Here is a 72,089-nt window from a genome sequence, read left to right as displayed (position 1 = left end):
GCAAAACTAGTTGCATATCTGTCGGTGGAACCGGTCTCATGAACGCAGTCATGTAAGGTTTGTCCGGGCCGCTTCATCCAACAATACCGCCGAATCAAAATAAGACATTGGTGGTAAGCAGTATGACGATCACCGCCCACAACTCTTTGTGTTCTACTCGTGCATATCATCTACGCATAGACCTGGCTCGGATGCCATTGTTGGGAAATTTAGCATGCAATTTCAAAAAAATTCCTACGCTCACGCAAGATCTTTCTAGGAGATGCATACCAACGAGAGGGGGAGAGTGTGTCAACATACCCTCTTAGACCATAAGCGGAAGTATTAACTTAACGCGGTTGATGTAGTCGAACGTCTTCTCGAATCAACCGATCAAGTACTGAATGTACGACACCTCCGAGTTCTGCACACGTTCAGCTCGATGACATCCCTCGAACTCTTGATCAAGCAGAGTGTCGATGGAGTCGATGAGTTCTGTCAGCACTACGGCATGATGACAGTGTTGGTAATGTGATCCGCGTAGGGCTTCGCCTAAGCACTACGATGATACTATCGGAGGAGTAAACAGTGGAGGGGGGCACTGCACATGGCTAAGAATAACTGTTGTGCCTTTTGGGTGCCCCCCACCCCCATATATAAAGGAGGAGGGGAGGAGGCGGTCGGCCTAGAGGGGGCGCGCCATGGGGGGAGTCCTACGAGGACTCCCAGTCCTAGTAGGATTCCCCTTTCCTATTCCAGAGTGGCAAAGGGCGAAGGGAGAGGGAGTAGGAGACGGAAAGGGGGGCCGCGCCCCCACCCCTTGTCCAATTCGGATTGCCAGGGGGGTGAGGGAGCCCTGGATTAGGGGGTATCCGGACAGCCGGACTATATACTTTGGCCGGACTGTTGGACTATGAAGATACAAGATTGAAGACTTCATCCCGTGTCCGGATAGGACTCTCCTTTGCATGGAAGGAAAGCTTGGCAATTCGGATATGTAGATCTCCTTCTCTGTAAACCGACTCTGTGTAACCCTAGCCCCCTCTGGTGTCTATATAAACTGGAGGGTTTAGTCCGTAGGACAACAACAATCACAATCATAGGCTAGCTTCTAGGGTTTAGCCTCTACGATCTCGTGGTAGATCAACTCTTGTAATACTCATATCATCAAGATCAATCAAGCAGGAAGTAGGGTATTACCTCCATCGAGAGGGCCCGAACCTGGGTAAACATCATGTCCCCAGCCTCCTGTTACGATTAGCCTTAGACACACAGTTCGGGCCCCCCTACCCGAGATCCGCCGGTTTTGACACCGACATTGGTGCTTTCATCAAGAGTTCCACTGTGTCGTCGCAACAAGGCTTGATGGCTCCTTCAACCATCTTGAATGACGCTGTCCAAGGGGAGGTTTTTCCTCCCGGACAAATCTTTGTATTCGACGGCTTCACACTGCAGGCCAATTCGCTCGGCCACCTGGAGAAGATCGACAACTACGCCCATGGCCACCAGGTCAGGTTCGGGAACCTAAACTACACTACCGACATCCGGGGAGACTTGATCTTCAGCGGATTCGAGCCCACGTCAGGTGCGCCGGACAGTCCTGATGAGCATGCCCTAGATCTGCCATTGGACAGTAGTCGGGTTATCGCGCGTGCGGCTGCTCCGGGAAACAATCCGGAGCAGACTGTGCCATCCGAGGACGGGTGGATGGACCCCGCCACGGAGATAGCGCACTCATCGGCCTTGGAGCCGAACACTCCTCTCACCTCCTATGATGTCGATACCCTCGGACCCTCGGACTCGTCTCCGGCTACAGGATCCGAACCGCGTGCGCCCGTGCCTATCAAATCCGATTGGGCATCGGTCATGGAGTTCACCTCCGCGGATGTTTTTCAGCACTCACCCTTGGGTGACGTGCTAAACTCATTAAGGTCTCTCTCTTTGTCAGGAGACTCTTGGCCGAACTATTTCCAGCTCGAGTGGGAAGTGGACGACGAAGAAATTCGGCACCCACCCACCACCCACTTAATAGCCACTATCGATGACCTAACCGACGTGCTCGACTTCGACTCCGAAGACATCGACGGTATGGACGACGATGCAGGAGATGAACAGGAACCACCGCCTATCGGGCGCTGGACAACCACCTCATCATATGACATATATATGGTGGACACCCCCAAAGCAAGCGATGGCGATGAGGCGACAAAGGATAAACCCCCGGAGAAGCAATCTAGACACTGGCGCCATAGACGCTGCTCCAAGCCCCGCCATGGCAAAATAATGATACCGGCACAATAGATGACAATAGTTCGGATGGTGCCGAAGACCAAAACAATCCTGCCGAGCCAGGCTTCGAGCAGGCCGATGTCACGCCCAATATGCGATACTATCCTAAAGAGACTCGAAGGTCCCACCAAGGATAGAACCGCATATTGAAATGCTTTTGCAAGGTGGATATCATTACATCAACCTTACATAATAGATGGGGATACATATAAGAGGCATATAATGCCACACGAATACAACGATATATCATACATGAGAACAACATCCGACTATGGATGCACCACAAACATAAGCTCAAACGACATCCACCCTGCTAGCCCAGGCTGCCGACCTGGAACCTATCCCTGATCGAAGAAGAAGCAGAAGAAGAACTCCAAAACAAGTAACATCGCTCTCGCGTCATGATCATCGCAAAACCTGTACCTGCAACTGTTGTTGTAGTAATCTGTGAGCCACGAGGACTCAGCAATTCCATTACATGGGTATCAAGACTAGCAAAGCTTAATGGGTAAGGAAGGGGTAAAGTGGTGAGGTTGCAGCAGCGATTAAGCATATATGGTGGCTAACATACGCAAATAAGAGCGAGAAGAGAGCAAATGGAATGGTCGTGAAGCTAGCAATGATCAAGAAGTGATCCTGAACTCCTACTTACGTCAAACATAACCCAAAACCGTGTTCACTTCCCGGACTCCGCCGAAAAGAGACCATCACGGCTACACACACGGTTGATGCGTTTTAATTCGAATCTGGTGTCAGTTATCTACAACCGGACATTAACAAATTCCCATCTGCCACATAACCGTGAGCACGACTTTCGAAAGTGTAAACCCTGCAGGGGTGTCCCAACTTAGCCCATGATAAGCTCTCGCGATCAACGAAGGATATACCTTCTCCCAGGAAGACCCGATCAGACTCGGAATCCCGGTTTATAAGACATTTCGACAATGGTAAAACAAGACCAGCAAAGCCGCCCGATATGCCGACAAATCCCGATAGGAGTCGCACGTACCTCGTTCTCAGGGCACACCGGATAAGTCAAGTTACGAGTAAAACCAGCCCTCAAGTTGCCCCGAGGTGGCCCCGCAGGCTGCTCATTTCGGACCAACACTCAAAGGAGCACTGGCCCCGGGGGGGGGGGGGGGGGTTAAAATAAAGATGACCCTCGGGCTCCGGAAACCCAAGGGAAAAAGGGCTAGGTGAGGCAAATGGTAAAACCAAGGTTGGGCCTTGCTGGAGGAGTTTTATTCAAAGCGAACTGTCAAGGGGGTCCCATAAATCACCCAACCGCGGAAGGAACGCAAAATCCGGGAACATAACACCGGTATGACGGAAACTAGGGCGGCAAGAGTGGAACAAAACACCAGGCATAGGGCCGAGTCTTCCACCCTTTACCAAGTATATAGATACATTAATAAAATAAGAGATATTGTGATATCCCAACATAATCCTGTCCATCATGGAGCAATCTTCAACTTCACCTGCAACTAACAACGCTATAAGAGGGGCTGAGCAAAAGCGGTAACATAGCCAAGCAACGGTTTGCTAGGAAGGGCGAAAAAGGTTAGAGGCTGACATGGCAATTTGGGAGGCTTGATAAACAGGTGATAGGTAGCGCAGCATAGCGATAGAATGAAACAACTAGCATAGCAATGATAGTAGTGAGATCCAGGGTAGCTGAAATCCCGCTAGGAAAAAGAACGAGTCCATGAAGAAGACAAACGAACGTAGTCGAACAAATCCTCACAACTCCAGAACGAAACCGAAGCTAACGAGAGAAGCAAACCGGAAAGAAGCAAACAACATGGTAAAACAACCATCACATAAACATGGCATGATGCACAACCAAGTATGATGCATGTCCGGTTTAAAGAGGCATGACATGGCAGAGTGCAACAAACAATACTACAAGTTAAGTGGAGCTCAATATGCAACGAGTTGCATATTGGCGAAACACCACAAGCAATTATTTAGTTGATCTCGTTTAAGTACACAACAATATTAAATGTTGTTAAACATGGCAAGAGGTGGAACATAAGTAATCTAACTATTTAGGCAAGTTTAAATGAGGCCGGAAGTTACAAACAACAATTCCGAAAAATCCCCATATGCAAATTATGAATTTGGTACTGTTCTGTTCTAAACCATATTTTAGAGTCGTTAAACAGGAAAATAAAGTGCACCATGTTAAACTAGGCATTTTTCCACCCCATTTACATATGAAGTTCATTTAAAACCGAGCTACGGTTATTTAGTTATGAAATAAATCATTTTAACATGTCATTTAAGAAAATTTAATCAAACAGCATTTTAAACATTTTAAACATGGATGAAAGTGGGATATTATTAAAGTACATGTAATTCCAAGCATTTTACATATATAAATTATTTACATGTGATGCACGGTTCATGAGTTATTAAGTGCATGAAGTCTAGGGGTTTTTCTGTAAAACAGTAAATCACTGGATAAATGACAAAATCGCAGCAGCAGGAAAAAAAATACTATATGGGCCGAATCTGGAGCTACAGGAACTTTGGAGGCTCACCCTGGGCTGGGGCCCAGTCGGATGGAGAGATGAGGCCGGCAGGGGGGCTGCTGGGCCTGGCGACGCGGTCAACGCGAGCGCTGCTCGTGCGCTCGTTCTCCTCTTTGATGCAGCGAGCTGCGGGCGGCGCCTGGAGTAGAGCTCCGACGAGCGGGAGAAGGGGTGGCGAGGCGAGGGACTTGGAGCGTGGAGCGGCGACGGCAGGGCTGGAGCGGACGTGCGGATCCGGCCCTAGGGAGCCGATCTGACTAGAGGCGAGGCGCTGATCAGGGTGGCGCCCTCGGGCCCGTGAAGCAGAGGAAGAAGACGGCGACAATGGTGAACTTGGCGGGGCGACGAGGACCAAGCGGAGGCGGACTGATCCAAGGCGGGGGAGGCGCGGGGATGGCGGACCCGGCGACGGCGAAGATCTCTCCGGTGAGGCTGGGACTTGGCGCAGGCTCGACGTCCTCGCGTGTTCGCACGCCAGAAGCAGGGGACGGCGCCGGAGATGAGATCCAGGGCGGCCGACGGGAGTTGCAGGGACGGTCTCTGGCTGGTTCCCGCCGGACCCGGTGACGACGGGTGAGGGGATCTGCCAGGAACGGCGCAGGGCAGCGGGACCTGAGCAGCTTGCCGACGAGGGGGATCCATGGTGGCCAGGTTCACCTGAGAGAGAGAGGTGAGAAATTTGAGACGGGAGAGAGAAGAGTGACAACCAGAAGGAGAAGGAGCACGGGGAAAAGGAGGCGGGACGGCCTGGTTGCTGCTGCTGCTTGGCGGCGGCGGGGACGAGGCAGAGGAGGGAAGAGGAGGCACGGCCTCGGGCGCTGGTTGGAGGAAATGGATCTGGGAGGATCCCGAGGGGAAGAGGACTGGCGGCGGCGGCTGGGAGGATGGGACAAGGCTCCTAATATTTAGGGTTTGGTCTAAAAATGGATAAGGGAGTCTATATATATAAGGAAGAGGGGGGTTTGGATCATCTGATCGAAATCAGACGATCGAGATAAATAGGTTAGGTAGCCCAAATAAGAAAACGGAGATGTTTTATAGATGTTTGGGGATGATCCGGACCCATCGGTAACGACAGCCAGGGTCGGGTCCGGGAAAATTTCGGATACGACAAGAAGGGTCATGGTTGTGTAGAGAGACAAGGCGATCGTGTGCAAGAGTGTGGTTCGGCTCGGAATGGTCAGCGAAGATAATGGAGAGAAGCGGCAACTAAACATGGGTGCAAGTTTTTGAAAACAAATGCAGATGCAAAGCGCATGATGCGATGATGAATGCAACAAACAAAAATAAAACACATGGCAACAACAAGATAGCTGGAAGACTTCTGGAGCGTCGGTCTTGGGGCGTTACAACACTCCACCACTATGAGAGGATCTCATCCCGAGATCTAGCATGGCACCGAAGGGAAAAGGAAGAGGAAGATAAGAGGTAAACTAAGTCGCTTCTTCGACAAACGAGTGATACCATGAACCTTGAGATGTTGAGCAAAATGAAAGAAAGAAAACAACGAAGATGAGCAAAGTTGAAAACACTCCGTTAGAAAAGAGGAACAAGGGATACAACGAGAACCAAGAGGTTGCAAAGACATGAATCAAGAGTTTAATGTACAAGATAGAATTCGAAACCACTCTGGTTAACACAAGATGAGAGAGAAAGAATTCGGGCAGCACTTCGGTTGTAAAGAGATGCAAGACTTGATAAGATGAAAAGAACTTGAATGGAGGACACGACACGCCGGTTAAATGGATAAGCATGAAAAGAACATGACCTCACAATCCGAGATGATGAGTGAAGGGAGCAACATCACCATGCCTCTGGAAGAACGAAAAGAAGATAGATCATTGGGATAAAAGAACGGAGAAGAAAATGCCAACTTCTGCCACAAATGAGCTTGGAAAGCATCCTTGCAAAGAAGAATTGAACGGAGTTGTTGAAAAATCAACAACGAAAAGCACAAGCTTGTTGTGGGCTTATGGCAAACATATCAAAATGATGAGGTGACAACCTGCCACTAACAAAAAACAATTGCTTGTTTGAGATCAACGAAGGGATGAAAACTTCTTTTGCCGAGAGGATAGGAGAAAACTTGGATCATTGATAAGCACCACAATAGCAACATTCCTTAGGGAAGGATTTAGGTGAAATATAACCCAAGATAACTCCAAGGAAGAAAGTGATGGGTTTAAAATACCTGATTCGTAACAACATGTGAATCGAGAAACATGAATGGAAATTGTCAAGAGTGACATAACACCACCTCAAAAGATAAGGTAGAAAGAATTGCACTTTGGAATGCAAGATGAAGAAAACTTGAGCTCCTCAAAACAAAACATGTGTTGAGCACCGTGTTTATTTTAGAGTGTAGCTTGGCGTATCATAGCTTCGAGAGAAATCTTGAAGAACAATTGAAGAATGAAAAGAATCCTTGACGAACCACCATGTAGAGCCTCCATGAAGAACTCCGGTAATGAAAGGATGATAGAAAGAAAGAGAAGTTGAAAACACAAGGTGAAGCCTTGCGATGATTTAGATGGAGCTTTGCGACGATATAACCGAGAAAACTTGGAACTCCGGAAACGAAAAGATGAAACATCTCGAACCGGGAAATGTGACATGATGAACAACTCCAGAAAGAAGAAACTAAATTACTTGGATGAAACAATAATAAGAATTATGTTATGCCTAACCTTCACCAATTTAAATTGATGACAAGCAACGGATTTGGCATACTACTTATTCCCGTAGAAAGGATTAAGAGAGATATAGCGCAAACTTGAGAAGGTCTTGATGGAACCACCGGTGGGATAGAAACAACGAATAAATTAATATGAGAACAAAGGAAGAGGAATCTTGAACAAACCGCCGTAAGAATTGAAAATGAGGGTAGCAAAGGCACAATTCACCGGGAAGAATTGGAAAATGAATGAAGGTACTTGAGGGGATTTAGATACAAGAGAACGAAGAGGCCATGAACTGATTAGAGGTTATTTGAACGATGCACCAGTAAGATTTGGAGAATGATAGCTACACGCTGAGAACGAAGAATTATGACATGATGGCCTTCGAAGGAATGAAATGGAAACAACTCATGAAATGCTCCGGATGGGTGAAAAGAATTGTCACAATCAAAAACAATTATGAGAGGATGGCATCAAACTTAAACTACGCATCTTTGGAAGAATGGGTAAGGATTTAAGAGGAACTCTTCTTCGGTCTTCAAAATCTGAGAATGATGACGAGAAACACCACCATGAATTGTTGAGATACTCCGGAACAAAGAAGAATAGAAATGATGAACCAACGATGAAAATATTCTGAAAGTAATCTTGGAGAAGGAATATGACTGATGAAAAATCATTCTTACGTCAAACTTCGAAAGACCTTGGGAATGGCTCCAGGAAAATTAGAAGAGTCAGGTAAGATCCTGGAAAAAGAACTGTGGGTTAGGGCCCACTCAAAAGAAACACCGTTGAAGGATTGCTTGAAATAGAGATTGCACCGGTAGAATTAAATAGCTTGAAAGAGAGAAAAACCTCGAAATATCTTGAACGGATTGAGAATGGAAATAGAAGTCTTGTGAGATATCTTCAGCACTCCAGAACAAATGAATAGGAAGAAGTGAATGATAAAGAGGTGCATCGGCAAGAGAAGACATTTGAAACAAGGAAAGGATATGATCGACAAAGCTTGAATTGGATCCACCGGAGAAGAAACAACAATGCAGGATGATGAACTTGAAACCATTGAGCATCTTCATGGGAAATCACCGGATAAGAACATTGATTGAAAAGAGTGAAGTGACTTCACATGAATAAATGGATACTTGATTAAAACATATGAGTCCTTGAAGAAAAGGGTGGGAGGGTGGGTGAGGGAGTCCCGGACTAGGGGGTGTCCGGATAGCCGAACTACCATCATCGGCCGGACTCCAAGACTATGAAGATACAAGATTGAAGACTTCGTCCCGTGTCCGGATGGGACTTTCCTTGGCGTGGAAGGCAAGCTTGGCGATACGGATATGTAGATCTCCTACCATTGTAACCGACTCTGTGTAACCCTAGCCCTCTCCGGTGTCTATATAAACCGGATGGCTTTAGTCCATAGGACGAACAACAATCATACCATAGGCTAGCTTCTAGGGTTTAGCCTCCTTAATCTCGTGGTAGATCTACTCTTGTAACCCACATCATCAATATTAATCAAGCAGGACGTAGGGTTTTACCTCCATCAAGAGGGCCCGAACCTGGGTAAAAACATCGTGTCCCTCGTCTCCTGTTACCATCCGCCTAGACGCACAGTTCGGGACCCCCTACCCGAGGTCCGCCGGTTGTGACACCGACATTGGTGCTTTCATTGAGAGTTCCTCTGTGTCGTCACCGATAGGCTCGATGGCTTCTTCGATCATCAACGACGATGCAGTCCAGGGTGAGACCTTCCTCCCCGGACAGATCTTCGTATTCGGCGGCTTCACACTGCGGGCCAATTCGCTTGGCCAGCTGGAGCAGATCGAAGGCTACGCCCCTGGCCATCAGGTCAGATTTGGAAGTTTGAACTTCACGACTGACATCCGTGGGGACTTGATCCTCGACGAATTCGAGCCACAGCCAAGCGTGCCGTACTGTCATGATGGACATGATTTAGCTCTGCAGCCGGACAGTACCCTGGAGGCCGCACTCGAACCCGCTCCGATCTTCGACTCGGAGCCGGCTGCGCAGACCAAGGATGGATGGCTAGACACCACCTCGGGGGCTGCAACCTCTACGGCGATAGAGCCAAACACCGATCTTGTCCCCCATGAAGCTCGTGACTCCGAGGTGCCGGACTCCGGACCTCCCGCGCCCCCTCCAGTCGAATCCGATTGGGCGCCGATCATGGAGTTCACCGCGGCGGACATCTTTCAACACTCACCCTTTGGCGACATCTTGAGTTTGCTAAAGTACCTCTCGTTATCAGGAGAGGCCTGGCCGGACTGCGGCCAGGACGGTTGGGATGCAGATGACGAAGAAATTCAGAGCCCACCCACCACCCACTTGGTAGCCACTATCGACGACCTAACCGACATGCTAGATTACGACTCTGAGGACATCGACGGTATGGACGACGATGCCGGAGACGACCAAGAACCAGCGCCCACCGGGCACTGGAAAGCCACCTCTTCATACGACATATACATGGTGGATATCCCAAAGGATGGGAACGGCGAAGGAATAGCGGAGGATGACCCCTCCAAGAAACAACCCAAGAGCCGGCGTCAGCGGCGCCGCTCTAAATCCCGCCATAGCAAGAATGAGGATTCCAGCACCGGAGACAATAATACACCGGATAGCGCCGAAGACAACCCACTCCAGCAAGATCTAGCACAGGAGGAGGGGGACGCCAACCCTCATGAGAGAGCGACCGAAGAAGAGGTAGAGGACTATATGCCTCCCTCCGGAGACGAGGCAAGCCTCGATGACGACGAATTCGTCGTGCCTGAGGATCCCGTCGAACAGGAGCGTTTCAAACGCAGGCTTATGGCCACGACAAACAGCCTCAAGAAAAAGCAGCAGCAGCTTAGAGCTGATCAAGATCTGCTAGCCGACAGATGGACCGAAGTCCTCGCGGCCGAAGAGCATGAATTCGAACGCCCCTCCAAAAGCTACCCCAAACGTAAGCTGCTCCCCCGATCAGAGGTGGAGGCATATGATCCCGCTTCACCAGGAGACAATACGGCTGATCGACCACCCCGTGGTCGCGACAGAGAGGCCTCAAGGCCCTTCACTAGACCCGTACCTCGGCATCGCTCGAAAGGCACAAGGCCACAGGGGAACACTCCGGACCTGCGCGACATATTGGAGGATAAGGCAAGACAATTAAGATCGATCTATGGATCACGTGGGCGCCCCACGATACGTGACGATCACCGTCACCCCAGACACAGTAAGTCCGGCCGGGCCGAACACAACAGACAAAGCTCTTTTGAGCTCCGTCGCGATATCGCCCAGTACAGAGGCGCCGCACACCCACTGTGCTTCACAGATGAGGTAATGGATCATCAAATCCCAGAAGGGTTTAAACCCGTCAATATTGAATTTTATGATGGCACAACAGACCCCGCGGTCTGGATCGAGGACTATCTCCTCCACATCCACATGGCCCGCGGAGACGATCTCCACGCCATCAAATATCTCCCACTCAAACTTAAAGGACCAGCCCGACACTGGCTTAACAGCTTGCCAACAGAGTCAATCGGGTGTTGGGAGAACCTGGAAGCCACATTCCTCGATAACTTCCAAGGCACGTACATGCGACCACCAGATGCAGATGACCTAAGCCACATAATTCAGCAGCCAGACGAATCAGCCAGACAATTCTGGACACGGTTCTTAACCAAGAAAAACAAAATCGTCGACTGTCCGGATGCCGAGGCCCTCGCGGCCTTCAAGCATAACATCCGCGACGAGTGGCTTGCCCGGCACCTGGGACAGGAAAAGCCGAAATCCATGGCAGCCCTTACATCACTCATGACCCGCTTCTGTGCGGGTAAGGACAGCTAGCTAGCACGCAGCAACAACCTCACTAAAAATGCTGGCAGTCCGGATATCAAGGACCGTAGTGGCAGGTCGCATCGCAACAAAAACAAACGCCGCATTAACGACGATAACAGTGAGGATACGACAGTCAATGCCGGATTCAGAGGCTCTAAACCCAGTCAACGGAAAAAGCCATTCAAAAGAACAACTCAGGGTCCGTCCAATTTGGACCGAATTCTCGACCGCTTGTGCCAGATACATGGCACCCCTGAAAAGCCAGCTAACCACACCAATAGGGACTGTTGGGTGTTCAAGCAGGCAGGCAAGTTAATTGCCGAAAACAGCGACAAGGGGCTACATAGCGATGACGAGGAAGAGACCCGACCGCCGAACAATAGAGGACAGTTTCCCCCCACAGGTGCGGACGGTGAACATGATATATGCCACGCACATACCCAAAAGGGAGCGGAAGCGTGCACTCAGGGATGTATACGCGATGGAGCCAGTTGCCCCGAAGTTCAATCCATGGTCCTCTTGCCCGATCACCTTTGACCGAAGGGACCACCCCACCAGCATTCGCCATGGTGGGTTCTCCGCATTGGTTCTAGACCCAATCATCGATGGATTTCATCTCACCAGAGTCCTGATGGACGGCGGCAGCAGCCTAAACCTGCTTTATCAGGACACGGTGCGGAAAATGGGCATAGACCCTTAAACCTACCAAGACGACCTTTAAAGGCGTCATACCATGTGTAGAAGCCAATTGTACAGGCTCAGTTACACTGGAAGTGGTCTTCGGATCCCCGGATAACTTCCAAAGCGAGGAGTTAATCTTCGACATAGTCCCGTTCCACAGCGGCTATCATGCCTTGCTCGGACGTACCGCGTTCGCAAAGTTCAACGCGGTGCCGCACTACGCATACCTCAAGCTCAAGATGCCAGGCCCTAGAGGAGTCATCACGGTCAACGAAAACACTGAACGCTCCCTCCGAACGGAGGAACATACAGCGGCTCTCGCGGCAGAAGTACAAAGCAGCCTTTTATGGCAATTCTCGAGTCTGGCTGCCAAGCGGCCGGACACAGCTAAGCGTGCCCGGAGTAACCTACAACACGACCACCTGGCACGTCTCGAGCACGCGTAGCAGTGCGGCCCCAACCCCAGCCCCTGTAAAACATTAAGACAGACCCTTCGCGTACTCCATTACGCTCTGAAGATACCATGGGCATGGGGCAAGGGGTTAGACCATGATAAGCCTAGACTGCGGCTCAACCGCACCAGGGGCTCTTAAGTGTGTCGTTTCTTTTTCTTTTCCTTTTATTTTTTACCTACAGGACTCCGTTCGTCAGAGGCCCTGTCCGGCAGCAGACATGCCGAACCCACGATGCAACAGCCAGGGAAGGAGAAAGGCTACAACGAAAACCTAGGTGGTCTCCATCATGAGCATTAAATCTGTTTTATGCATTATTCCGTAGCCTACCCCTAGAGGGGGACATGTTAAACAGTCCCATCCCTTGCTTACTGCACCACTTGTATCATCCTACACTTACAGCAGTTTTTATTGAATAAAGCAATGCAACACATTTTTGCTTCTAATTGCATTTCTTTCTTACACATATGTTCATCTATGACATGTTGCATCCGTACGTTTTGGTACGGCTAAATACACCAGGGGCTTATGTTTCCCGCGTTATGGTGTGATAAGTCCGAACACTTTCACAAGTGCGGCACCCTGAACTTATAGCATTATATGCATCGGCTCCGAATCATGTTCTTGGGTCAATAGTTGGGTTTGCCCGGCTCCCATGTTTTGGTACCTTACGTTCCGTTTTATCGGCTAAGGTAGCACTGGGAGAACCACTGCGATTGCGCCCCAGTTGAGCTGGGTTAACGCCTCAGTGGAGAAAGCTAAAACTGACCGTCATGATGAGGCAAGAGCTGGTCGCTGTTCGAGAGGTTCTTTGTGAGTCCCTAAAGACTTATGCCGCTTCGAGCGAGGAGCCGGATTCTGTCCGGCCAAGGCGTGGATAGCGCCCCAAATTCTGCCTTCCGAAAACTAGGGGCTTCGCCGAAATTTAAAATTATAGAATTCTATGGCTAAGTGAGAGTGTTCAAGCATTATAGAAATATGAGAACACTGCTTAGGAAAAGTATTGAATCAACACTTGACATTGAAGCAACTCGAATACCACAACAAAACAAAACAAGGATTGGCTTGCAGAATAAGCCGGAACAAATACATATGATAGAGACTTACCTAATCCCATATCATGCATCTGTTGGAAAGATATTCTAGGAGCTACTGGAATTCTCACCTATAAACTCCCGAAACTTTCTGGTTATGCAATCTGGTGTTGGGGATACAGGGGAAGCAATATATCTCACCCAAACTAACAATCCCTACATCTAGCTGTATCCAGCCGTCAACACATAACCAAGAAAACTCCGGAAATCGTGTACCTCAACCTTTGAAAAGCATCCGTTATACGAGCTATGGAAATACTCCCGAACTCCCGCCCCAGTACTGGGTGGCGTCGAGGTTATCTCACCAACAACTGCATAAAAGAGATTTTCGATGTCGGCAAAACTCAGGTATTCCAGAACTGCAATGATAAAATTGTGACGATAACACCTCGGAGCTCAACTCCCCGGGTCACTGCCACATAAAAGACAGGAGGCACCAAGAACAATGTTCTCGTCACAAAACCATCGGAACGATTCGAAGATACCCGCGTGATCCTAATTTTTTTAGTGAAATTTGAGGAGAGGAAAGTCAAAACATCTACGTCAGGAGACCTCACCAGAGCGACGAAGGGACTGAGGAGTAAAAAGAATCCTACTCTCCGATATATATAATCCTAAGACTAAAAAATAGTTTTCTTCTAGACTCAACAACGGCCAACAATCAAGGGGGCTCCTATGGTCGGTCGAGGCTCTGATACCAACTTGTCACGCCCAATATTGTCACAGCCCCAGATCAGCCCTTGTTTGTTTTTGTTTTAGCATCTATGCAACATGTTTAAATTTTATGAAATTTGAAATGGGGATGACCAAGCCCTAGCACCAAAGCATTGCAAATAGGTTCAACTTCAAAATATTTTCACAGAACCCAAATTGGTTTGCAAAAATGTTCATGATTACTGGAAAAGGGTGAAAACCATATCCAGAGATGATGGATATTTTTCCAAGACATTTTTGGATTTTTGAATAAACCATATTGTATTTGACCTTGGGCATTTAAATACTATAAATAATTTAAATGTTCAAATAAATGTTGGAAATTGTTAAGGGTCACTGAAATAATTCAGAAAGCACCCATAATTATTTCCAGGATTTTATAAAATGATTTGATATTTTAAATCAAATCAAAAACAAATTGCAGAAATAGAAAAGAGAAACAGAACAGAAATAATAGAAAGAGAGAGAAGGACTACCTGGCGCCACTTACCTGGCCCAGCTGGCCAGCCCATCTGGCCGGCCCAGCCCACCTCCTCCCCCTTGTCATCTTCCTCCTCTGCCAGGAGGACGAACAGAGGCGAGGCGTGGCGCGCGCCCGAGAGGCCTCGGCCACCTCCTGCTTCCCCCTGGCCACCTCCTGCTTCCTCCTCGACGCCCCGGAGACGCCACGCGCCTCCTCGACCCCCCCTCTCACTTTCCTCTCCCTCCGGACCGCTCCCCCTCCTCTGGCTCTCTCTTTCCCTCTCTTCCCTGTGATCCCCGCGCGCAGCCGTCGCCGCCGTTCGCCATAGCCGCAGCCACCAGCCCTCCCTCGCCCCTCCGCCAGTTCCAGAAGCTCCGCCGCTGACCTCTACACCGTCCCCGCCAAGCCACATGAGCGGACGCGCCCTGCAGCTGCTTCCCCGACCTCTTCTTCAAGCTTCGGCCGCCGAGATCGCCGGCGACCGTGTGCCCTCCCTGACGCCTCCCTGAGCTCCCCGAGGCCACCGTCGCAACCCCCGTGAGCTCCTCTCTGTTTCCCCTCTGACCCCCTGCTCGTTCTCGTGCCGTAGCTGCCGTCCCCGCAAGCACCGAGCTCCGGCCATCGCCATGGCCGGCGAACCTCGCGCCCCGGAGCTCTTCCGCTCGCTCCAGTAGCTCCCGCGTGCTCTCCAGGTTCCCAGGGTCCCGACGCGCTCCTCTGCTCTCCGGCTAACGCGCTGCAGCCACCGCGTCGTGCTGGCCCGAGCTCCGGCCGCCGCCTCGCTCGCCGTAGTTGCTGCTACCGGCCACCCCAGCCGCGGCCACAGCCACCGCTGGATGCGCCGCGTCGCGGACGTTCCAATGAGCCAAACCGCGCGCCAAACCATCGCCCCTAGCTCAAATCCGAGCCGCGCCGCCGTGCGGAATGGTCGCCGCCGGTGATACTCCGGCGACTGCCGACGTGGCACGCTTAATTAGTGTTAATGACCCAACTATTTAAACCCACAGCCACTGACAGTGGGCCCCCACCCCTGGTCAAACCCCAGTCAGCGCTGGGTTTGACCGGGATTAGGTCCTGTGTCACTGACGTGTGGCCCCCACACGTCAGGTTTGACCCGAGCCAGCCCAGTTGACTCTGCTGACGTCATAGTGACGTGGTGCTGACGCCATAATTCATTTTTGGATTTATTATTATTCAGGAAATTCTAGAAAATGCCTAAAACTTCTAAAATTCATAGAAAATCAACCGTAACACCAAATTAAATAATTTATATATGAAAAATTATCAGAAAAATTCAAGGAATCCATCTGTACCATTTTCATGCATGTTATAAAAACTTATAGCTGCTGTTTAGCACAAATCAATTAAATGGCATTTGAATAATCACATATGGAGTTTGAATTTGAATCTTGTATTCAAACCAACTTCATTTAATCTGTTGCTAGTTGCATTAGCTCAAAACACATTCATATTGCCATGTAATGAGCATGCATCATATTGTGCATTGCATTGATTGTAGTTCTTCTTTGTTGCCGGTATCTGTTCCCTCCCGGTAGACGATGTTCCGACATTGTGATCGTTGACACTGATGAAGACTCAATGTTATCTTCAGAAGTGCCAGGCAAGCAAAACCCCCTTGTTCATTCCGATACAATCCTACTCTCTCGCTCCTGCTCTCTTTTACTGCATTAGGACAACAACGATTCATCTGTTACTTGCTGCGGTAGCTGAACCCCTTTATCCTTTGCATGACCTGTCATTGCCACAGTAAATAGATGAAACCCACTAGCATGAGTAGGAGTTGTTTGAGCCCTATTGTGCCTACTCATTCTTGCTTGTTTGTCATGCCTGCTACTGCTTAGAGTTGTGTCAGGTCTGATTTATCCGGGATGAATCAGAGGTGTGTGAACATGTCCTACTGTGTGTGAGCTAAGTGTGTGAACACGATTTGGTAAAAGGTGTCGGTGAGAGGCCATGTAGGAGTACGTGGTGGGTTGTCTCATTGAAGCCGTCCTTAGGAACTGAGTTCTGTGTTTGTGATCCATGATTCAGCTACTACCATACATTGGGCCCTGAAATATGACCCCGCTCGACTTCTTATTCACCCTCGTCCTCTGTCCAGGAGTTGCAAGTAGTTTCTGGTGTTTGTAGTATGCTGGAGGCCGTGGACAGCGCTGACCGTAGGGGTGGGCTGTGATGCGGTAGGCACGTGGCCGGGTATACCGGGCGCCCGTTTGGTGTCACGGAACCCTGTTCACATCGTTTGGGGCTGTGAGCGAAACTCCGGCCGGATCTCCTCATGGATGGAACCCGAATAGGCGATAAACCTGGACTAGAGACTTGAGTGTTTAGGTAGGCCGTGGTCTACACCCACGTCGGCTTTCGCTTGAAGTCTGCCGAGCACATGTCGTGTGCAGACGCTAAGTGGTGGAAACATGTATGAAGAAGTACACCCCTGCAGGGTTAACATCATCTATTCGAATAGCCGTGTCCACGGTAAAGGACTTCTGGGTTGCTTATATCAGTTCATAGACAAGTGAAAGTGGATACTCTAAAATACGCAAGATAAGTGTGAGTGCTATGGATGGCATTCTCGTAGGGAGACGGGAGCGGATCCATAGTGGTGTATTGATATGGTGAATATGTGGACTTGTGTGCGCCACCTCAAAAGAGTTGCTTGCAGTCGTAGTTTAGGATAGCCACCGAGTCAAAGCTGGCTTGCTGTAGTTAAACCCCACCATCCCCTTGTTGATAATGATGCATATGTAGTTAGTTCTGATGTAAGTCTTGCTGGGTACATTTGTACTCATGTTTGCCTATTTTATGTTTTTTGCAGAGAGACTTCGGTCTCACTAGTAGTTCCACGTGGACTTCGACGTTTAGCTTGTTACCTCAGCTACGGTCTTGTGCCTCGGCAGGATTTGGTAGATAGTCAGGCTTCTCAGCCTTTTTCATTTATAGATGTCTCTACTCAGACATGATAGCTTCCTCTTGTGCTTTGACTTGTATGCTCTGATTGTTGGGTCATGAGACCCATGTTTGTAATATCTCGCTCCTCGGAGCCTATTGAATAAAATACTTGAGTTGTAGAGTCATGTTGTGATGCCATGTTGTATTTGCACATATCGAGCATATTGTGTGTATGTTATTGAAATGCTTGGTATGTGTGGGATCTGACAACCTAGTTGTTTATTCTTAGTAGCCTCTCTTACCGGGAAATGTCTCCTAGTGTTTCCACCGAGCCATGGTAGCTTGCTACTGCTCCGGAACACTTAGGCTGGCCGGCATGTGTCCTTCTTCGTTCCTGTGTCTGTCCCTTCGGGGAAATGTCATGCGATGAATACCGGAGTCCTGTTAGCCTGCTACAGCCCGGTTCACCGGAGTCCTGCTAGCCCAGTGCTACAGCCTGGATTCACTCGCTGATGACCGACATGTTCGATGCTGGGTCATGGATGCCTGTCCCTGTAAGTCTGTGCCACTTTGGGTTTACGACTAGCCATGTCAGCCCGGGCTCCTTATCATATGGATGCTAGCGACACTATCATATACGTGTGCCAAAAGACGCAAACGGTCCCGGGCAAAGGTAAGGCGACACCCGTGGGAATACCGTGCGTGAGGCCGCAAAGTGATATGAGGTGTTACATGCTAGATCGATGTGGCATTGAGTCGGGGTCCTGACAGCATTGGTATCAGAGCTTGACTGCCTGTAGGATTACCAAGCCAAACTGGTCGAAGTTGAGTCTAGAAATTCTTTAGTTATATAAGGGAATTGATTGTGGGATGGAACGTAAGGCTCTTTTACTCCTTATACCTTATGCCTTCTGATCCGAGTCATCTTATCTTTCCTACGGGGTTAAGGAACTAGGTCTTCTCATCTCTCTATCAGGATCACGTGTTACTAGTCCGTAGACTTATAAGATTGTTGGACTTAAGCCTCGTCTCAGTCCCTACTACTTCTGTATGATTACTGTTGATCTCGGAACCTTGATACTTGATGTTGAGTGGTTATGCCACCATTTTGTGATTGTCTCAAATCTTTTTGAGCATTTACAGCCGTTATGCTGTCCGAGTCATCCCAGGTCTCTAAACAGTCTGATGCATTTGCAAATCCTTTCCTTCCGTCTCCGATGTCCCTTTTGGTCGGAATAAGCACAATAATCAGTGAGTTGAGGTACTCTGTTACCTTGACATTTATGTTGGAGATATTATTATGACCCTAGGTGTCTTAGGGGATCATCTAGTAATTTAGCCATGATTTGTGTTCCCAGTGTGATGATTCTGGCCATCATTCTCGAAAGCATCCCGTGATGCTACTTAGTAATAGGTATTCTGTTCCTGGGTTCTTGAACCCGAGATTCACTCTACCTACTTCATGTTGATAGTAATTGCTAGTGCCTTTAGGATATTAGTAACCTTTGCGATAGTCCTTGAAGTCCGTGGTATCTCCTTCTTCCAAATACCATGAACTACTTATGGCAGAAGTTCCTCGTTGAACTGAACGATCACAACCAGAGTGCTCTTGATGAGTTCTCCATTATATATTGTGGCTCTGCCTGTTCTACCTTTCTACATGGGTTATCCGGAAGAAATATGTTGAACTTCGTTTGACATGCTAATCCATGCATCCACAACTCAGAAAATCATATGTTCTTTTGAGTTGTCCCATCTTAATTGTTTCCGACCCTCGCCTATCAATTGATAGTCAAGAGTATGCGTGCATTCGTTCGTCGATGCCTATTACTCTTGTGGTCCGTCAAGCCATTCTATCGCGGAATGAATAGGAGAAACAAACTCCAGAATCTCATCCATATCTAGGATTGGGTCAAAGCAATTGTATTCCGCAGATCAAAATGCCAATCCAGCTTCTGGTCTGTTCTACCTTGAAGTATTACCATCTTTATATCAGGAATATCATGGGAATTGCACACCATCTTATGAATTCTTGACGCAGTAATACTTCTGATCATCATTGATAATTTCTCGGTTTCCGTGTTATTGTAACCGGAATGCCGACAAATGAATCATGGCGTGTGAAATCAATACTGCTAGCAACTCCATTGCTTGGTAGTTAAATGGACGATAACCTCATTCTTAGCGTGTTGATTATTGAATCGTCACCCTAAGGTTGATTGTGCTACCTAGTCCTTATTTCTGGTGCACTCTCCGATCAGTGAGTTAGGATAGTGCCAATCCTTGCTTATTTGATCATATCGTCTTGCCCTGAAAAGTAAGATTGTTCTCGAGCTTAGTAACATACCGGTGGTTCATGATATTCCAAATTTCTTCTCGGAAGTATCACCAGGTTGTCGCCTGACCGCTATGTTGATCTCGTGATCAAGTTGGGTTCTTGTGAACCACCTTCTCTCCAAAAATCGGTGTTAGATATCCCTGAGCTAGTTGGTTAAGCTAGACAACAACTTGGAGAGTTGGAAGATAAAAGCTTGCCTGACTTAGTTCGTTCCAAAGGGATATTCTTGTGTAGGGTGTGCTGAAGAAAGATGATATCTTCATCGATTGGTCCTTGTGATCAGTTGCTGGACCTATTGTCTTATCAATCCTTTGATTTGAGTGTGGGCTATCGTCAAATCAAATCAGTACCAACGATGCTCGTAATGTTGTCTTATTCGTGGTTGATCCCTCGAGCATACACCATTACATCTTTGGTCTGACCAATGCTATCACCGTGTTCACTTAACTATGGAATTCCTTTTAAAAGGAAACCTAGATGAATTGTTGTTGAGCCCATTGGCAACATCCTTATCTCCTCCATGATGTTGTTGAACATTAAGCTAGTGTTGGAAACTTTTGAAAGCATTTTCTTCATGCTAGCTCATGAAGTATTTGTTTGATGAAAGGAGTGACTTCCTCTTATACACGTGCATTTGGTGAAAGTTGCCGCCGTGAATTTGAGAAAGATTGTTTTGTTTCCTTTGGAATCATCCCAAATCAGTCATGCACACGTGCGGAGTATTCTGTAGTCTGGAGACTTGCAACCTTCATTCTATATGTGTCCCTAGCACACTAAGCCACTGATTGACTTGTTCAAGGAAAAGAAGTCTATGCTTGGGATCTAATCCATGGACTTGCGTAAAGACTTCGATATCCTCGATGATGGTTCTCCACCTGAACTCGGTAGTGTTTAATTATAAGACTGCTACATGGCCATGCTTGTCTGGGACAACGTGTTCGCATGTTTGTAGCAGAACCAGCTCATGTTTTGGAGCTTACTACCGTAGCTCACTCCCCGAGAATCCCGCAACATTATCTCGTCGATTTGTGTTGCAAACTTTCATTTTTCTTTCTAGACTTGATGAGTCTGGGATATCCTGACACCAACCAGATCTGAATCTCAGGCAGATGTGATGGTTGGAACATTTCCCAAGAATTATAATATTGGTCGCGCGATAACCGGTAAAGTGGATGTCGTGGCCAACACGCCCAGCCGGAAGACCTGTTATTATAATATCTTGATTGATGAAGTTGGCCACCTCCCCATAGGGATTTCGTAGGGTTTACTCCCTAGTTGCCCCTATGGATTTTTGTGTTCCCGAAGTCCGACCTTTTTACTTAATGTTTTAGATATCAAACCATATCTATGAATGGGTTACACTAGCACATCAAGGAGAACATTAGAAGCGGAGTGCTAAATGTCTCTCGGTCGATCATCCAGATTTTATTTGCTTGGCCTCGCTAAGGTGAAATCTGAGAAAGTGTTATCCTCCTTCGCATCTGCACCACCCATCGCTATTCATCATGGTAGTATGTTGTGTTGTCGGACCCTTGACGCGGTTGTTGATAAAACCTTGATGATTGTGGAAATGCTCAAGTTCTTGAGAGCACGCACAAGCGCTAGGTATTATCGCCGGCACTAACCGGGATTGCTCCTAGTCTCTTCGGTTATGCTATAACCACTCCAACAGTGAATTCACTCTTTATTGTTGGGTTCTTCCCCAGTTACCAGAATCATTCCCAGCATTTGCATTTTGTTCCCAGCTTGCACCGCCATTGTGCCATTCTACCATGGGTCTCCTCCATTTCCGGTGATAAGCAAATTCATCCATTACGTTGTCTTCAACAAGGTAATCCACATCATCCAAGTCCGAGTATGCCATTCTACCGACCCCCGCCAATCGATTGCTGTGATTTGCCTTAGGCTGATATAGAGAGTCTCAATGATCTCTATATCAAAGGTAATTCTTTTTGCCACTTAAGGGGATATTTCTACGAGTCACCATCCCTAAGGTGCCTCGTTGTGGTATCATGGCAACTCAACTCCTCGCTACGTTGACAATCGTTTACCACCTTCTTAGGTGTGGAAGCATTGTCTACCTAGTGAACCTTCGTCATCTGTTCCACTCCATTCCTCTAGAGGTGTGCTTCGTCTCTCAGCTCGAGAGATGTTGCTATGTCCCATTCCGTGAGTTAATCCTGAGTTGTTCGACCTTCGAGAAGAACGATTCTTTTAGGGTCTTTCCTTTCCTCTCGTTGTCATGTTAGTTGGAGTTCTCAAGGAAAGACTTCGAGACAATGATGGTGATCGAAACAACGTTCCTATGAAGTGCAACCTGGATCGTGAAGATTGTGCTAGTTTGCGCTCCCCCTTCACCTTACCCTACGCTTGAATCTCGGGACGAGATTTTTGTTTAGTGGGGGTGAGCTGTCACAGCCCCAGATCAGCCCTTGTTTGTTTTTGTTTTAGCATCTATGCAACATGTTTAAATTTTATGAAATTTGAAATGGGGATGACCAAGCCCTAGCACCAAAGCATTGCAAATAGGTTCAACTTCAAAATATTTTCACAGAACCCAAATTGGTTTGCAAAAATGTTCATGATTACTGGAAAAGGGTGAAAACCATATCCAGAGATGATGGATATTTTTCCAAGACATTTTTGGATTTTTGAATAAACCATATTGTATTTGACCTTGGGCATTTAAATACTATAAATAATTTAAATGTTCAAATAAATGTTGGAAATTGTTAAGGGTCACTGAAATAATTCAGAAAGCACCCATAATTATTTCCAGGATTTTATAAAATGATTTGATATTTTAAATCAAATCAAAAACAAATTGCAGAAATAGAAAAGAGAAACAGAACAGAAATAATAGAAAGAGAGAGAAGGACTACCTGGCGCCACTTACCTGGCCCAGCTGGCCAGCCCATCTGGCCGGCCCAGCCCACCTCCTCCCCCTTGTCATCTTCCTCCTCTGCCAGGAGGACGAACAGAGGCGAGGCGTGGCGCGCGCCCGAGAGGCCTCGGCCACCTCCTGCTTCCCCCTGGCCACCTCCTGCTTCCTCCTCGACGCCCCGGAGACGCCACGCGCCTCCTCGACCCCCCCTCTCACTTTCCTCTCCCTCCGGACCGCTCCCCCTCCTCTGGCTCTCTCTTTCCCTCTCTTCCCTGTGATCCCCGCGCGCAGCCGTCGCCGCCGTTCGTCATAGCCGCAGCCACCAGCCCTCCCTCGCCCCTCCGCCAGTTCCAGAAGCTCCGCCGCTGACCTCTACACCGTCCCCGCCAAGCCACATGAGCGGACGCGCCCTGCAGCTGCTTCCCCGACCTCTTCTTCAAGCTTCGGCCGCCGAGATCGCCGGCGACCGTGTGCCCTCCCTGACGCCTCCCTGAGCTCCCCGAGGCCACCGTCGCAACCCCCGTGAGCTCCTCTCTATTTCCCCTCTGACCCCCTGCTCGTTCTCGTGCCGTAGCTGCCGTCCCCGCAAGCACCGAGCTCCGGCCATCGCCATGGCCGGCGAACCTCGCGCCCCGGAGCTCTTCCGCTCGCTCCAGTAGCTCCCGCGTGCTCTCCAGGTTCCCAGGGTCCCGACGCGCTCCTCTGCTCTCCGGCTAACGCGCTGCAGCCACCGCGTCGTGCTGGCCCGAGCTCCGGCCGCCGCCTCTCTCGCCGTAGTTGCTGCTACCGGCCACCCCAGCCGCGGCCACAGCCACCGCTGGATGCGCCGCGTCGCGGACGTTCCAATGAGCCAAACCGCGCGCCAAACCATCGCCCCTAGCTCAAATCCGAGCCGCGCCGCCGTGCGGAATGGTCGCCGCCGGCGATACTCCGGCGACTGCCGACGTGGCACGCTTAATTAGTGTTAATGACCCAACTATTTAAACCCACAGCCACTGACAGTGGGCCCCCACCCCTGGTCAAACCCCAGTCAGCGCTGGGTTTGACCGGGATTAGGTCCTGTGTCACTGACGTGTGGCCCCCACACGTCAGGTTTGACCCGAGCCAGCCCAGTTGACTCTGCTGACGTCATAGTGACGTGGTGCTGACGCCATAATTCATTTTTGGATTTATTATTATTCAGGAAATTCTAGAAAATGCCTAAAACTTCTAAAATTCATAGAAAATCAACCGTAACTCCAAATTAAATAATTTATATACGAAAAATTATCAGAAAAATTCAAGGAATCCATCTGTACCATTTTCATGCATGTTAGAACAACTTATAGCTGCTGTTTAGCACAAATCAATTAAATGGCATTTGAATAATCACATATGGAGTTTGAATTTGAATCTTGTATTCAAACCAACTTCATTTAATCTGTTGCTAGTTGCATTAGCTCAAAACACATTCATATTGCCATGTCATGAGCATGCATCATATTGTGCATTGCATTGATTGTAGTTCTTCTTTGTTGCCGGTATCTGTTCCCTCCTGGTAGACGATGTTCCGACATTGTGATCGTTGACACTGATGAAGACTCAATGTTATCTTCAGAAGGGCCAGGCAAGCAAAACCCCCTTGTTCATTCCGATACAATCCTACTCTCTCGCTCCTACTCTCTTTTATTGCATTAGGACAACAACGATTCATCTGTTACTTGCTGCGGTAGCTGAACCCCTTTATCCTTTGCATGACCTGTCATTGCCACAGTAAATAGATGAAACCCACTAGCATGAGTAGGAGTTGTTTGAGTCCTGTTGTGCCTACTCATTCTTGCTTGTTTGTCATGCCTGCTACTGCTTAGAGTTGTGTCAGGTCTGATTTATCCGGGATGAATCAGAGGTGTGTGAACATGTCCTACTGTGTGTGAGCTAAGTGTGTGAACACGATTTGGTAAAAGGTGTCGGTGAGAGGCCATGTAGGAGTACATGGTGGGTTGTCTCATTGAAGCCGTCCTTAGGAACTGAGTTCTGTGTTTGTGATCCATGATTCAGCTACTACCATACATTGGGCCCTGAAATATGACCCCGCTCGACTTCTTATTCACCCTCATCCTCTGTCCAGGAGTTGCAAGTAGTTTCTGGTGTTTGTAGTATGCTGGAGGCCGTGGACAGCGCTGACCATAGGGGTGGGCTGTGATGCGGTAGGCACGTGGCCGGGTAAACCGGGCGCCCGTTTGGTGTCACGGAACCCTGTTCACATCGTTTGGGGCTGTGAGCGAAACTCCGGCCGAATCTCCTCATGGATGGAACCCGAATAGGCGCTAAACCTGGACTAGAGACTTGAGTGTTTAGGTAGGTCGTGGTCTACACCCACGTCGGCTTTCGCTTGAAGTCTGCCGAGCACATGTCGTGTGCAGACGCTAAGTGGTGGAAACATGTATGAAGAAGTACACCCCTGCAGGGTTAACATCATCTATTCGAATAGCCGTCTCCGCGGTAAAGGACTTCTGGGTTGCTTATATCAGTTCATAGACAAGTGAAAGTGGATACTCTAAAATACGCAAGATAAGTGTGAGTGCTATGGATGGCGTTCTCGTAGGGAGACGGGAGCGGATCCATAGTGGTGTATTGATATGGTGAATATGTGGACTCGTGTGCGCCACCTCAAAAGAGTTGCTTGCAGTCGTAGTTTAGGATAGCCACCGAGTCAAAGCTGGCTTGCTGCAGTTAAACCCCACCATCCCCTTGTTGATAATGATGCATATGTAGTTAGTTCTGATGTAAGTCTTGCTGGGTACATTTGTACTCACGTTTGCCTATTTTATGTTTTTTGCAGAGAGACTTCGGTCTCACTAGTAGTTCCACGTGGACTTCGACGTTTAGCTTGTTACCTCAGCTACGGTCTTGTGCCTCGGCAGGATTTGGTAGATAGTCAGGCTTCTCAGCCTTTTTCATTTATAGATGTCTGTACTCAGACATGATAGCTTCCGCTTGTGCTTTGACTTGTATGCTCTGATTGTTGGGTCATGAGACCCATGTTTGTAATATCTCGCTCCTCGGAGCCTATTGAATAAAATACTTGAGTTGTAGAGTCATGTTGTGATGCCATGTTGTATTTGCACATATCGAGCATATTGTGTGTATGTTATTGAAATGCTTGGTATGTGTGGGATCTGACAACCTAGTTGTTTATTCTTAGTAGCCTCTCTTACCGGGAAATGTCTCCTAGTGTTTCCACCGAGCCATGGTAGCTTGCTACTGCTCCGGAACACTTAGGCTGGCCGGCATGTGTCCTTCTTCGTTCCTGTGTCTGTCCCTTCGGGGAAATGTCACGCGATGAATACCGGAGTCCTGTTAGCCTGCTACAGCCCGGTTCACCGGAGTCCTGCTAGCCCAGTGCTACAGCCTGGATTCACTCGCTGATGACTGACACGTTCGATGCTGGGTCATGGATGCCTGTCCCTGTAAGTCTGTGCCACTTTGGGTTTACGACTAGCCATGTCAGCCCGGGCTCCTTATCATATGGATGCTAGTGACACTATCATATACGTGTGCCAAAAGACGCAAACGGTCCCGGGCAAAGGTAAGGCGACACCCGTGGGAATACCGTGCGTGAGGCCGCAAAGTGATATGAGGTGTTACATGCTAGATCGATGTGGCATTGAGTCGGGGTCCTGACAAATATGCGATACTATCCTAAAGAGACTCGAAGGTCCCACCAAGGATAGAACCGCATATTGAAATGCTTTTGCAAGGTGGATATCATTACGTCAACATTACATAATAGATGGGGATACATATAAGAGGCATACAATGCCACACGAATACAACGATATATCATACATGAGAACAACATCCGACTACGGATGCACCACAAATAGAAGCTCAAACGACATCCACCCTGCTAGCCCAGGCTGCCGACCTAGAACCTATCCCTGATCGAAGAAGAAGCAGAAGAAGAACTCCAAAACAAGTAACATTGCTCTCGCGTCATGATCATCGCAAAACCTTTACCTGCAACTGTTGTTGTAGTAATCTGTGAGCCACGAGGACTCAGCAATCCCATTACCATGGATATCAAGACTAGCAAAGCTTAATGGGTAAGGAAGGGGTAAAGTGGTGAGGTTGCAGCAGCGACTAAGCATATATGGTGGCTAACATATGCAAATAAGAGCAAGAAGAGAGCAAATGGAACGGTCCTGAAGCTAGCAATGATCAAGAAGTGATCCTGAACTCCTACTTACGTCAAACATAACCCAAAACCGTGTTCACTTCCCGGACTCCGCCGAAAAGAGACCATCACGGCTACACACACGGTTGATGCGGTTTAATTCGAATCTGGTGTCAGTTATCTACAACCGGACATCAACAAATTCCCATCTGCCACATAACCGCGGGCACGGCTTTTGAAAGTTTAAACCCTGCAGGGGTGTCCCAACTTAGCCCATGATAAGCTCTCGCGATCAATGAAGGATATACCTTCTCCCAGGAAGACCTGATCAGACTCAGAATCCCGGTTTACAAGACATTTCAACAATGGTAAAACAAGACCAGCAAAGCCGCCTGATGTGCAAACAAATCCCGATAGGAGTCGCACGTACCTCGTTCTCAGGGCACACCGAATAAATCAAGCTACGAGTAAAACCAGCCCTCAAGTTGCCCCAAGGTGGCCCCGCAGGCTGCTCATTTCAGACCAACACTCAAAGGAGCACTGGCCCGGGGGGGGGGGGTTAAAATAAAGATGACCCTCGGGCTTCGGAAACCCAAGGGAAAAAGGGCTAGGTGAGGCAAATGGTAAAACCAAGGTTGGGCCTTGCTGGAGGAGTTTTATTCAAAGCGAACTGTCAAGGGGGTCCCATAAATCACCCAACCGCGTAAGGAATGCAAAATCCGGGAACATAAGACCGGTATGACGGAAACTAGGGCGGCAAGAGTGGAACAAAACACCAGGCATAGGGCCGAGTCTTCCACCCTTTACCAAGTATATAGATACATTAATAAAATAAGAGATATTGTGATATCCCAACATAATCCTATCCATCATGGAGCAATCTTCAACTTCACCTGCAACTAACAATGCTATAAGAGGGGCTGAGCAAAAGCGGTAACATAGCCAAGCAACGGTTTGCTAGGAAGGGCGAAAAAGGTTAGAGGCTGACATGGCAATTTGGGAGGCTTGCTAAACTGGTGATAGGTAGCGCAGCATAGCGATAGAACGAAACAACTAGCATAGCAATGATAGTAGTGAGATCCAGGGTAGCTGAAATCCCGCTAGGAAGAAGAACGAGTCCATGAAGAAGACAAATGAACATAGTCGAACAAATCCTCACAATTCCAGAACGAAACCGAAGCTAACGAGAGAAGCAAACCGGAAAGAAGCAAACAACATGGTAAAACAACCATCACATAAACATGGCATGATGCACAACCAAGTATGATGCATGTCCGGTTTAAAGAGGCATGACATGGCAAAGTGCAACAAACAATACTACAAGTTAAGTGGAGCTCAATATGCAACGAGTTGCATATTGGCGAAACACCACAAGCAATTATTTAGTTGATCTCGTTTAAGTACACAACAATATTAAATGTTGTTAAACATGGCAAGAGGTGGAACATAAGTAATCTAACTATTTAGGCAAGTTCAAATGAGGCCAGAAGTTACAAACAACAATTCCGGAAAATCCCCATATGCAAATTATGAATTTGGTACTGTTCTGTCCTAAACCATATTTTAGAGTCGTTAAACAGGAAAATAAAGTGCACCATGTTAAACTAGGCATTTTTTCACCCCATTTACATATGAAGTTTATTTAAAACCGAGCTACGATTATTTAGTTATGAAATAAATCATTTTAACATGGCATTTAAGCAAATTTAATCAAACAACATTTTAAACATTTCAAACATGGATGAAAGTGGGATATTATGAAAGTACATGTAATTCCAAGCATTTTACATATATAAATTATTTACATGTGATGCCCGGTTCATGAGTTATTAAATGCATGAAGTGTAGGGGTTTTTCTGTAAAACAGTAAATCACTGGATAAATGACAAAATCGCAGCAGCAGGAAAAAATTCTATATGGGCCGAATCTGGAGCTATATGAACTTTGGAGGCTCACCCTGGGCTGAGGCCCAATCGGATGGAGAGATGAGGCCGGCAGGGGAGCTGCTGGGCCTCGCGACGTGTTCAACGCGAGCGCTGCTCGTGCGCTCGTTCTCCTGTTCGTTGCAGCGAGCTGCGGGCGGCGCCTGGAGCAGAGCTTCGGTGAGAGGGCGAAGGGGCGGCGAGGCGAGGGACTTGGGGCATGGAGCAGCGACGGCAGGGCTGGAGCAGACGTGCGGATCCGGCCCTAGGGAGCCGATCTGACCAGAGGCGAGGCGCTGATCAGGGTGGCGCCCTCGGGCCCGTGAAGCAGGGGAAGAAGACGGCGATGATGGCAAACTTGGCGGGGCGACGAGGACCATGCGGAGGCGGACTGACCAAGGCGGGGGAGGCGCGGGGATGGCGGACCCGGCGACAGCAAAGATCTCTCCAGCGAGGCAGGGACTTGGCGCGGGTTCGACGTCCTCGCGTGTTCGCACGCCAGAAGCAGGGGACGGCGCCGGAGATGAGATCCAGGGCGACCGACGGGAGTTGCAGGGGCGGTCTCTGGCTGGTTCCCGCCGGACCCGGCGATGACGGGTGAGGGGATCCGTCGGGAACAGCACGGGGCAGCGGGACCTGAGCAGCTTGCCGACGAGGGGGCTCCATGGCGGCCAGGTTCACCTGAGAGAGAGAGGTGAGAAATTTGAGACGGGAGAGAGAAGAGTGACAACCAGAAGGAGAAGGAGCACGGGGAAAAGGAGGCGGGACGACCTGGTTGCTGTTGCTACTTGGCGGCGGCGGGGACGAGGCAGAGGAGGGAAGAGGAGGCACGGCCTCGGGCGCTGGTTGGAGGAAATGGATCTGGGAGGATCCCGAGGGGAAGAGGACTGGCGGCGGCAGCTGGGAGGATGGGACAAGGCTCCTAATATTTAGGGTTTGGTCTAAAAATGGACAAGGGAGTCTATATATATAAGGAAGAGGGGGGTTTGGATCATCTGATCGAAATCAGACGGTCGAGATAAATAGGTTAGGTAGCCTAAATAAGAAAACGGAGATGTTTTATAGATGTTTGGGGATGATCCGGACCCATCGGTAATGACAGCCCGGGTCGGGTCCGGGAAAATTTCGGACACGGCAAGAAGGGTCGTGGTTGTGTAGAGAGACAAGGCAATCGTGTGCAAGAGTGTGGTTTGGCTCGGAACGGTCAGTGAAGATAATGGAGAGAAGCGGCAACTAAACATGGGTGCAAGTTTTTGAAAACAAATGCATATGCAAAGTGCATGATGCGATGATGAATGCAACAAACAAAAATAAAACACACGGCAACAACAAGATAGCTGGAAGACTTCTGGAGCGTCGATCTTGGGGCGTTACATCCGAGCAGGAAGAGGGGCAAACTAGCCCTAAGGAGTAGGCAACAGATGGAGAATCAGAGGATGATAATTACATGCCTATCTTCGAAGACGAGGTGAGCCTTGATGACAACGAATTCATCGTGCCTGAGGATCCCGTCGAGCAGGAAAGCTTCAAGCGCCGGCTTATGGCCACTGCAAAAAGCCTAAAGAAAAAGCAGCGACAACTTCAAGCTGATCAAGATCTGCTAACTGATAGATGGACCGAGGTCCTGGCTGTCGAGGAATACGAACTTGAGGGCCCTACAAAAAGTTACCCAAAGCGCAGGTTGCTACCTCAACTCGAAGAGGAGGCATTAAAGCCCACACTACCAGCGCATGATGCGGCTGACCGACCACCACGAGGCCGAGACAAAGCGGCATGCAAGCCCGAAGTCCAGACCGCACCCCTCGCCAAACAAGCAAAAACGCGCAGGCCGGGGGCCACATGAAGGACCTGCGAGATGTATTGGAAAACAAAGCAGGACAGTCAAGATCGATCTACGGATCGCGGGGGCGCGCCACAATGCGCGACGATGACCGATGCGCCGGATACACTAAACAAAAGTCCGGCCGGGCCGAATACAACAGACCAGAATCATTCGAACTGCATCTGATGTAGCCCGGCATAGAGGCGCCGCACACCCCCTATGCTTCACTGACGAAGTAATGGATCATGAATTCCAGAAGGGTTCAAACACGTAAACACTGAATCATATGTTGGCACCACAGACCCCGCGGTATGGATTGAAGATTTTCTCCTACACATTCACATGGTCCGCGGAGATGATCTACACGCCGTCAAGTATCTCCCACTAAAGCTCAAGGGACCAGCTCGACATTGGCTGAATAGCTTGCCAGCAAACTCCATCTATAGCTGGGAGAACCTGGTAGATGCATTCCTCGATAACTTCCAAGGCACTTATGTGCGACCGCCGAATGCTGATGACTTAAGTCACATAACACAACAGCCCGGAGAGTCAGCCAGGAAATTCTGGACTCGGTTCCTAACTAAAAAGAACCAAATTGTCGATTGTCCGGATGCCAAAGTGAAAGTACAACTATCCCTAGGTGGTTTTGGTAATTCATAACAACATATAGCTCATTGAGCTAATGCTATTCCAAGACTATTATTTCAGGAAAGCTCAATGAATGGCATGGCATGGATGATGAAAGTGGATCCCTCAAAATACTAAGGACAAAGGATTGGCTCAAGCTCAAAAGCCCAAGACTCTTCATTTTACATTTTAGTGATCCAAGATCACATTGAGTCTATAGGAAAAGCCAATACTATCAAGAAGGGATGAGGTGTTACTTAATGAGCCTCTTGCTTCATGTGCTTAGTGATATGCTCCAAAACCCTCAACTACTTTCCCACATCCACAAATGACCTAAACCTAAAGCCAAAATCGGTCACACCGATTCTTTCTATTCGGCGCCACCGATTCCAAAAGTCATAGCCACTGCCACAAACCCGAAGCAAATCGGTCTTACCGATAGGGATCTCGGTCTCACCGAGATGGGGTTGTAATCTCTCTGTTTCCCTTCGTAACATTTCGGTCTAACCGAAGTGAGTGATCGGTCCCACCGAGATTGCAATGTAAACTCTCTGTTTCCTTTTTGTAACATTTCGGTCTCACCGAAAAGAGCAAATCAGTCCCACCGAGTTTACCTGACAAACTCTCTGGAAAGCTTATTACCAAATCGGTCTCACCGAGTTTGTGTAATCGGTCTCACCGAGATTACGTTATGCCCTAACCCTAACCGAATCGGCCTCACCGAGATGCATGTCAGTCCCACCAAAAATCACTAACGGTCACTAGGTTTACTAAATCGGTCCGACCGAGTTTAACGATTCGGTCCCACCGAGTTTGGTAAATTGTGTGTAACGGTTAGATTTTGTGTGGAGGCTATATATACCCTTCCACCTCCTCTTCATTCGTGGAGAGAGCCATCAGAACGAACCTACACTTCCAACTTACCATTTCTTAGAGAGAACCACCTACTCATGTGTTGAGGCCAAGATATTCCATTCCTACCATATGAATCTTGATCTCTAGCCTTCCCCAAGTTGCTTTCCACTCAAACCCTCTTTCCATCAGATCCAAATCCTATGAGAGAGAGTTGAGTGTTGGGGAGACTATCATTTGAAGCACAAGAGCAAGGAGTTCATCATCAACGCACCATTTGTTACTTCTTGGAGAGTGGTGTCTCCTAGATTGGCTAGGTGTCACTTGGGAGCCTCTGACAAGATTGTGGAGTTGAACCAAGGAGTTTGTAAGGGCAAGGAGATCGCCTACTTCGTGAAGATCTACCGCTAGTGAGGCAAGTCCTTCGTGGGCGACGGCCATGGTGGGATAGACAAGGTTGATTCTTCGTGGACCCTTCATGGGTGGAGCCCTCCGTGGACTCGCAGTCGTTACCCTTCGTGGGTTGAAGTCTCCATCAACGTGGATGTACGATAGCACCACCTATCGGAACCACGCCAAAAACATCCGTGTATCCAATTGCGTTTGAATCCTCCAAACCCTTCCCTTTACTTTCTTGCAAGTTGCATGCTTTAATTTCCGCTGCATATACACTCTTTGCATTCTTGCTTGAATTGTGTGATGATTGCTTGACTTGTCCTAAGATAGCTAAAATCTGCCAAACTCTAAAATTGGGAAAAGGTTAAGTTTTTATTGGTCAAGTAGTCTAATCACCCCCCTCTAGACATACTTCAAGGTCCTACAAGTGGTATCAGAGCATTGGTCTCCATTTGCTTTGATTTCCATAGCTTTTGGTGGTCATAGCCTTGGTTTCACAACCTAGGAGAGTATGGCGTCTAGCGAGGGAAATTATCACCATAGAGGTCCTTACTTTGATGGTACTAATTTTGCTAGTTGGAAGCATAAGATGAAAATGCATATTCTTGGACATAACCCCGCCGTTTGGGCAATTATTTGTATTGGCTTGCAAGGTGAATTCTTCGATGGGAGACAACCGAACCGTGAAGCTAATGCGGAAGAATTGAAGATGCTGCAATACAACGCTCAAGCATGTGACATCATCTTCAACGGATTGTGCCCCGAAGAATTCAACAAAATCAGCCGTCTTGAGAATGCAAAGGAAATTTGGGATACTTTGATTGATATGCATGAAGGTACCGAGTCCGTCAAGGAATCCAAGTTGGATGTGCTCCAAAGTCAGCTTGACAAGTTCAAAATGAAGGATGGTGAAGGTGTCGCTGAAATGTACTCTAGGCTTGCTCTTATCACAAATGAGATTGCCGGCTTAGGGAGTGAAGAGATGACCGACAAATTCATCATCAAGAAAATCCTAAGAGCATTGGATGGAAAGTATGATACCATGTGCACATTGATCCAAATGATGCCAAACTACAAAGATCTCAAGCCAACGGAAGTCATTGGAAGGATTGTTGCTCATGAGATGTCACTCAAGGATAAGGAGGAACTTCACAACAAGTCAAGTGGTGCTTACAAAGCCTCAAGTGAAGCCCCCACATCATCAAGTGAGAAACCAACCTTCAATGAAGAATTGAGCTTAATGGTGAAGAACTTCAACAAATTCTACAAAAGTAGAAGCAAAGAAAGAAGCCCCAAGTCAAGGTCTTACAATGACAAGAGATCTTCTAGTCGAGAGCGCAATTGCTACAATTGTGGGAGACACGGACACTACTCCAATGAGTGTACGGCACCCTACAAAAGAAGAGAAGATTCTCCAAGAAGAAGGAGCAAAAGAGAAGAATCACCACCAAGAGAGAGGAGGAGTAGAGATGATCGTTATGAACGAAGACCCTCACGGAGAAGTAAGGATTCAGAAAGAAAGGACAAGTCATCAAGGAGCTACACAAAATGAAGACATCAAGCTCATGTTGGTGAATGGGTTTCCGGCTCCGACTCTGACAATCACTCCGAGAGAAGCTATCACTCCAACTCCGAATATACTCAAGATGAAGGTGTTGCCGGTCTAGCACTTGTGTCAACCAACTCCTACGACATATTTGACTCACCAAATGAAGGTGTTGGAAGATGCTTCATGGCCAAAGGTCCAAAGGTAACACATCCCGAGTATGTTGATTTTAATAGTGATGAAGATGACTTGCTTGGGGATGATGATTTACTTGTTGACAACTCTAGTGATGAATACTATGATGAAACGTCAATTAATCATGCTAATCAAACGAATGACAATGATAAGGAGAAAATTGAGCTTCTAACTAAAGAACTAAACACTCTTAAGTTGGCTCATGAAACTATCTTCGAAGATCATCGAGAACTTTTAAGGGCTCATGAGAAGTTACACTTTGAAAAGCTCAATCTTGAGCAAGAGCATGAGTTCTTAAAGGCAATCAATGATGATCTCCACAAGAAAATTTCTTCTTACATTGCCAAGCGTTTACTCTTATCTCACATCTAGGGGGAGCTTAACACTAAGAATTGAGTCAAAGCAACTCTAATGGTGTGAACACATTAATGCATTATGTAAAAGTGGTAACCCCACTTGAGCTTAAACAATGAGTATGACCTATGATCAAATGTTCTCATTTGACTCCTAAGTCAATATACTCATATATAGATGACCTAGTCATCGCCAATTGCTTGATAGATGTTAAAATTGGTTGTGCATGCTTTGCCACATATTTCAATTGCCATCTTATTGTGTGAGCATGTTAGTGCATATTTTACTCATTCAAGGACATCCACTTGTTGTTTTGTTTGTTTGGATTCTTTTCTTTGTGCCAAGTGGATGGACAAGAATGCCTAAGAACCTTCTTTAGCTATCTATGCTTTTCTCGTCTCAAACTCTATTCATGCTACATCACAAAATTTGATCAAGTCAGATTCGAACCACTCTGTGTGAGGAGCACTCGGAGTCCCCGATTCGTCATAGACTTAAACTTCCAAAACCTCTTAGTGATTCTCGGTCTGACCGATCCTTCCATTTTGGTCCTACCAAGATCATCAAGTTGATCTGAGTTTTCAATCTCGGTGCAACCGATTTGAACTTTTTGGTCTCACCGATTTGCTGTAACTGAACACAGTTATGCATCTCGGTGCCACCGAGTTGTTCCACTCGGTCACACCGACAGGGTCAAGCTATATATATAGCCACGGGCAAAATTTTGGAAATTTCTTTGAAACCCTTCGCCCGCGCAACAGCTCGCTCTGCCATCGTGGTCTCCGGATCGTCTCCTCGTCGCCAGCAGCCTCCTGTCGCTAGTCTCCGCCACTGTCAACAAATTTCGTCCCCGCCGTTGCCGCCGTAGCAAGTCCACCGCCAAGTTAGGGTATGGACTTAATCTTTGTGCTATCCACGTCTGATTCCTCGCACATTGTTTTCATATTGATTCTTGCCACGATTGAAACTCTTCTATCCATCCAAAGTAGTTCATAGATTAGATGTGATTCAAATTTTTAGGGTTAGGTTTCCGCCGAAACCATCTCGGACCCACCGAGTTGAAAAACTCGGTCTCACCGATTTGGCTTATGCCATTGCACTAGTGACTCTCGGTCTGACCGAGAATTACTAATCGGTGCAACCGATTTGAGGATTCTGTGAAACCCTAGCAGTCTCGGTACCACGGAACTGAAACTCGGTCCAACCGAGATCATCAGTTTAGGTTCCAAAACTGCTTCGGTATCACCGAGTTTGAAAATCGGTGGATCCGAAATGCTTTCTGTGAAAAACTAAGACTGAACTTTTGAGTCATTCTTTTGCAAAAACCTCCGCATTTTGTGATGCTCATCTTTTCTATCTCATCTATAACTCTTCACAGGGTCAGCAGTCAGCTTTTGCAGTATGTCCAATCAAGAGGACTGCAGCAGATCAGAAGAGGAGCTGTGGATATGCACCTTAGATTCAAGAATTGATAAACTCAAAGATGGGCACAGGAAAATATCAGTTGGATAAGGAACACTTTCCACTTTATCCAGACTTTGAGGACAATGAGGTTGTCATGAATGAAGATGATCCACAATCAGTTCAAGCTCAGGAGAAGAAGGAGAAGGCAAAGAGGGAGAAGGCTGCCAAGATGCCAACTCAAGAGGAGGCATTTGAATATTTCTTGAAAACCAAACAGGACCAGCTTGGTTACTTGATAGCATCATCTCTGAGGATTGAGAAGGGGTTGGCCACCCTAACTCAAAACCAGGAGAGCCTGGAAAGAATCATGGAACAAGAATTTTACGATCTAAATGTCAAGGTAACTGAGATTCGGTCAGTTGTGGAGCAGCTGCAGGATGACATGCAGGAGAGGAAGGGCAAGACTACCACCAATGTGTTAGCCAGAGTGCCCAGAGCCCAGAGGTCAGTTGCAGTGCCAGTGACAGACGCTAGAGCAGCAACTTCAGCACCAGCCACTGCCCCTACAGTTCCAGTGCAACCAGCTCCAGCACCAACTCCTCCAGCTCCATCCACTTCAACTGAAGCCTTCATCCAAGGAGCCATCTCTACACCACCACCAGAAGATCAAGCCTAAGAGTCGATCTAGCACTATGCATTTTCTATGAACTTTTTGGTAACTTGTTGCCAAAGGGGGAGAAAAATGTATAGATCATAGGCTTCGAGAGAGAGAGTGTTGCTTTTGTTCTCTCTTGCTTTATTTGGTGGTTTTTCAATCTTTGTTTGCTTTTGGTTGAGATACTATGCTTGTGAGACATTGATGATCATGTGTTTGATCATAAGCTACACTTATGCATGCTTGATATTATCCTATCTATCTTATGTGATCACTCACTATGCTTGGTGATGAGTGCTTGTATTCATTGTTTATTATTTTGAGCACTCCACCAAGATGTATGTGACATGGAAGAGTAACCCATGAGCCTAATTCATTGTGCATTTGCAGTCCAAAGAAAATCTAAAACTATGCACAAATTTAGGGGGAGCTCTTGCTTATCACATACTTCTCAAAGCGACGATGTTATTTAAATTTTATTATCATTTGTCGAAGCTTTCATCTATATGTTGTCATCAATTACCAAAAAGGGGAGATTGAAAGTGCAACTATCCCTAGGTGGTTTTGGTAATTCATAACAACATATAGCTCATTGAGCTAATGCTATTCCAAGACTATTATTTCAGGAAAGCTCAATGAATGGCATGGCATGGATGATGAAAGTGGATCCCTCAAAATACCAAGGACAAAGGATTGGCTCAAGCTCAAAAGCTCAAGACTCTTCATTTTACATTTTAGTGATCCAAGATCACATTGAGTCTATAGGAAAAGCCAATACTATCAAGAAGGGATGAGGTGTTGCTTAATGAGCCTCTTGCTTCATGTGCTTAGTGATATGCTCCAAAACCCTCAACTACTTTCCCACATCCACAAATGACCTAAACCTAACGCCAAAATTGGTCACACCGATTCTTTCTAGGCGGCGCCACTGATTCCAAAAGTCATAGCCACTGCCACAAACCCTAAGCAAATCGGTCTTACCGATAGGGATCTCGGTCTCACCGAGATGGGGTTGCAATCTCTCTGTTTCCCTTTGTAACATTTCGGTCTAACCGAAGTGAGCGATCGGTCCCACCGAGATTGCAATGTAAACTCTCTGTTTCCTTTTTGTAACATTTTGGTCTCACCGAAAAGAGCAAATCGGTCCACCGAGTTTACCTGACCAACTCTCTGGAAAGCTTATTACCAAATTGGTCTCACCGAGTTTGTGTAATCGGTCTCACCGAGATTACGTTATGCCCTAACCCTAACCAAATCGGCCTCACCGATATGCATGTCAGTCCCACCGAAAATCACTAACGGTCACTAGGTTTACTAAATCGGTCCGACCGAGTTTAACGATTCGGTCCCACCGAGTTTGGTAAATTGTGTGTAACGGTTAGATTTTGTGTGGAGGCTATATATACCCCTCCACCTCCTCTTCATTCGTGGAGAGAGCCATCAGAACGAACCTACACTTCCAACTTACCATTTCTGAGAGAGAACCACATACTCATGTGTTGAGGCCAAGATATTCCATTCCTGCCATATGAATCTTGATCTCTAGCCTTCCCCAAGTTGCTTTCCACTCAAACCCTCTTTCCACCAGATCCAAATCCTATGAGAGAGAGAGTTGAGTGTTGGGGAGTGAGGGAGTCCTGGATTAGGGGGTGTCCGGATAGCCGAACTACCATCATCGGCCGAACTATCATCGGCCGGACTATCATCATCGACCGGACTCCAAGACTATGAAGATACAAGATTGAAGACTTCGTCCCGTGTCCGGATGGGACTTTCCTTGGCGTGGAAGGCAAGCTTGGCGATACGGATATGTAGATCTCCTACCATTGTAACCGACTCTATGTAACCCTAGCCCTCTCCGGTGTCTATATAAACCGGATGGCTCTAGTCCGTAGGACACAACAACAACCATTACAATCATACCATAGGCTAGCTTCTAGGGTTTAGCCTCCTTGATCTCGTGGTAGATCCACTCTTGTAAACATCCACAATATCAATATCAATCAAGCAGGACGTAGGGTTTTACCTCCATCAAGAGGGCCCGAACCTGGGTAAAACATCGTGTCCCCTGTCTCCTGTTACCATCCGCCTAGACGCACAATTCGGGACCCCCTACCCGAGATCCGCCGGTTTTGACACCGACATTGGTGCTTTCATTGAGAGTTCCTCTGTGCCGTCACCGATAGGAAGGATGCCTCCTCCCGTCTTCAAGGACGGTATTTTCGCTAAAGGAGCCTTGGCCGCTGGCCAAACTATCCGGCTAGGTGGTTTTCTTATGACCGCCAGTCCGGCCACCCCTTCGACAATGACCTCTCAAGTCGTCAAAAGCAATCTTCATGTCAGCTCGGAATTCGCCGAGCGGCTGGATCCAATAGAGCTCTCATCCGTAAACGAGCTCTTGGATCGCATCGCCGCCCTGGGAGTCACTACAGACTACAATCAGATTGGGCTTAAAACCGATCTGAGAGAGATTAACTCTCCCCAGGTCACCCACCACGTTGCAGTGGTAGAGGAACAATGGGGCAACTCTTCTCCTGTATTGTAAACTAGTCATGTCCGGGATCCCGAACCCCCCATGCCGGATTCCCGCGGAGGGACGGACTTCGATCAAGCACTGAACTTAAAGTCAGGCATCGGACCAGACTCGCTGGACAACGTCCAGCAATCCAAGCTTCCAAATTTGGAAACTTCTCGGCCTTCGAGCCTTGAGATGGGTAGGGTTCCGGACTTAATTCCACCCACCCGCCCAGACATATGCGATCTATCTCTAATCCGGCAAGAGCCCGCTGAGACAGTACATCACTACTGGGCCAGATTCCTCCTGGTTATGGACATGATAAAGGACTGCCGAGAGGAAAACGCAATCTCAATTTTTTGCAATAATTGCACGGACGAGGGAATCTTGAACGCCGTCAGCCGTCGTGAAATTACACGCTTCGCCGACCTGGCGTCCATAGTACGAAAGTACTGTGCGATGGAGAGTTTCTGGACAATCGAAAATAAGTTTTGGGACAATCTGGCCCCGAATACAACCCTAGTCCGCAACAAAAGGGTGCATTACACTCAGGCACCAGATACAAAAACCAAAAAGCAAAAACCCCATAAAGGGCACGGAACCGTACTGGAGGGATGGCTTAACGGACCCTGTAAAATTCACAATACAGAAGGCGCCGTCCCAACATATAGCCTTCGAGCATGTTGGATATTACGGCAGGTGGCCAAAAGTGGAGAGGAGCTTCTAGCCCCGGAAAACCACTCCAACAACATCGGTACGGTATCAACAGTCTTCGAGACTTTCGCATCAAATAATATGCGGAAACGAACAATCCGCAGCCTCGCCGAAGTCTACCAAGTAGCAACAACCAATCCATGGAGCGACACAGCCATCACCTTCAACGCCAGCGACGAACCTAAATTCTGAACAACCCGAGCTCCAGCCGCACTGGTACTTAGTCCTATAGTGGACGGCTTTCGACTTACAAAAGTCCTCATGGATGGCGGCAGCGGATTAAACCTCATCTACGAGGAAACCCTTCAAAAATGGAAATAGACTGGAGCCGCATTGAGCGAAGCAGCATAACCTTTAGAGGAATAATCCCTAGCCGGGAGACGCGCTGCACAGGAAAAATCACACTCGATGTGGTATTCGGCTCGCCGGACAATTACAGATCCAAAGAAGTCACGTTCCAAGTGGCCCTGTTCAACAACGGATATCACGCTATATTAGGACGTGAGGCATTCACAATTTTCAAGCCGTACCCCATTACGGGTACATGAAGCTCAAAATACCTGGGCCTGACCCGGACATAGCACTCCGCGCCGAAAATAAGACAGCCGCATTAGCCTTAGAGGCACTATCCGAAGCCCTAGCGGCAGAGGAACTCACCGCGCTGCGCTCTATGGTGAATAGGGACGATGTGATACTCGATAAGAGATCCAAGTCCACCTCCTTTAAACCAGCAGATGAAATAGTAAAATTCCAGGTCCACCCAACGGACCCGACAAAGACGGCCTCCATCGGGGCGCAATTGAACCCTGATGTAGACGCCGCACTGCGAGAATTCCTTCGGGAAAATTGGGACATTTTTGCCTGGCACCCCTCGGATATGCTCGGAATCCCACGCAGATTGGCAGAACACAGCCTAAACATCCTAAAAGGATTCAAGCCAGTCAAACAGGCTCTTCGACGATTTTCCGAACCCAAAAGGCAGGCAATGGGAGAAGAGCTAGCCAAACTATTGGAAGCCGGATTCATCAGAGACATCAAACATCCGGATTGGCTAGCAAACCTGGTAATGGTACCAAAGAAGGACAAATCCTGGCGCCTATGTGTCGATTTCAAAGACCTAAATAAAGCCTGCCCAAAGGATCCCTTCCCCCTCCCCCGCATCGACCAAATCATCGATGCCACTGCAGGGCACGATTCATTGTGCTTCCTGGACGCATACTCCGGCTATCATCAAATCAAGATGGCAGAAGCGGATCAAGCTGCAACGGCATTCATTACTCCATATGGACCATTCTGCTTCAACACGATGCCCTTCGGAGTTAAAAACGCCGACGCAACATATCAGCGCATGATTCAGACATGTCTGGCTACCCAGATCGGCAAAACAGTAGAGGCATACGTAGACGACGTAGTCGTCAAAACTAAACACGTTGAAACTCTAGTAGACGACTTGAGGCTCACATTCGACAACCTCAGAGCATATGACATCAAGCTGAATCCGGAAAAATGCGTTTTCGGCGTACCAGCGGGAAAGCTGCTGGGCTTCATCGTATCCGGTAGAGGAATTGAAGCAAACCCAGCCAAGATCCGAGCTCTGTCACAGCTAGATATCCCAAAAGACCTCAAGCAAATACAAAAATTGACTGGATGCGTGGCGGCCCTAAGCCGCTTTATCTCCCGTCTAGGAGAAAAGGCGTTGCCCCTCTATCGCCTCCTTAGGCGCACCAAACACTTCGAGTGGACGGATGCTGCCACCGCCGGACTCGAAGAAATAAAGGACATATTGGCAACAAATCCGGTCCTGGTTGCCCCCAACCTGGGCGAACCAATGCTGTTATACATCGCAGCAACGCATCAAGTTGTAAGCGCGGTACTCGTCGTCGAACGAGAGACAGAAGGGCATAAATTCCCTCTTCAAAAACCAGTATACTACGTATCCACTGTGTTAACCCCCTGCAAGTCCCGCTACCCGCACTATCAGAAGATAGCATACACGGTGTTCATGGCATCCCGGAAGCTCCGACACTACTTTCAAGAGTGTTCGATAACAGTGGCCTCTGAAGTACCACTTAACGACATTATAAACAACCGCGACGCGACGGGCAGGATTGCAAAATGGGCCATTGAGCTCTTACCATTTGATATAACTTACAAACCTCGGCGAGCTATAAAGTCACAAGTTTTGGCTGACTTCGTCGCTGAATGGACCAAAGCCGAACTCCCTAAAGATTACGGCGCATACTCCAATTGGATTATGCACTTCGACGGCTCTAAAATGTTAGCCGGATTGGGGGCTGGCGTCGTATTGACGTCCCCGACCAGAGACACAGTCCATTACGTACTTCAGATAATGTACATGGACTCCAACAACGCAGCCGAATACGAGGCCCTTTTACATGGTCTCCGGATGGCAATCTCCATGGGCATTCAACGCCTAGAGGTGCGCAGGGATTCAAACCTCGCCATATCCCAAATAAATGGAGACTTTGACGCCAAAGATCCGAAAATGGTAGCATACCGCAACGCTGTCCTAAAAATGTCAGCCCGGTTTAAAGGACTTGAATTCCATCACGTAGCACGGGATAATAACCAAGCAGTCGTTGTACTGGCACGCGTCAGCGCAAAACGCGACGCTGTCCCTCCTAACATCTTCCTGGAACGGCTCTGCAAGCCATCCGTACTATGGGAAGAGGAGTCCGGAAATAACAAACCGGAACAAGCCGCACCAAGCGGTGATTCAGCCGATGACATAACACCTTCAGCCCACGACATAATGGCAGTAATTGCCCCGTGGACAGAACTATTCCTCGCCTACTTGCTTAGGCAGGAGCTTCCCGAAGACCAAAATGAGGCCCGCCGCATTGTCCGGCGATCTAAAGCCTACAAGGTCTATGAGGGAGAACTTTATAAGAAAAGCACAACCGGAGTCCTTCAAAGGTGTATCTCCGAAGAGGAAGGGCGAAACCTCCTGGCTGAAATTCATGCCGGACTAGGCGGACACCACGCTGCAGCTTGGGCCCTTGTAGGAAAGGCATTCCGTACATGATTTTATTGGCCGACGGCCCGAGCAGATGCTTAGGACTTAGTCCAAAGATGCGTCGGTTGTCAGCTCTTTGCTAATCAGAGCCATATGCCACCCACCGCCCTCAAAACTATACCCATTACCTGGCCGTTCGTGGTCTGGGGGCTTGACATGGTTGGACCACTTAAAGGGGGAACCCACAAGCAAAGGTACCCTATTGGCCATGGTGGATAAATTCACCAAATTGATAGAGGCCAAGCCAGTTAAAATGGCAGAGTCCGGACCCGTGATAGACTTTATATCCGGGATAGTACACCGTTATGGTGTCCCCCACAGCATCATCACCGATAACGGCACGAACTTCACGGCCGATGAGGTTAAATCATGGTGCAAGAATATGGGCATCAAGCTCGATTACGCTTCAGTCTATCACCCTAAAACCAACGGTCAAGTGGAACGAGCAAATGGTCTAATAATGAGCGGCATCAAACCCAGACTAGTGCGGTCCCTTACGAAATCTGACGCACACTGGGTAGAGGAGCTCGACTCCGTACTCTGGGGGCTGCGGACAACGCCTAACCGTACTACCAGATTCACACCATTTTTTATGGTATACGGCGCAGAAGCAGTTTTGCCCTGCGACATCATTCATGACTCACCTCGAGTGTGCATGTACGAAGAAAGAGAAGCCGAGTTGGATCGGCAGGACAGCTTGGACGCATTGGAGGAAGAACGCGACGTCGCCAAGGCTCGTTCCACATTTTATCAGCAACAGGCTCGAAGATACCAAAGCCAAGAAGTACGGGCCAAGACTTACAACATTGGCGAACTAGTTCTACGCCTGCCGGACAAGAAAAAGGACAAGCTCAAGCCCAAATGGGAAGGGCCCTTCATCATCAATCAAGTCCTGACCGGCGGAGCGTACCGCCTGCGAAATGCATCGGATAACCGACTCGAGCCGAACCCATGGAACGCAGCCCGCCTCCGAAGATTCTATGCCTAGCGCCGGACTAAGAGTTTGTCCCTTTCCCCCAGTCCAATTTTTTTACTTCAGCTGCCTTTTGTTTATCTTTTTCTTCTCAACCCTATTCATCAAAGCCTTAAAGGGCCTACTTGCGCAACGTTCGCGCGCAATTGATGTGCTATCCGCACTCATTATACCTGGGGGCTTCTTTACCAGAAGCTTAATTATAAGGGCTTCATGCCCAGCACATGTGTCAAGCCTCCACATGTACCTTTTATTCACCATTATATGCATCGATATGACTTAAGTTTTGGCCAAGCTGGGTTGCCTGGCTCCTGTGCTTACCCCTACGTTCCCGATTGTTCGGCTAGGAGGTAAAGGGAGCACCTCTGTGATTGTTACTGCCGGGTCAGCCGGATGTGTACCTCAGACTGGGTGAAGCCGAAAGCTAGCGTTCTTAAGGGAATATTCGGTCGGTGACTTAAAAGATGATTTTTTATCCACTTATTTATCTGCCCCCAGATGTTTTTCTGCTTTTTTCGCAGTCCGGACATGCACTTTAGGGCATGCCACCCCCATAGGAAAGGAACCCTTAACGGAACTATTCTCCCTGGAAGATGTTTCTTACTACCCATGTAATATAACATAACTAGTTGGGCACTTGTCTGATAAAGCACTAATGACCCCTACGCCTGGTCTCCATGCATACCCCGGTTGTTTCATAACCAAGAAGGTATTCGGACACACTCCGGACTCTAGGGTCCTGAGGTCGAAGCGAAAAGGTCGGCAAAGACAAACGATCTACAATCCGGCTAGAAGGCATTTTATATGTCATTTTATAATACATTGTCAAATCGACTGATTGTATTCTTCCTCAATCTCGTCTAACAGGTTGTCTAATTTACAGTCCTGTTGGGAAAATTTAGCGGCCAACTCTACTTGGTCGTATAGTAAACTCACAGGGATCTCCTTCCCATCGGGCCCCACAGGTCTGACTTCGGCCATATGGTTGGGATCCGCCTTCTTGTACCGCGTCTTTACCATGGCCCAGGCCTCCCTGGCACCTTGACGGCAGGCCGAAATCTTCCATAAATGGAAGCGCTGCCGCACTCCATGCAGCTTCTCCGCAAGCTCCCCAAGACCCTCGGGTAAGGAGAAGGTTGGCCATAAAGCCTGGATGACGCCGCTCATTGCCTGCCGAACTCGTTCGATCAGTTGCAACAATTCGGGAAGTTGATCACCCGTTGATATGGGCATCTCCTCCCCAGGGCGACCTGTGAGCATACCTGCAGACATATTCTGTCAAATTGACTTCCTCGCCGAACTCTTCTTTTCAAAGGAGTTCGCTCAAGCACTTACTATAGATGCCGCGACGAAGCCGTTGATTCTCCTTAACGGAGCCCGACAGCTCGGCCCGAACGCCTTTCAGCTCTTCCCAAGCTGGGCATGGGCATCCTGGAGCTTGTTCCTTTCATGCTGCACCTTATGCAGCACCCTCTTGCCGGCCTTTAGTTGGCGCAGAAGTTCTTTCCTGTCCGGATCTTGTCCGGCAGCACCTGCAATGTCATTTTTTAGACTTGCGCAAAGTCCAAACGCTACTTATCTTTCTAAAATAATGTGTTACCAGGAGAGGTCCCTGTGTTTCCTCCTGCGCCAGAGAGTGCGGCCTCAAGTTGGGCCTTGCACTCTTGCAGCTCCTGAGACAGTTGGGTATTCTTCTCGGTAAGATCCTACGTTTCATATGATCCTTAAATCAGTTAATATAACTACTTTAAGTCTCGGGGGCTACTGGCATATACAACTATTAAATTCTCTTACCCGTATGTCTTTTACATACTGCTCCGTGGCTCTGGTAAAACCATCTTGAGCAGCACGAAGGTGCGCGTCCCCCGCGTTAAAGGCATTCAACGCCTCGGGGGAGAAGCACGCGTCACGAAATACTGCCCGGCAGTGCCTGTGATTCAGGGCACTCTCCACCTCAGACTTGGTGGCGGACAGTCTGTCGGCATCCTCCGTCGGAGGAATGTCCGGCTCGCGCCTTGCGCTCGCCTCCCCCTCCAGACCAGGTGCTGGAGCCTGGCTGGTAGAGGTTGGATTGGCAACCTCCACACCCGCAGTCCGGCGGACGCTTTTTTCCCTACAAAAGTCATGAGCACTCAAACGCTTCCTAGGAACGTTGCTCTAAATAATGAATTGTGAGCTACACCTTTGCGGCGACGTTTCAGTCCGCGCCGCGCTCCTCTTCCGCCTACTGGTCCGGACTGGCCTTTGTTGGCCAGCCACCGCGGGCTCGGCTTCTCGCCCTAGGGGCGCCTCCTGCACAGCGCCGTCGTATATGGTGGTCAGAAATAAGCAAGGATGGAATGACGGTGTCAGGACTTCGGTCGCAATCACCTGGGAAGCCGGATACAGTCCGGGATAGTCGGCCGTGATGGCGACTAAAGCATTGTCCATGCTGAGCTGGTGGAACACCCCATCGATTAGCTCCACCATTATGTCCGGATCCTCTTCGGAGGCCGGATCCCGGGATCTCTCTGGATCCTCGGGTTGCGGAGCTGGACTTAGCATGTCCTCCATGATCCGGCGCAACTCCTGCGTCGAAAGAAGAACACAATATAAGAAACTTAAGTTTCAAAAAGCATGGGTCGGGCACGCAGAGTGTTCGCTTACCCAAGGCCGGGGATTATTCATGGAGAACCCATTTAATGGGTTCGTCCGAAGGAAATCCTCCTTCTCCCCCTTATACAGGCCGGACAGGATCGTCACCAGATCTTTGACCGAATCCGGCCCTTTGCGGCCATGACGGGTGGCATCGTCCTCCCCGTTGAAATCCCACATGGGGTGGCCCACGTATTGTAGTGGCTGCACCCCCCGCATAATGCATGTTGCCATGACTCCAATCATGGTCAACCCGGCATGGGCCAGTAACCTTATTCGGCCCATCAAATAATGGACACTCTTGTCTTCCTCCAGTTGGGGGCTCCACGGACGCCAACTAAGGCGTTTCTTCAGAGGAACATTGCTGAACTCCGGGAGGCCGATCCAAACAGGGTCCAGCAGCGGAGTGTCTTCTATATAAAACCATTCCGAAGGCCAGTCTTCGGACGCCTTCTTAGGGGTTCCGGATGGATATCCGGTCCCGGCAATGCGCCATATTTCAGCGCCGCCCACTTGATATATGGACCCCTCATGAGAACGGGGTACAAGGCAGAACAACCTCTTCCACAAAGCGAAATGGGGCTCGACACCCAGGAATAGCTTGCAAAGAGCTACGTAACCCGCAATATGCAGGATTGAGGCGGGCGTGAGGTGATGAAGCTGGAGTCTGTAGAACTCCAGGAGCCCGCGGAGGAATGGATGTACAGGAAATCCGAGCCCCCTTATCAGATAGGGGACGAAGCATACCCGCTCCCCTTTGTTGGGATTTGGGGTAACCTCCGGTTGCTTCCCACCTTTGTAGGTGGCCAGCCTGGCTCGAACTGGAACCATGAAGGCCGGAGGGAGATATCCCCCCGCTTGGAGCTTCACCAGCTCGTTGTGCGGAACAGAGCATCTCCTCCAATCTCCTGGCAAAGGGCTGGGAGCGCGAGAAGAGGAGCCGCATCGACGGTCCATGATGGAATGGATTCTTAGTCGAAAGCGCTCCGATGAGTGTTCGCGGGAGGAAGATGGTGATTTGGATCTGGATTCTTGCCTCCCTTATAGGCAGATTATTCGCACAACTAGGGGGTAAAACATAAAAGACACCCTGGCTTTTCACATTCGCACGACGCATGGAAGAAGGCCATTATTGGGCGTGGAAGCCAAGACACGCAACATTGATGAGGAAGCCGGACACTATTCGGCAGGTACGTAGAACTTGAAGGAGAACCCGCCTTGCAACGCCGAAGACTACACACATGCTGGACTTATCATCATTGAAGCCTGGTTCGGGGGCTACTGAGGGAGTCCTGGATTAGGGGGTGTCCGGATAGCCGGACTACCATCATCGGCCGAACTATCATCGGCCGGACTATCATCATCGACCGGACTCCAAGACTATGAAGATACAAGATTGAAGACTTCGTCCCGTGTCCGGATGGGACATTCCTTGGCGTGGAAGGCAAGCTTGGCGATACGGATATGTAGATCTCCTACCATTGTAACCGACTCTATGTAACCCTAGCCCTCTCCGGTGTCTATATAAACTGGATGGCTCTAGTCCGTAGGACACAACAACAACCATTACAATCATACCATAGGCTAGCTTCTAGGGTTTAGCCTCCTTGATCTCGTGGTAGATCCACTCTTGTAAACATCCACAATATCAATATCAATCAAGCAGGACGTAGGGTTTTACCTCCATCAAGAGGGCCCGAACCTGGGTAAAACATCGTGTCCCCTGTCTCCTGTTACCATCCGCCTAGATGCACAGTTCGGGACCCCCTACCCGAGATCCGCCGGTTTTGACACCGACAGGGAGACTATCATTTGAAGCACAAGATCAAGGAGTTCATCATCAACGCACCATTTGTTACTTCTTGGAGAGTGGTATCTCCTAGATTGGCTAGGTGTCACTTGGGAGCCTCCGACAAGATTGTGGAGTCAAACCAAGGAGTTTTTAAGGGCAAGGAGATCGCCTACTTCGTGAAGATCTACCGCTAGTGAGGCAAGTCCTTCGTGGGCGAAGGCCATGGTGGGATAGACAAGGTTGATTCTTCGTGGACCCTTCGTGGGTGGAGCCCTCCGTGGACTCGCGCAGCCATTACCCTTCGTGGGTTGAAGTCTCCATCAACGTGGATGTACGATAGCACCACCTATCGGAACCACGCCAAAAACATCCGTGTCTCCAATTGCGTTTGAATCCTCCAAACCCTTCCCTTTACTTTCTTGCAAGTTGCATGCTTTAATTTCCGCTGCCTATACACTCTTTGCATGCTTGCTTGAATTGTGTGATGATTGCTTGACTTGTCCTAAGATAGCTAAAATCTGCCAAACTCTAAAATTGGGAAAAGGTTAAGTTTTTATTGGTCAAGTAGTCTAATCACCCCCCCTCTAGACATACTTCAAGGTCCTACACAAAGCCTTAGCAGCTTTCAAGCATAACATCCATGACGAATGGCTTCCCCGACACCTCGACCAAGAAAAGCCAAAGTCCATGGCAGCCCTTACGACACTCATGACCCGCTTTTGTGCGGGCGAGGACAGCTGGCTGGCTCGCAGTAACATCAATCCAAAACACTCTGGTGATTCAGACGCCAGAGACAGCAACGACAAGCCACGATGCAATAGACACAAGCGCCGGAACATTGGTGACAATACCGAAGACACGACAGTCAATGCTGGATTCAGAGGCTCGAAATCCGATCAGCGGAAAAAGCCGTTCAAAAGAAACAATCCAGGCTCGTCCAGTTTGGACCGCATACTCGATCGCTCATGTCAAATTCATGGCACCCCCGATAAACAAGCAAACCACACTAATAGAGAATGTTGGGTATTTAAACAGGACGGCAAGCTAAATGCCGAATACAGGGACAAGGGGTTGCATAGTGATGACGATGAGAAGCCCCAACCGCCAAATACAGGAGGACAGAAGAAATTCCTTGCCCAGGTAAAAACGGTGAATATGATATACGCAACCCATATTCCCAAGTGGGAACGGAAGCGTGCACTACGGGACGTCTATGCGATGTAGCCAGTCGCCCCAAAGTTCAACCCATGGTCTTCATGTCCGATCACCTTCAATCGCAAGGACCATCCTACCAGTATCCATCATGGCGGTTCGGCCGCATTGGTCCTCGACCCAATCATTGACGGATTCCACCTTACACGAGTCCTCATGGACGGTGGTAGCAGCCTGAACCTGCTTTACCAGGACACAGTGCGCAAAATGGGCATCGATCCCTCAAGGATCCAACCCACCAAAACCAGCTTTAAAGGTGTAATACCAGGTGTAGTGGCCCGCTCTACGGGCTCAATCACATTGGAAGTAGTCTTCGGATCTCCGAACAACTTCCAAAGCGAGGAGTTAATCTTCGATATTGTCCCCTTCCGTAGTGGTTATCATGCCCTACTAGGACGAACCACATTCGCTCGATTCAATGCGGTGCCGCACTATGCATACCTCAAGCTCAAGATGCCAGGACCTCACGGGGTTATAACAATTAATGGAAATACAGAGTGTTCCCTGCATACGGAGGAGCATACGACGGCCCTAGCGGCCGAAGTACAAAGCAACCTTCTTAGGCAAACAACCAACTCGGCCATCAAGAACCCGGACACCGTCAAGCGAGTCCGGAGTACCCCGCAGGAGGATTATCCAGCACATCCAGAGATCGATTAGCAATATAGCCTCCGTCCTAGTCCCAGCCAAGCGACAAAACTTGTGCCGCGCGTACATAATTACTCACTAAAAATACCATGGGCACGGGCGGAGGCACATCTATGACGCGGTCCACAATGTGGCTCAACCGCCATGGGACCCGTATCCCTTCATCATTTTCTTTCTTCCAGGACCCAATTTTCTGGAAGCCCTTTCAGATAGCCGGATTATCGGACTCATCATGGAAAGGAAAACCTAGGAGGTCAGAAGCTTTGACGTACAATGAAATACCCAGGTGGTCTCTATTAACGATATTTATACCTGTTTTATATACCCATACATAGCTTACCCTTGGTTAGGACATGTTAAATAATCCTATTTTGCTTATCGCACTTCTTGTATACATACGCTTCGACATATCATTCGAATAACAATGGAAGAAACATACAGCATCAGCTTATTATTGCATTTTCTTCATATTCCGCATTATACTATTTATTTACTGAAAATCGCACCCGTACACTTTGTACGTTCAGTTCGCCAGGGGCTTCAGTGTACCCCATAACACAGCCAGAAAAGTCCGAACACTTTTTGACAGTGCGGCACCCCGAACTTATAGCATTATATGCATTAGCTCTGAATCATGTCTTGGCTCAATATTTGGGTTTTCCCGGCTCCCATGTTTTGGTGCCTTACGTTCCACTATATCGGCTAAGGTAGCGCAGGGAGAACTACTACAATTGTGTCCCGGTTCTTCCGGACGAGCACCTCAGTAGAGAAAGCTGAAAACTAACTGTCATGATGCGGCGAGAGCTGGTCGCTGTTTGAGAGGTCTCAAATCCTTAAAGATTTTTTCCGCTTCGGGCGAGGAATCGGCCTTGTTCGATTTGGGCATGTATAGCGCCCCAAACTTCGGCCTTCTGAATACTAGGGGCTTCGCCAAAATTTAAAATTGTAGACTTCTAAGGCCAAGTGAGAGTGATAAAGCTATATAGTCCGATTGCCTTGTTCGCTGTGCTAAACACCTCCTTAAAGGACCAAAAATTTGGATTAAGAGTGTTTACATTTATCCCAAACACCCTGGTACTAGCTACACGGGGGCGGAAGCCGATGACTGGCCAACTTTAGATTTGATAAACGGTCGCACAGATGGTAATATTTTAAATCAACAAGCATTGCATAACGCACATGAACTAGTTTTCATATTACAGGATGATAATATCACATTTCATTCAAATATCACATACTTAGCACATTCATCCGCCACAAGGCGGGCACCCTTCAGGACACCGTCATAATACTTCTCAGGGTAACGATGCTCTTTGTCCTTCGGTGGCCCCTCCTTCACCAGCTTCTCGGCGTCCATCTTCGCCCAATGCACTTTTACACGGGCGAGGGCCCTGCGCGCACCTTCAATGCAGACGGACCGCTTAATGACTTCAAGCCGCGGACAGACATGCACCATCCGCTTTATAAGGCTGAAGTAACTGTCGGTCAGGGGCTCGCTAGGCCACAGTCGGACTATAAAGTCCTTCATGGCCAGTTCGGCCGCCTTGTGTAGCTCGACCAATTGCTTCAGCTGGTCGCTCAAGGGCATCGGATGTTCGGGCCCAATATACATGGACCAGAACAACTTCTCCGTCAAGCTCCCCTCTTCTGCTTGGTAGAACTCCGCGGCATCTGATACGCTGCACGACAGATCGACGAACACTCCTGGAGAGCTCCGAATTCGGGCAAGTAAAAGGAAAGTTTCCTTCACATGCTTGCTTTGCATAATGAATGCCTTACCCGCCGCTATCTTCTTGGCTGTCTCGATTTCCTGGAGGGCCTTTTGGGCTTCGGCCTTGGCGTCTTGCATGCTCTGGAGGGCCTTCACAAGCTCGGACTCTCGCGTCTTAGAGTTACGCTCTAGGGACTTGCATTTCTTGACAAGGTCCTGGAGCTCTTGCTGGACCTCATTTACCCGAGCATCTTGCTTTTCGCGCTCGGTGCGCTCCTTGGCCGCCCTGTCTTCAGCCTCGGACAGCGCTTTCTTCAGGGCCGCCACTTCGGTCATGGCCCCTATTAAAATTCAGGTTGCTTCTTTTAGCATCATAAATTTTCCTCCATATAATGCACGAATGGGGTATCACTTACCTTTGTTCTCCTCGAGCTGCCTCTTCACGAGGCCGAGCTCTTCCTAGGCCTGCACAAGGTTCCGCTTCAGTCCGAAGACCTCAGCAGTGCGGGCAACGGCCAGCAGCGATGCCTGCTTATTCACATAACATGATTAGACTCCTGCGGACATTTTTGATCCTCTGTTCGGCTTTTCCTCCCGAACACCAAACAAATCATCAGGGGCTACTATCTATGCTATGATATTTTCTAATAAGGTGATTATTTACCTCAAAGCCTATTAGGAGGCTGGTGCATGCTTCGGTCAACCCGCTTTTGGTAGACCGAACCTTCTCAATCACCATACTCATAAGAGTACGGTGCTCTTCGTCAAGGGAAGCGCCATGAAGTGTTTCCAGCAAATTGTCCAATGCCTCTGGTTGGACAGAGGTCATCATAACAAGCGGCTCGCCCTCCTTAGCGAGGGGCTGCCTACCTAAATTCGGAACCATTCGAGGTTCGGCGCAGTGTCCGGACAAGAGCCGGACTTGCTGCGGCCCTCGCCGTCAAGATCCATGGGGGTCTTTCCCCCCATGAGCCCGGTGCCTGGGATTTCGCCTTGAGATGTCCACAGAATCGCCTCCTCCTGCCCCGGTATCCGCTGGGACAACACCTCGGCGTCGTCCGCGGGACGGGGGGATGTGGCGGTCAGGAGCGAATAGCCGTTCATCTCCGACGGACTCAAAGACCCATCCGAGGAGGATGCGCCTATATGGGCCTTGGACGGACTTATGATCATGTTCAACATGTTAGAAAGCAAATAAAGCGAAGCATACAGGAAGATAGTATCCGGACACTTACGACTTCGCCCGGGGCTTGTCCCTGGGCAGCCACTCCTCGTCGATGTAGGCGGCGGTGGTGCATTGGTCCGGAGGGAGGGTTCTTCCCTTCTTGGACCCCTCGGCCTCCCTGGATGGGGCGGCCTTCCTTTTCTTCTCCTCCCTGGTTGGGGGAGGGACTTCTTCTTCCTCCTTGTTTTCGTCGGAGAAGGGCACCTCTAAGTCTTCGGACGATGCGTCCGACACGGCCTTGTGCCGGAGACCTTTCCTGGTCCTCGTGGCCTTCTTCTCCAACACCTTGTAAGGCGACGGGACCAGCATCTCCGTCAGGAGAGTGGTTGCTGGATCTTCAGGTAGCAGAGCCGGACAGTTGATCCGCTCCACCGTCACCAATATTCCTGTTAAATCAGCACGGTGGCTTAAACTCCCCCCAAATATACCGGGAAAGGCTCATCTTCAAAGATGGAAGGCTTACCGGATTGGCAATGCGCTTTGCGCTGAGTCCATGGTCTTTGGTGAGGGGAGGAGGGACTTCGGACGCCTTGAACAACACCTTCCAGACGTCTTTGTGCGTCATGTCGAAGAGCTCTCACAGCATTTGGTGTTGGGCCGAATCAAACTCCCATATATTGAATGCCCATCTTTGGGACGGGAGGATCCGATGGAAGAGCATGACTTGGACGACGTTGACGAGCTTGATATTCTTGCCCATCATATTCTTGATGCAGTTCATGAATCCGGTCAGCTCCGCAGGGGCACCCCAGGCCAAGCCTTTCTTTTCCCAGGAGGTGAGCCGCATGGGGATGCCAGATCAAAATTCGGGGGCCGCCTCCCAGTTGGCGTCACGCGGCTCGGTGATGTAGAACCACCCCGATTGCCACCCCTTCACGGTCTCCACAAAGGAGCCTTCAAGCCAGGTGACATTGGGCATCCTGCCCACCATGGCGCCTCCGGACTCCGCTTTCTCACCCCCCACTATCTTCGGCTTCATGTTGAAGATCTTTAGCCACAGGCCGAAGTGGGGCGGGATGCGGAGGAAGGCCTCGCACATGACGATAAACGCCGAGATGTTGAGGACGAAATTTGGGGCTAGATCATGAAAATCTAGCCCGTAGTAGAACATAAGCCCGCGGACAAACGGGTGAAGGGGAAATCCCAATCTGCGGACGAAGTGGGAGAGAAATACAACCCTCTCATGGGGTTCCAGAGTGGGGATGATCTGCCCTTTGTCCGGGAGCCGGTGCGTGATGTCTGCGGCTAAGTATCCGGCCTCCCTAAGCTTCGTAATGTCCTCCTCCGTAACAGAGAAGGCCATCCACTTGCCTCCCGCTCCGAACATGATTGAAATGGCTTAACGGAGAAGGTGGGAACTTGGGCGCTGGAGCTCGAGAGTGCGAGAGCAGATGAGCAATGGAGGAAGAAGGCGTGGGTGAAAAAGGGGAATCCTTATCTCTTTATAAAGGTGGTAGGAGCCATGTGCCTCCCCTCTTGCCCGTTGAAATCGCTTATTCCCCAAGCGCCATGGTTGATGGCGCGGTTGGGTTACCCACACCCATATTGATGAGAATCCCGTGATAAGGGGACACGATCTCTGCTTCGACAAGACGTGACAAGGAAACCGCCTCGCAATATGTGCAGTAGCTGGTTGTAAAAAAAATAGTTCGAATAATGACCGGGCCGTGGCATGATGTCACTCTACAAAAGTTGTCAGCAGATTAGATTTGTGGAGTATTGTTCTCTCTACGGTGGTACATGGAATTTGTTTTGCAGAGCCGGACACGATTCTCGTGTTCAAAATCTTCTATGGACTATTCGGAGGAGGAACCCGCCTTGCAATGCCAAAGACAAACTGCGCGCCGGACTCATCATCATTGAAGCCTCGTTCAGGGGCTACTAAGGGAGTCCTGGATTAGGAGGTATCCGGACAGCCGGACTATATACTTTGGCCGGACTGTTCGACTATGAAGATACAAGATTGAAGACTTCGTCCCGTGTCCGGATAGGACTCTCCTTTGCATGGAAGGTAAGCTTGGCGATTCAGATATGTAGATCTCCTTCTCTGTAAACCGACTCTGCATAACCCTAGCCCCCTCCAGTGTCTATATAAACTGGAGGGTTTAGTCCGTATGACAACAACAATCATAATCATAGGCTAGCTTCTAGGGTTTAGCCTCTACGATCTCATGGTAGATCAACTATTGTAATACTCATATCATCAAGATCAATCAAGCAGGAATTAGGGTATTACCTCCATCGAGAAGGCCCGAACCTGGGTAAACATCATGTCCCCAGCCTCCTGTTACCATTAGCCTTAGACGCACAGTTCGGGCCCCCTACCCGAGATCCGCCGGTTTTGACACCAACAGGGGGCGCCACCTCCCGTGGCTGCCTCTCCTCTCCACTGAGGCCCATGTGGCTGATTAACTTTACCGGGGGGGGGGGGGTTCCGGTAACCTCCCGGTACTCTGAAAAATCCCCGAACCTCTTCGGAACTATTCTGGTGTCCGTATATAAGCTTCCAATATATCAATATTTACCTCTCTACCATTTTGAGACTCCTAGTCATGTTTGTGATCTCATTCGGGACTCCGAACAACCTTCGGTCACCAAAACACATAACTCATATAATACAAATCGTCATTGAATGTTAGCGGACCCTATGGGTTCAAGAACTATGTAGACATGACCGAAACACCTCTCCGGTCAATAACCAATAGCGGAACCTGGATGCTCATATTGGTTCCCACATATTCTATGGAGATCTTTATCGGTCGAACTACAATGTCAGTATAGTTATTCCCTTTGTCATCGTTATGTTACTTGCCTGAGATTCAATCGTCGGTATCTTCATACCTAGTTCAATCTCGTTACCGGCAAGTCTCTTTACTCATTTCGTAGTGCATCATCCTGTGACCAAATAATTAGTTACATTTCTTGCAAGGCTTCATATGATGTGCATTACCGAGAGGGCCCAGAGATACCTCTCTGATACTCGGAGTGAAAAATCCTAATCTCGATCTATGCCAACCCAATAAACACCTTCGGAGATACCTTTAGAGCATCTTTATAATCACCCAGTTAAGTTGTGACGTTTGATAGCACACAAGTCATTCCTCCGGTGTCCGGGAGTTGCATAATCTCATAGTCGGAGGAATGTATATTTGACACGAAGAAAGCAATAGCAATAAAACTAAATGATCATTATGCTAAGCTAACGGGTGGGTCTTGTCCATCACACCATTCCACTAATGATGTGATCCTATTATCAAATGACAACTCATGTCCGTGGCTAGGAAACTTAACCATCTTTTGATCAATGATCTAGTCTAGTAGAGGCATACTAGGGACACGTTGTTTTGTCTATGTACACTAGTAGAAAACATGGCTTTGGTTCAGGCCGGGCCAACCCATTAGTCCCAGTTCAGTCACGAACCGGGACCCATGGGGGCATAGGTCCTAGTTCGTGAGGCCAGGGGGCCGCCCAGGCCTCGTGGGGGCATTATTGGTCCCGGTTCGTCTGGCCCCTTTGGTCCGAGTTCCAGACATGAACCGGGACCAATGGGCCTTGCTCCTGGCCCACCACCATTGGTCTCAGTTGGTGGCTTGAACCGGGACCAAAGGGCATCCTTTAGTCCCGGTTCCAGCCACGAACCGGGACCAATGAGATGCCTATATATACCCCCTCACCCGCGAGCAGAGCATTCCACTGCTCTGTTTTTCTGGCCGGCCGTTGGAGAGCTTTGTGGTGCTCTAGCTCACCTCCTATGCACATGAGGTGTTCGATGAAATGCCCGAGCCACACTTAAGCTTTCTCCTCTCGAAGCTCCTTGTCCAAGCTCCATTTTCCTCGAGATATGTCTAGGTTTGGCGGTCCATCCTATCCCGTCCCCGTCCTCACCGCTGTTGATTGCCCGCGCCAATCTCGTCGCCTGCACCACCGTGGTGAGCCTCTTGATCTTATCTTCTTTCAAAAAAAAAGTTCTTACGTGTATGATTTAAATAGATACTTATGTAGTTTTCTTACTTATTATTGTTTGTTATTATATAGTGCGATGGTTTTGATATCCTCCTCCGTCGGCCCTTGTCCTGTTTATGATTCAGGTTTGGTATATATATTTACTTTTATAACTATTAGTTTCATTTAGTGTTTATGAAAATTATGCCGAGCAACGTGCCATAGATTTTTTTATCTAGGAGGTATGTGAACCGGAAGTTCCAACCGACCCTATTGTCGAGAGGTTAAATTTAGTTGAAGAAGAAAACAATTACTTGAAGGAAAAATTGAAAAAAATTGAGGAGGAGAAGATGATATTGGAGTTGCATGTTGCGGATGTCGTCGATGATCACAAGATCGAGATGGATGCAATGCGCTTGAAGATTAGAAAGATTAGAAAATATGCCAGTCATACTGAGGCTTGGTATCATTATGCCGTTGGATCAATTGTTACCTTGGTTGTGATTATGATTGCATTTATTGTTGCATTGAAATGTTTTACATAGTTTCAATGTATGGTTTAATTAGATGCTCTGGAGAGCTATATGTTGTTCAATGAGAACTATGTATGTACTTTGGTTTTAATATGATGATGAACTTCTATTAATTTGGTCACTTATCTATTCATGATGTACGCAGAGATGAACCGACAATGGATGTACGGTAACAGACGCACCTCCGGGTACATTAAGGGCGTGAATAATTCTCTCGCAGTGGCCGAGGAAAACAAGCAGAATGGTTTTATGTGTTGTCCATGCCCTATATGTGGGAATACGAGGTCTTACTCTGACTCGAAAACCATTCACACCCACCTTCTTTATAAGGGTTTCATGCCACACTATAATGTTTGGACCAAGCATGGATAAAGAGGGGTTATGATGGAAGACAGCAAAGAAGAAGAAGATGATGACAACTATGTGCCCCCTGAATACGGTGATGCTGCAACGGAGGAAGCTGAAGATGCTGCAACTTGGGAAGCTGCAGATCAAGAGGAACCAAACAATGTGCCCGATGATGATCTTCACCGGGTCATTATTGATGCAAAGAGACAATGCAAAAGTGAAAAGGAGAATCTGAAGTTCGATCGCATGTTAGAGGATCGCAAAAAAGGGTTGTACACCAATTGCAAAGAGGCAACACAATGCTCGGTACCGTACTGGAATTGCTGCAGTGGAAGGCAGAGAATGGTGTGCCTGACAAAGGATTTGAGAAGCTACTGAAAATATTAAAGAAGCTTCCAAAGGATAACGAGCCCGACAGTACGTACATAGCAAAGAAGGTCATATGCCCTATAGGATTGGAGGTGCAGAAGATACATGCATGCCCTAATGACTGCATCCTCTACCGCGGTGCGTACAAGGATTTGAATGCATGCCCGGTATGCGGTGCATTGCGGTATAAGATCAGACGAGATGACCCTAGTGATGTTGACGGCGAGCTCCCCAGGAAGAGGGTTCCTGCCAAGGTGATGTGGTATGCTCCTATAGTACCACGGTTGAAATGCCTATTCAGAAACAAAGAGCATGCCAAGTTGATGCGATGGCACAGAGAGGACCGTAAGAAAGACGGAAGTTGAGAGCACCCGTTGACGTGTCGCAGTGGAGAAAAATTGAGAGAAAGTACTGGGAGGAGTTTGAAGGTGACGCAAGGAATGTATGGTCTAGTTTAAGCGCGAATGGCATTAATCATTTTGGGAAGCAGAGCAGCAATTACAACACCTGGCCCATGACTCTATGTATCTATAACCTTCCTCCTTGGTTGTGCATGAAGCGGAAGTTCATTATGATGCCAGTTCTCATCCAAGGCCCTAAGCAACCCAACAACGACATTGATGTGTACCTAAGGCCATTAGTTGAAGAACTTTTACAACTGTAGAATGGAAACAGTGTACGTGTGTGGGATGAGCACAAACAGGAGGAATTTGACCTCCATGCGTTGATGTTTGTAACCATTAATGATTGGCCTTCTCTCAGTAACCTTTCAGGATAGGCAAACAAGGGATACCACGCATGCATGCACTGTTTAGATGACACCAAAAGTATATACCTGGACAAATGCAGGAAGAATGTGTACCTGGGGCATTGTCGATTTCTTCCGACCAACCATCAATGTTGAAAGAAAGGCAAGCATTTCAAAGGCGAAGCAGATCACCAGAACAAACCAGCCACACGTACCGGTGATCACATACTTGCTATGGTCAATTGTGACGCCCCCGATTCAATCGTACACTAATCATGCACGCAAATGTGTATGATCAAGATCAGGGACTCACGGGAAGATATCACAACACAACTCTAAAAGTAAAATAAGTCATACAAGCATCATATTACAAGCCAGGGGCCTCGAGGGCTCGAATACAAGTGCTCGATCATAAACGAGTCAGCGGAAGCAACAATATCTGGGTAAAGACATAAGTTAAACATGTTGCCATAAGATGGCTAGCACAAACTGGGATACAAATTGAAAGAGGCGCATGCCTCCTGCCTGGGATCCTCCTAAGCTACTCCTGGTCGTCGTCAGCGGCTTGCACGTAGTAGTAGGCAGCTCCGATGTAGTAGGAGTCGTCGTCAATGGTGGCGTCAAGCTCCTGGGCTCCAGCATCTGGTTGCGACAACCAGGTAGAATGGAAAGGGGGAAAAAGGGAGAAAAGCAACCGTGAGTACTCATCCAAAGTACTCGCAAGCAAGTATCTACACTACACATGCATGGGTATATGTGTAAGCAGGCAATATCGGTGGACTGAACTGCAGAATGCCAGAATAAGAGGGGGATAGCTAGTCCTATCGAAGACTATGCTTCTGGTAGCCTCCGTCTTGCAGCATGTAGAAGAGAGTAGATTGAAGTCCTCCAAGTAGCATCGCATAGCATAATCCTACCCGGGGATCCTCCCCTCGTCACCCTGTGGAAAAGCGATCACCGGGTTGTCTGTGGAACTGGTCTGGGTGTGTTTTATTAAGTATTCGGTTCTAGTTGTCATAAGGTCAAGGTACAACTCTGGGTCATCCTTTTACCGAGGGACACGGCTATTCGAATAGATAAACTTCCCTGCAGGGGTGCACCACATAACCCAACACGCTCGATCCCATTTGGCCGGACACACTTTCCTGGGTCATGCCTGGCCTCGGAAGATCAACACGTTGCAGCCCCACCTAGGCCTAACAGAGAGGTCAGCATGCCGGTCTAACTCCTATGGCGCAGGGGTCTGGGCCCATCGCCCATTGCACACCTGCGTGTTGCGTGGGCGGCCGGAAGCAGACCTAGCCTCCCTAATACAAGAGCAGGCGTTCCAGTCCAATCCGACGAGCGCCGCTCAGTCGCTGACGTCTAGAAGGCTTCGGCTGATACCACGACGTCGAGTGCCCATATCTTTCCCGCGTAGTTGGTTAGTGCGTATAGGCCAGTGTCCAAACTTAGATCAAATACCAAGATCTCATTAAGCGTGTTATTATGAAGAAACCGTGAACACCGACCAGGGCCAGGCCCACCTCTCGCCTAGGTGGTCTCAACCTGCCCTGTCGATCCGCCACAAAGTAACAGTCGGGGGCCGTCGGGAACCCATGCCCACCTCTACCGGGATCGAGCCACCTTTCCTTCCAGCCCCCACATCGGAATCACTTGCGGGTACTCAACGAGCCAACCCGACTTTAGTCACCACCTGTATAGTATGTAGATATGTATTGTATATACCCGTGATCACCTCCCGAGTGATCACGACCCGATAGTATAGCAAGGCAAACTGACAAGAATGTAGGGCCAATGATGATAAACTAGCATCCTATACTAAGCATTTAGGATTGGGGGTAAGGTATCAACAACTATAGCAACAATGACATGCTATTCAACAGAATAGGATCAATCGAAATAGTAACATGCTATACTAATCTAATGCGAGCAATAGAGAGAAGAATAGGCGATATCTGGTGATCAAGGGGGGGCTTGCCTGGTTGCACTAGCAAGAGGGAGGGGTCGCCAACTCCGTAGTCGAATTGGGCAGCAGCAGCGTCGGTCTCGTAGTCTACCGGGGAGAAGAGGGGGAAGAAACAATAAATACAATACAAACATAAGCATGACGATGCATGACATGACAATGAGCGATGCTAGGTGTGCCCTAACGCGTCAGTAGGTGGTACCGGCGAAAGGGGGAAACATCCGGGAAAGTATCCCCGGTGTTTCGCGTTTTCGGACAGATGAACCCGAAGTGAAATGTTGCAGGTTCACTATGCTAGGGATTTGTGGCGGACGAACGGGCTGCGTATCATACTCGTCTCGTTGTTCTGAGCAACTTTCATGTACAAGGTTTTTCCATCCGAGCTACGGTCTATTTACTATTAATTTTTAAAGTTTTAAAATAATTTTCTAAGTTATTATTTATTAATTAATTCGAAATTAGTATTATTGCATCAACATGACGTCAGCATGACATCAGCAGTCAACAAAGATGTTGACTGGTCAAACTGACGCGTGGGTCCCGGCTGTCATTGGCTGGTTAATTAACTAATAGTTAATTAGGTTAATTATTGATTAGATTAATCTAATTATGATTAATTAAATTAATTAATTAATTAGTTAGTTAATTAAATTTATTTTATTATTATTATTCTTTTTAATCTTTTTTTATAAAATCATTCTAGGGCTAGGCCCCACATGTCATAGGCACGGGGGTGCCTTAGCGGGCGTGCGGGTAGGCGGTAGCGGGCATCCGACGGGGCGAGCCCTGGCGCTGGGTGCGGGCATCGCCCGAGCGGGTGCTGTGAGTAGGCGAGGCCGAGGGCCGGAGGGGGAGTGGTCGTGGCCGAGCCATACGGCGAGGGCGCGACCCGGACGCGCTGGTCACGACGGTGGCTGGGACCAGCAGGGGGAGCGGGGCATGTGCGGGAGGGGGCCGGAGTGGCCAGAGTGGCACGGTGCGGGCGTGCACACCTGTGAGTGATGCGTGACGAGGGAGAGGAGAGCGCGAGGGGGGACCGAAGGGAGTTCACATGAGGGTGTTGAGCAGTCCGGCGGGGAAGGCGGCCGAGGTGGAGATGCGAGGCAGTGGTGGGTGTCGGTGTCAAAACCGGCGGATCTCGGGTAGGGGGTCCCGACCTGTGCGTCTTAGGCTGATGGTAACAGGAAGCAAGGGACACGAAGTTTACCCAGGTTCGGGCCCTCTCTATGGAGGTAAAACCCTACTTCCTGCTTGATTAATATTGAAGATATGTGGAATACAAGAGTAGATCTACCACGAGATTGTAGATGCTAGACCCTAAGAGCTAGCCTATGATGGTATGATTGTAATTGTGATCGGCCTTCTAAGGACCATCCTCTGTTTATATAGACACCGGAGACCTAGGGTTTACATGGATTCGGTTACAAGGAAGGAAACATAATATTCGAATCACCAAGCTTGTCCTCCACGCAAAGGAGAGCCCATCCGGACACGAGCCGAAGTCTTGAGTCTTGTATCTTGACGCTTCTATAGTTCGGACGATGTACATAGTCCGGCTGTCTGGATGTAACACCCACGACGCGGCTATATCTCCCACGTGTCGAAGCACGACTTAGAGGCATAACCGCATTGTGGTTTTGTCGCAAGAAGGGTCATCTTCACACAATCCCATGTAATTAACAAGAATGGGATAAAGAGTTGGCTTACAATCGCCACTTCACACAATGAACATATAATAAATCATACATCATTCAGAGTACACACATAGTCCGACTATGGATGAAGCCAAAAGAAAAGAAGATAACCCAACTGCTAGATCCCCGATCGTCCCAACTGGGCTCCACTACTGATCAACATGAAACGAAACATAGCAACAACTAAGATCTTCGTTGAGCTCCCATCTGAGCTCGGTTGCATCGCCTGCACTGGTATCATCGGCACCTGTAACTGTTGTGATAGTATCTAGTGAGTCACGAGGACTCAGCAATCTCAAAACCCGTGAGATCAAGACTATTTAAGCTTATGGGAAAGAAAGGGGGTAAAGTGGTGAGGTTGCAGCAGCGACTAAGCATATATGGTGGCTAACATACGCAAATAAGAGCGAGAAGAGAGCAAATGGAACGGTCGTGAACTAGCAACGATCAAGAAGTGATCCTGAACTCCTACTTACGTCAAACATAACCCAAAAACCGTGTTCACTTCCCGGACTCCGCCGAGAGGAGACCATCACGGCTACACACGCGGTTGATGCGTTTTAATTAAGTCAAGTGTCAAGTTATCTACATCCGGACATTAACAAATTCCCATCTGCCTATAACCGCAGGCACGACTTTCGAAAGTTTATACCCTGCAGGGGTGTCTCAACTTAGCCCATGACAAGCTCTCGCGATCAACAAAGGAATAGACCTTCTCCCAGGAAGACTCGACCAGACTCGGAATCCCGGTTTACAAGACATTTCAACAATGGTAAAACAAGACCAGCAAAGCCTCCCGCTGTGCCGACAAATCCCGATAGGAGCTGCACATATCTCGTTCTCAGGGCACACCGGATGAGCCAGACGACGGGTTGGCATAGACCCTGGTTGCCCAGGGGGCGCCGGACATCGCTCAGTTTGGACCAGCACCCGGAGGAGCACTGGCCCGGGGGGTAAATAAAGATGACCCTTGAGTCTGCAGAACCCAAGGGAAAAAGGCTTAGGTAGGCAAATGGTAAAACCAAGGTTGGGCCTTGCTGGAGGAGTTTTATTCAAAGCGAACTGTCAAGGGGGTCCCATAAATCACCCAACTGCGTAAGGAACGCAAAATCCTGGAACATAACACCGGTATGACGGAAACTAGGGCGGCAAGAGTGGAACAAAACACCAGGCATAAGGCCGAGTCTTCCACCCTTTACCAAGTATATAGATGCATCAATTAAATAAGAGATATTGTGATATCCCAACATAATCCTGTCCATCATGGAGCAATCTTCAACTTCACCTGCAACTAGCAACGCTATAAGAGGGCTGAGCAAAGCGGTAACATAGCCAAGCAACGGTTTGCTAGGAGGGGTGAAAAGGTTAGAGGCTGACATGGCAATATGGGAGGCATGGTAAACAAATGATAGGTAACGCAGCATAGCGATAAAACGAAGCAACTAGCAAGCAAAGATAGAAGTGATATCGAGGGTAATGGTCATCTTGCCTAAGATCCCGCAAGGAAGAAGAACGAGTCCAAGAAGAAGACAAACAGACGTAGTCGAACGAATCCTCACAACTCCAGAACGAAACCGAAGCTAACGAGAGAAGCAAACCGGAAAGAAGCAAACAACATGGTAAACACACAAGCATAATCATGGCATGATGCACAATCAAGTATGATGCATGTCTGATTTAATGAGGCATGGCATGGCAATATGGACAAACAACACTACAAGTTAAGTGGAGCTCAATATGCAACGAGTTGCATATTGACGAAACACCATATCAATTATTTCGTTCTCTCTCGGTTAGGCTAACCAACAATATTAAATGTTGTCAAACATGGCAAGAGGTGAAACATAATCGAACTAACTATTTAGGCAAGTTTAAATGAGGCCGGAAACAACAAACAACTATTCCGAAAAGTCCTCATGTCATTTAGCAATTTAATGCAAACACAAATTTAAACATTTTAAATGTTGTTATCATGATGCGGATGACATAATCAAGTTTATGCAATTTTTATGAAAATGTTGACATCTAATATGATAGGGAGCATTTGGTCACCATGGCGGAACAAAAGGGGTGCCACGGCAACGATAACGAAAATGGTGCCACGGCAATGATAACGAAAATGGTGCCACGGCAGCATATCCGAAAATGGTGCCACCGCAACATATCGGTTCCGGTAACTCGATTGAGATACCGATGCAAGAGAGAAGTGTGCGGATGAGTGCAACATGCTAGAGATGGTGGGGTGATCCCGGATTAACGGGTTCCCACGGGACGGCGGCATGGAAACGAGTGACAATTCGGACACGGTGCAAACATATCGTACATCTCATACATGCAAGGGCATCTCATCGCGGTCGTCTCGGGTTATACCTTTGAAGCGTGCGTTTTCGGAGCGGTTCGGGTCGTCGAGGGAAGTAGTTGTTCACGTGTTAACGGTAGTGGTACATATCATAGTGGAAGTAGTTGTTCAAGTCCCGTGGATGTTTGGGGCCCACGGGGTCTTCCAGGGTCGACGGTAGTGGTACACACGACGACGAGGTACTTGTCGGTCCGGTCTTGGCGGTGTAGATGTACACATTGTCGGGGTACTTGTCACATCACCGGATGTAGTTGTACACGTGTCTTCGGGTTCGTAGTTGTACTTGGCGAAAACCGAGATGGTCTTGACGATCCAGTGAGACGACATGGTTCGGGGCGGTCTCGGTCTTGGTCCTGAACTTCAGGAGGTCACCGGTCGAAGTGGCCCACGCGAGCACTCACGCACGGGTAAGAGAGCGAGCGCTGATGCTCACGCGTCGAGCAGGGAAAACAGAGGTGGAGCCGGTCGAAGTGGGCGAGCAGAGATGCGTCCTCCACCCCACTCAAACGAAGCAGAGGCGGGGCAGGGGGCTTGCAGCGGAGGATGGCGCTCGGGAGCCGAAGACGGCGGCCGGGACTGGCGGCAGAGGCAGGAGGCCAACAGCGGCGCCGCGATCTCTGATGATGCAGCACGACGGAGAGGCGCGGGGACGGCTGGGGACGAGGCCGCAGGCAGCCAGCAGCGGCTCCGGTGGCCGACGGACGGGGCTCCAGGAGAGGTGGAGAAGTGCGGCGAGGGGCTCGGCGACGGGGACGCCTGATGCAGGAGGAGGAAGGGCGAGGCCGCGGCGCTAGGGAGGAAGAGAGGCTGCGAGGGAGATGAGGGAGGAGGGTTCGGGCACGGTGGAGGCGACGAGGGGATCGGGAGGAGCGGGGCTCTCCCTGGCGATGCGGGGAGTGCGAGGGAGATGGGATCGGGCGCAGTAGGTGGGGGGATCGAGCGAAGGGCTCTCCCTGTCGATGTGGTGTGTGGCGGCGGGCAGGGACCGAGAGGGAGAGAGATGGATCGAGGGGATCGGTCTCCTGGCGGCTAGGGTTAGAGGGGTCGGCTGGGCCTTGGGCCGCAGCTACAGGAGACCCAAATGGTCGGCTGGGCTGGGCTGGAATCTCTCTCTCCCTCACACACATGACAGAAGAGAGAAAAAAATAAAGAAAGAAAAGGAAAGAAAGAAAAAGGTTAGAGAAGGGACTTGGGCATGGGGATTATTTCCACGGACTCGTAAAAATGTGCACGGTCCATGAAAAATAGGAGTGGCAAGATTGCAGGAATTAAATTCAAAGTCATTTGAATTTAATTCAAAAGGTTTGAGCAAGGACTAGGAATTAGAGGTTTCCAAAAATGTTGGGATTTTTGGTGGAGCTCCGGAAGATGATGAAAGAATAATGGCAAAGTTGGAGATCAAGAATTAAGACAACAAAGGCATTAGGATATTTTGTAAGTGTGTTTGAGGTAAATCCAAATAATTGGAATATTTACTATAGCTCTCTAAATATCGAGAGGATATGTTTTAAAGAGAATCACCATGTGAATTCCCTCGATTTAAATGGATCAAAGATTCATGCCATTTATTTAGTTGAGTTGAGATGCAAAGGTTAATGACATGATGCAATGCACATGATGCAAGGATGAATGCAATGAACAAAACAAATCGCACGACGAATCTTGGAAAACAAGGAAGGCATCTGAAGCACCGGGCTCGGGGCGTTACAACACTCCACCACTACAAGAGGATCTCGTCCCGAGATCTAGGATGGCACCGGAGGGAAGCGGAAGAGCAAGAGAGGGGGTAATACTAAGTTGCTTCTTCGACAAAGAGTGAAACCAAAGGACCTTGAGAGGTTGAACAAATTGAAAGGAAAAATACAAAGGAGATGAACGAGATTGCAAACAAGCTGTTAGAAAAGAGGAACAAGGAACATTACAGGAACTTGAGGGTTGCAAAGACATGAATCAAGAGTTTAATGGACAAGATAAAATTCGAAACCACTCCGGTTAAAACGAGATAAGAGAGGAAGAATTCGGGAAGCACTCCGGTTGAACATGGAAGGAATAGAACATGAACTTGAGAAGATGGGATCATGCCTGAAGAAATCAACAACATACTGCCTCCGGAACGAAAGAATAGAAGCTAGATTGTTGGGATAAACGGACGAAGAAGAAAATGACAACTTTTGCCACAAATGAACTTGAAAGCATCCTTGCAAAGTAGTATTTAACGGAGTTGTTGGAAAATCAACAACGAAAAGCACAAGATTGTTGTGGGCTTATGGAAAACATCTCAAAATTGTGAGGTGACAACCGGCCATGAAAGAGAGAAAGCTTCTTCCACCGAGGTGATAAAGAGATAACTTGGATCATTGATAAGCACCACAATTAGCAACATTCCTTAGGGAGGCTTTAGGTGAAATCTATACCGAGATAACTCCAACGAAGAGATTAATGGATTTAAAAATACCTCATTCTTGACAACATCTGAATCATGAAACATGAAGGAAATTGTCAAGAGTGACATGACACCATCTCAAGAGATAAGGTAGGAAGAATTGCACTTCAAAATGCAAGAAGAAGAATACTTGAACTCCTCACAAAAAAACATGTGTTGAGCACCATGTTTATTTTAGAGTGTAGCTTGGCGGATCTTAACTTCGAGAGAAATCTTGAAGAACAATTGAAGGTTGAAAGGAATCCTTGATGAGCCACCATGTAGAGCCTCCATGAAGAACTCCGGTAAAAGAAAAGATGAAGCATCTCGAACCGAGAAATGTGACATGATGAACAACTCTGGAAAAGAAGAAACTAGATCACTTGGATGAAACAATAATAAGAATTATGTCATGCCTATCCTTCACCAATTTAAATTGACGACAAGCAACGGATTTTGCATACTACTTATTCTCATTGAAAAATGATTACAGATAGAGATATAGCGCAAACTTCAGAAGGAATTGATGGAACCACCGATGGGATTGAAATAACAAAAGAACGAGTGAATTGATATGATAACGAAGGAAGAGAAATCTTGAACAAACCACCGTAAGAATTGAAAATGAGATTAGCAAAGGCACAAATCACCGGGAAGAATTGGAAAATGAATGAAGATACTTGACAGAATTTAGATACAAGACAACAAAGAGATCATGAGCTAACTATAGGATATCTGGACGATGCACCGGAAGAATTCGAGAACGAGAGCTGAAAGCTGAGAATGAATAATATTCATAAATGATGGCCTTCAGATGATCGAGAAAGGAAAAGAAACTCATGAAATGCGCCGGATGGTTGAAAAGAATTCTCACAATCGAAAACAATTATGAGGATGGCATGAAGCTAGAACCATGAATCTTGAAGAGAATGGAGCAAGATTTAAGAGAACCTCTTCTTCGGTCTTCAAATGTTGAGAATGATTATGAGAACCACCATGCATTGTTGAGATACTCCGGAACAACAAAGAATAGAAATGATGAACCAACGATGAAAATGTTTTAAAAGCGATCTTGAAGAAGGAATATGACTGATGCAAATTCATACTTACGTCAAACTTCAAAAGAATTTGGGAATAGCTCCGGGAAAATTAGGAGAGTCAGGAAAGATCCTGGGAAAAGACCTGTGGGTTAGGGCCCACTCAAAAGAAAACACCGTTGAACAATTTTGAAGAGAGATTGCACCGGTTCAATAAAATGACTTGAATGAGATAACAACCTCGAAATAGCTAGAAAGGATTAAGAATGGAAACACGAATCTTCCGAGATATCTTGAGCACTCCGGATATGAACTGGGCAAGGTGAATAAATAAGAGAGCCTTGGATAAGAAATTCACATGGGAAGATATGTGAACCAAAAGGAAGAGATATGATCAACATCGAAACTTGAAATTAATCCACCGGAAAGAATACAAGAATGAAGAATGATGAACTTGAAACTCCTAGCCAACTTCATGATAATCACCGGGTAAGAACATTGAAAGAAACGAATGAAGAGACTTCTCACAAATAAAAGGATACCCGATTAAGAAATCTGAGTCCTTGAAGAAAAGAAAGGGTGGGAGGGTGGGAAAATAAAGGCAACTTGGGATGGATGAAACAAACACCGTTGAGAAAACTTAGAATTGATCTCGCAAATATTGAAATGATCGGATCCACTTGAAGAGAAGCACGCCGGTAGGAAGAGAATTAACATGACGATCTCGATGATCAAGAAGGATAAGTATTCACATAGCAATATGAGAACACCGTTTATGAAAGGTATAGATTCAACATTTGACTTCGAAGCAACTCGAATACCACAAATAAAACAAAACAAAGGATTTGGCTTGCAGAATAAGCCGGAAACAAACATATGATAGAGATTCCTTCCGAAGTTTTCGTGGTGGGGCCCACACGGGCTCGAGTGTACAACACCATCATGTACAAGGCAGTGCACATGACATACGAAGTGTCCCCGAACCAGCATAGCCAAGGGTTCTTTAAGACACAACGAGACCACTGTAAAAATGACCGTGGAAAGGCGGACCACTAGACGTCGAACCCCAATCTCATATCATGCATCTGTCGAAAAGATATTCTAGGAGCTACTTGAATTCCCACCTATAAACTCCCGAAACTTTCTGGTTATGCAATCTGGTGTTGGGGATACAGGGGAAGCAATATATATCTCACCCAAAACTAACAATCCCTACATCCAAGCTGTATCCATCCGTCAACACATAACCAAGAAACCTTCGGAAATCGTGTACCTCAACCTTCGAAAAGCATCCGTTATACGAGTTATGGCAATACTCTCGAGCTCGCCCCAGTACTGGGTTATCGAGGTTATCTCACCAACAACTGCATAAAAGAGATTTTCGATGTCGGCAAAACTCAGGTATTCCAGAACTGCAACGATAAAATTATGACGACAACACCTCGGACCTCAACTCCCCTGGTCAAAGCCACATAATAGACAGAAGGCACCAAGAACAATGTTCTCGTCACAAAACCATCGGAACGATTCCAAGATACCCGCGTGATCCTAAAAAAAATTAGTGAAATTTGAGGAGAGGAAAGACAAAACATCTACGTGAGGAGACCTCATCAGAGCGACAAAGGGACTGAGGAGTAAAATGAATCCTACTCTCCGATATATATAATCCTAAGACTCAAAACATTTTTGTTCTAGACTCAACAACACCAGCAAACAATCAAGCAGGGGGCTCCTAAGTCGGGGATGGCTCTGATTACCAACTTGTTGTTGGAAATATGCCCTAGAGGCAATAATAAAAGTATTATTATATTTCAATGTTCATGATAAATGTCTTTTATTCATGCTATAACTGTATTATCCGGAAATCGTAATACACGTGTGAATACTTAGACCACAATATGTCCCTGGTGAGCCTCTAGTTGACTAGCTCGTTGTGATCAACAGATAGCCATGGTTTCCTGACTATGGACATTGGATGTCGTTGATAACGGGATCACATCATTAGGAGAATGATGTGATGGACAAGACCCAATCCTAAGCATAGCATAAAAGATCGTGTAGTTCGTTTTGCTAGAGCTTTGCCAGTGTCAAGTATCTCTTCCTTCGACCATGAGATCGTGTAACTCCCGGATACCGTAAGAGTGCCTTGGGTGTATCAAACGTCACAACGTAACTGGGTGACTATAAAGGTGCATTACAGGTATCTCCGAAAGTATCTGTTGGGTTGACACGGATCGAGACTGGGATTTGTCACTCCGTATGACGGAGAGGTATCTCTGGGCCCACTCGGTAATGCATCATCATAATGAGCTCAATGTGACCAAGGTGTTGGACACGGGATCATGCATTACGGTACGAGTAAAGTGACTTGCCGGTAACGAGACTGAACAAGGTATTGGGATACCGACGATCGAGTCTCGGGCAAGTAACGTACCGATTGACAAAGGGAATTGCATACAGGGTTTGATCGAATCCTCGACATCGTGGTTCATCCGATGACAACATCGAGGAGCATGTGGGAGCCATCATTGGTATCCAGATCCCACTGTTGGTTATTGACTGAGAGCGTCTCGGTCATGTCTGCATGTCTCCCGAACCCGTAGGGTCTACACACTTAAGGTTCGGTGAAGCTAGGGTTATTAGGAAGACTAGTATGTGACTACCGAATGTTGTTCGGAGTCCCGGATGGGATCCTGGACGTCACGAGGAGATCCGGAAGGGTCCGGAGGTAAAGATTTATATATGGGAAGTTGTCAAACGAACACCGGGAAGTTTCGGGGTCATACCGGTATTGTACCGGGGCCACCGGAAGGGTTCTGGGGGTCCACCGGGAGGGGCCACCCCTCCCGGGGGGCCACATGGGCTGCGTGGGGCAGGGAGCCAGCCCCTGGTGGGCTGGCCGCACCCCCTCCCTTGGGCCCATGCGCCTAGGGTTGAGGGGGAACCCTAGAGGGGGCGCCCCCCTTGGCTTGGGGGGCAAGCCACCCTCTCCCCTCTCCCCTAGGCCGCCGCACCCCCCCCCTAGATGGGTTCTAGGGGGCCGGCCCCCTTCTCCCTTCCCCCTATAAATAGAGGGGTGAGGGGAGGGCAGCCGCACCACCCTCCAAGGCGCAGCCCTCCCCTCCCCAACACCTCTCCTCCTCCGTTGTGTGCTTGGCGAAGCCCTGTCGGAGTACTGCCTCTCCACCATCACCACGCCGTCGTGCTGCCGGTGGAGCTGTCTTCCTCAACCTCTCCTTCCCCCTTGCTGGATCAAGAAGGAGGAGACGTCTCCCGTCCCGTACGTGTGTTGAACGCGGAGGTGCTGTCCGTTCAGCACTTGGTCATCGGTGATTCGAATCACGTCGAGTACGACTACATCATCACCTTGCAAGCTTCCGCACGCGATCTACAAGTGGTATGTAGATGCAAA

Source organism: Triticum aestivum, chromosome 5B (genome assembly GCF_018294505.1).
Source record: "Triticum aestivum cultivar Chinese Spring chromosome 5B, IWGSC CS RefSeq v2.1, whole genome shotgun sequence".
NCBI lineage: Eukaryota > Viridiplantae > Streptophyta > Magnoliopsida > Poales > Poaceae > Triticum > Triticum aestivum.
Note: the sequence above shows the minus strand (reverse complement) of the source record.